Source organism: Harpia harpyja, chromosome 6, assembly GCF_026419915.1.
Source record: "Harpia harpyja isolate bHarHar1 chromosome 6, bHarHar1 primary haplotype, whole genome shotgun sequence".
Lineage (NCBI taxonomy): Eukaryota > Metazoa > Chordata > Aves > Accipitriformes > Accipitridae > Harpia > Harpia harpyja.
Window position 1 is genome coordinate 57,381,217 of NC_068945.1, and position 57,537 is coordinate 57,438,753.

Here is a 57,537-nt window from a genome sequence, read left to right on the forward strand (position 1 = left end):
TCGCCGCCTCCCCGTCCCGCTCCCGTCCCCGAGCAGCTGCGCCTGCGCCTGCGCCCGCCCCCACAGCAGCGCCCCCTCCCCTGCCCCCGCGCTCCGACTGCGCACTCAGCCGAGCCCGCCGCCCCCAATCCCCTGAGAACCCGCCCCCTCCTCGCCCTGCGATTGGCCGATCCCGCTGTCTCTCCGACGTCTCCCCTGCCCATTGGGCGAGGCGGGGGCGCCCCCCGCCCCTCCCGGTTCTGTCGGTTGAGGCGAGCCGAGAGTAAATAGAAGCAGGAGCCCAAAATGGCGGAGCCGCCGAGTCCTGTTCGTGGCGCGGCGTCGCCCGAACAGGAGTCGTTCGGCGCCAGGCCGGCCCCGGACGCGAAGGTTTCCCGTGGGTCCCAGCCAGCCGCCAAGAAGATGAAGGGAGCCGATGAGAGGAGCCTGAAGGGCGCGAAGCGCGTCAACGGTGAAGGAGGTGGTGGTGGCGGCGGCGGCAACGGTGGGAGCGGCAAGCAGTCGCTGCCGCTGCCAGCGGTCGTGCCGAGCTACAGCAACCCCGCGGCGTGGGGCTTCCCCGCGCTCCCTCCCGGCCCTTCCGGGAGCGCGGGGGGCTTCGCTTTCCCTTCTCAGCTGCCCCGGAAGCTGCTGTCGCCCGCCGTTTTGCTGCCGTCGTCCGCCTCTCCCTCCTGTTCGTACCAGCAGCACCAGCACCGCCACCACCGGCACCGCCTGGCTCTGGCCGTCGAGGCGGGAGGCTGCGGTAGCGGCGGGGCGGCCGGCGCTGGCGGCGGGAGCGCCAAGCCGAAGAGGCCCAAGGAAAAGCGGGACAAGGAGAGGAGGAAGCACGGGGCCCTGCCCGTGGTCGCGGCGGTGGGAAATGGCGGCGGGGGCCTGAGTGCGGCTGGCCGGGAGGAGAACGGAGAGGTGAAGCTGCTGTTGCCGAAAGGTGAGGGGCGGGCGCCGTGGCGGTGCGCGGCCCGCAGCCCGAGGGAGGCTGAGCGGCGGGAAGGGAGGGCCGGGAGGAGGGGTGGTGAAGGCTGGAGGAGCTCCGGACGGGGCAGCAAGCCCGGGCTGGGCAGGGTGGGTATGGTGCTGTACGTGAAGGTGCCCGGAGCTGCTGCAGCTGCCGTGAGGGAGCAGGAAATGGTTGTGATGCTCGGATCGAGCCGTTAGAATGGCCGCCTGCCCCCGCCCCGCTTCAGGACGCCGGGGCCGGGGCAGTGCCGCTTCGCGGGGGCCTTACCTGTCCGGCCCCTCCGCCCTGCCCTCTAGAGAGCTGGGGACAGCTAGGCTGGTGGGCTGCGTGCTAGACCCCGGTAGGAGACCGCTGGCGTTGTGTAAGTTTGTGGAGAAGGCAGCGGCGGCTTAGTCTGCCGTCAATCCTGTCAAAAAAGGGGGTGTGGAGTTAGCGATGGCGTCAGCTAGAAGCTGCCAGAGGCCTTAGGTTTTCCTACCTATTAGGGAAGTAAGGGTGCCCAGTAATTTACTAGAGATCTGCGAACAAAACTGAATTTCTGTCGTTGTGAGGGGAAAAACGGGGAAGACCACATGCTACAAAAAAACCCCAGTTTTAAAATTGAATCCCGAATTATGTTCTTTATTCAGTTATTAATTTTTACAGGCTAAGTCATCGAGTACTGGAGAGCATGCAGTTAGATACGTAGGCTTTTGAAATCTCATTTAGTTGCTGCTTCAGGTTTGCTTTATTTCTGAAGATCACTGGGGTAAAATCTTCCAAGAAATGCTCGAGGCCTTCAGGAGAAGGGGAGGAGTGCTGGGTTAGTCTATTAATGGGGCTGGACAAAAACGGCCATACCAGGTAAAATAAGATAATAGGCTAGATTCTTGCTTAGGTTCTTGAGGACTGTGATCAACAGTAGATGCTTAGGAAGTAAAAGGCAATACGTCAATATGTGAAGACAGTACAAGAATACATGCTTTTATTTTTAGTGTATGCTTTCCCAGTTTCCAGTGACCTTAACCCAGATGGTGATGCTTTTGCATTTACATTGAAGTATGAAGAACTTGAAACATTCACCCCATTACCTAGTTTAAGCAAGTTTCCTTTCTTTCAAAGGAAAGATAAATTGTAGCTGTTATGTAGGCTTAGGTTACTTTGGTTGTGGTCTATACCTGTACTTATAGGATGAGGCAAGCTTGTAGAGAACAATTATTAATACCAGTATGCCTTTTTGTCTATTGATTATGTTGTCTGGCTGCCTTACTGTATTTTCCACTAATTGCCACTAGTATCTTAGTCTCTGATTCATTTACCTTTGAGTACTTTCTTTTTTTAATTACTTGTTCTTTTTGGTCAGCGTGTTGCTTGTATCATTTTGTTCTTGGGATCTTGATTGCTGGTACAGGGGGCTTTAAGTATGTCACTTCAGTGCTTTCGAGTATTTCATTTTGTTTTTTTTTTTTCCTTGTTCCTGTCCCAAAGATGGCTTGGGAAAAGTCTTAAATGATAGTCAGTACATGTTTGATGTTGGTGAAGCCTTCTTGTCTTCAAGGATAGCCACTAAGAAACTCAGCCGAATATCTTTCTAGCAAAGCTATGGAAATAATAAGCATATTCACTCAGATTTTCATAGTTTCCTACCAGTGTTACACATTCGTGTTAATAAATCTCTGAAAACAGTATTACGGTAAGAGGATGAAATGTTTTTTTGCACATTGGTAAAAAAAATGATTGCACTGATGGTGTCAATTGAATAATTGTTAATTGAACCCTCTTGGAAGCAGTGATTCATCTTTAAAGAGGAGATTTTGCACCTTGTATCTGGAAAGGATATTTTCTCAGGACTTATAGACTGACAGGCACAAGTACTTGCCTTTTAGTTGCTGTTTGCTCAGAACAGATCTTTTTACCTTTCACTTATTTCTTGAAAACCTAAGTACAGGCAACAAATAACATTTTCCAAGGCAAATGATGCCTCTTTCGTATCTGGGTCTCCACATTTCTGTTTAGACAAAGTGGTTCCTATAGCTAAAATTTTGTGGCGTAGTTTCCTATATAAATGAAAAATTTACTTTATATTTGTGGAGAGAAGGCTGTAAGAAGGTGAGGGATGCACTGAGTCCTCTGCTGAGAGCAGCCAGCCTTTTCAGAGTAGTTCTGTATTTGACTGTAGATTAAAGAACAGGTTTGTGCTGTTAATCCTGTGAATAATTGACTTTTCAGAGAGGAAAGGAGAAATGCAGTTAAGATGTAGGGAGAAAAGAATGACGGGGGGGGGCATGCAGAATCCTAAGTACAGAGGAGAACTAAGAATTATATATTAGGTGGTAGAACCTGTGCTTTGGGATTGCTGGGCCTATGGCATAGTCTAGAAGAAGATACCATAGGAGCTCTGGTTGCAGCAGTGAATGAGTGAATTTGAGATACTGACATGAAAGAGGGAGGAAATAGCATGCAAAAACCATGTAAGAGAGGTGATTCTGATCCTGTTCTGGGGCAAAAGACATATGTAGTTGCTGTAGAAAGGCAAGGAAGGTTAGAAGAAGGGTGGGATAGAGTGAAAAATTTAGGCGGCCTACAGATAGAACATCAGGGTGAATTTATTAGAGGATTTTGTATAATAAAGCAATCTGAGAGGCTTGCGCACACAGAACGTATAGGGGGAAAGTAGGAGTGAAATATATGTCTCTTTAGGTGTAATGAAATGAGTTCATAGAAGCTGTCGTATGTGCAGCTGGTAATACTTTCTAAAAATCAACCTAATGCAGACAAGTGCAGTCTCCTGTTCCTGGGGTCTGCAGTTAGACAACCATTTTGCTTTTGGTGCTATGGAAAATGAGCAGCAACACGGAATTGACAGTATTGATGGTTTTTCTCTCACAGCATTCAGAACTGATATGTGTATCGGTGTTGCACCTGCCAGAAAGAAAATTGTGCAGATGAGGAGACTAGAGGTGCAGAAGTCTCTAAAAGAGGCAATATTATCAAAAGAAAAGCAGGTGGAATGGATGAGATTGCCTTGATCGTTTTGAGGCTCTGAAGATGGAAAAACTCCATCCATCTAGCCAAAGTGGAGATGCATTGCACGTGGTATGCGGGATGGAGTGGAATTCCTAATTGAGCTTGGTACTGATAAGGGTGCCAGTGTCTATGAATTGGGAGGAGTCGCGTTTCTAATCAGTGAGTTGTGTGCATACTCTGCTACATACAGCAGTTATGATGCTAAGAGTAAGAGCTTTACCTTGGTGGGAGGGAAGGAGGGCCTGCACAGACCTTAGTAATGGAGAAAATGAGGAATGAAGCTAGGGGGATCAGGGGGAAGAATGGCAAAATTTGTCTCATGGGATTGCTGAGACAGTGTAGACAAGATAATACAGGGAATCGGGGTGTGCAATGATGTGGAATGAATGAATGTGAGATCTGGACTTGGAAAACTGTCATCATAGGACTTTGAGCAGTACCAGTAGCATTTTCCTATTTCTAGTTTAATTACTGTGATGATGATAAAGGGACATTGACACTGAGGAGGAAATTGTGAGAAGATTTTTCACCTACCATTCAAAAAAGCTGATTATTGGAGCTGATGTTTGTTCTTTGCTTGCGATAGTGATTACAAGGTAAGAGAGCCTAGTTTTGAGGCACCTTTCTTTCCTGAGTGATAGGAAGATGTTAAGCTTGATTATAGCCAAGATGGGTGATGTGTTTAAAGCTCTTTAAAATTTTTGTATTTTCTTCCTTGAACAAGTCTTCATTTACAGATTTCTCTGGTCTTCTAATTCATTGGAAAGACCTTTAACTTGCAGAGTCATAACCAGGCCTTACTTACAGCTTGTGTTTCAATTAAATGAATGGAGTTGAGTGAACCCTTCTGAGATGATGATCTAGCATGCAGAGAATCTGGAAGAATATTTTGCCATATGCATGATTTATCCTGCAGATACGAGGTTTAGACTGTTTAAAATAAGCTTATATTTCACTTGTCAAGTACGTTCTGGTAGTGGAATTAGAAGTTGTGTAACTATTTTTGTTTTAAAACATGGTGTGAATCTGATGGAAATGATTGCTGTTCCAGTTTATGACTGTACTGGTTCAGTTAGTCATTTAACTGATACTCTGCTCTAGCAGTTCGTAGTTGAAATTGTTTTCTTAACAGTGGAAAGCTCAGCTCAGCCACTCCCCACTTCATCAGATGACACCTGCCCCAAGTTTTTTGGTTTGGTCCATAGACTTGCTGTAAGGTGTGATTCAGATGCATGCACCATCTTTTCTGGGTTTTGTGCCATTTCTGTGTACCTTTTCCCTTTCTTTTCATTTTTTTTTTTCTTCAATGATCCATTTGCTGATAAGATAACCTTAGTTTGCAAGCAATTACAAAATGAGACTGGTATTTTTAACTTGCAGATGGGGGTTCCCTATATGAGCAGGAAAGCTGAACATGGTACTGTAGCTCTTGTTTTTACTTCTAGTCTTCCCGCCCCCCCCCCCCCCCCCCCCTTCTTGCTGTCTTTGAAAGATAGGTTAGATTTCAGGTGGGCATTTACCAGTGATTCTTCTGATAACTTTGGTTTTTTTGGGTTGCATGACACTTCCAGGTTTTAAGTTTTCAAGAAATTGCACTTTTCAGGCTTATTAAGTTCAGTTTGCATCCGATAGGATGCTCATTTCATATTCTGACTTACCAAAGTAGGCTGGAGAAGGTTTTGGATCTTCTTCTTTTTGCCTCCTTTAGAGCCGGGACCATGCATCTTGCTAGTTAGATTGTCTTTTTTTCTTCTGCTAAACGTTTCCTCCTTCTGTTTACTTTTATTTCCTTTGCTTTTTTTTTTTTTTTGTGCTCTGTGGCTTGACTCACTTCCCCCTCCCCCCTGCCAAACTCCTTAAATTTAGCAGTCATTTTCATGCTTGTGAGGCCTCATGATCAGTCTCTTCTGAATTCTTTAATATATTTCTATTTAGATACCCCACTGTAATTGGCAATGTCTGGAAAGTGTTTAGGGTTTTAAGTGTAGTATACAAGAGGAAGAGGGACCTCTCAGATTTCTTCGGATGTTTGAGATGTTTATGCAGTTTAGTTTTGAGAGCTGATAGTGATATTAAGTGTCCAATGTTGAGATGAATTTGGAGCAGTGTATCTTTCTTCTGAGGGGCCCTGTCCCCTTTTTGTTTCTATGAAATAACTGTGAAGCTTTGCTAGGCAGAACAAAATCTTTCACTTTCTAAGCTGGCAAAAAAAGCAAGCCACTCCTGTACCCCAGAATATAGCTCTGTGTGTAATTTACACAGCAGAAACTTATTCTGGTTGTAGAATAATAAATAATTTTTCTTAGTTGAAACAAGACCAGTAGGCTGAAACATCAGATCTGAAACTGCTTGCAGACGCTTTGTTTGTAGCTGTCATGTTCTCCACTACTGATTTCTGATGCAACTCCCCAGTGCTTGCGCTTAAAGTTGGCTCATTCAGTTCTGCATGTAGAAGGTCTCCTTTAGAGTGCAAAGATTAGAGGAATTGTAAAGATTAGGTTTAAATTTCTTGGAAGTGTTTTGGTTCTGAAAAGGGTTTGTCTTCCTTCCCATTCACTGGAGGGATTTCTTTAGTCATATCTTGGATTTTAAACTTTATTTACTGAAAGGGATGTCAGCCAAATACTCCTCGTTATTGGAATGAGAAAGCTGTCATGACTTTTGGGGGGGTCGGTCTCAGAAATACTGTATGGGTTTTTTCATGTTCATTAAGTCAGAAAGCCTGCTCTCCGGTGTACCTTGTATGACTTCATAAAAGTGCAGGTGTCAAAACCGTTAACATAGTGGTGTTAAACATACTTCATGTATCTGCATAACCAGATAAACATGGCTTCTTGAGATTTTATTTTTATGGTTATTTGTATAAAGGGAGGAGAGTAGTGATAGAAGGCCCCGTAACTGATGTTTATGTACTTCCCTCCTCCTCCCCCTTCCCTTCAGTTACAATACTGTTGGTGTTAACCATATTGATGGTGTCCGTTAGCAGTAGTTTGTAAATATTTTGCCTGATGTGCGGTGACAGCCCTTAAATCAAAGGGAGGAGAGAGAGGCAGAATACTTTGAACATAATCTATGACTGACTACTAATGTGGGTTACCATCTGGAAAACTGATGCAAAGCAGCTGCAGCTTTTGGCATCTGACAAGGTTGTAAAGCTTGCCTCTTTCAGTGCTGAAATGGACTTGCTTGAGCTCCTGCGTTGGCTTCAAGGTGTGAATTTCATAATGTGACAGGGACCACATTGCACAGTCCACTACAGAGTGTTTCCTACTTGACTCCTCTATGCACTCAATTTACCTTTTTGTAGAAAGCTTGCAGCAGAGGCAAAGATCTGGTTAAATTTCTGAAATCTGAATGGTGGTGTCTCTGAATTTGTGTTCCTTTATTTACTACTTAGGAAATCACTGCAATCGTTATGAGAAGGTATCTACCGAGTTAGGAAACAGAAAGCTTTTACTATAGCCTTTAGTTGTAAATGGCTGTTTACCTTATAAATACAGTACATATTCCATTTCTTTTATTCATGTACTTAACCCAACATCCAGAAGAAGCAGAAGCTTTTGGATTTGAGGAGGAAGTATGCATATCACTCTTAATTCATTCAGTTAATCATGTGGATTCACTGTAAAGTGAAAACATTCTTCAGATACCATTTAGGAAGGTGAGGTAGAACACTTCTTCATAATGGAATTCTTCCTGTCTGTAGATAGCACTTTTTTTAATATACTGCTGTTGCTGCATTTCAGTCATGGGTGTACTGTTTCTATGACACTAAAACCAAAGAATATGGGCTTGTGGTGACACTCATATTGTGAACTTGAATGAGACATCTAGAAATGTCTTTGTTCCTTGGGTGTTGTATTTCCTCCAAATAGGGATACTTACTCCTACAGAACTCTGTATTTTAAAAAGGATTCACATGGAATTAGCTTATTTAGTACAGTTGTATTGGGTTTGCATGGCAAGGTTTTGGTAGTGGGAGGGCTACGGGGGTGGCTTCGCTGAGAAGCTGCTAGAAGCTTCCCCTATGTCCGACAGAGCCAATGCCAGCCGGCTCCAAGACCGACCCACCGCTGGCCAAGGCCGAGACCATCAGCGGTGGTGGTAGTGCCTCTGGGATAATGTATTTAACAAGGCGGGGGAAAAAACTACATAACTGCAGCCAGAGAGAGGATTGAGAATATGAGAGAGCAACAGCCCTGCAGACCCCCAGGTCAGTGAAGAAGGAGGGGGAGGAGATGCTCCAGGCGCTGGAGCAGAGATTCCCCTGCAGCCCATGGGGAAGACCATGGTGAGGCAGGCTGTCCCCCTGCAGCCCAGGGAGGTCCATGGTGGAGCAGATATCCACCTGCAGCCTGTGGAGGACCAGAGGAGGTGGAGACCCCTGGCAGGTTCCTGGCAGGACCTGTGGCCCTGTGGAGAGAGGAGCCCACGCTGGAGCAGGTTTTCTGGCAGGACTTGTGACCCTGCGCGGGAGCCACGCTGGAGCAGTGTGTGCCTGAAGGACTGCAGCCCGGGGAAGGGACACACGCTGGAGCAGTTCATGAAGAACTGCAGCCAGTGGGAAGGACTCATGTTGGAGAAGTTCTTGGAGGACTGTCTCCTGTGGGAGGGACCCAATGCTGGAGCAGGGGAAGGTTGAGGGGTCTTCCCCCTGAGGAGGAAGGAGTGGCAGAGACGAGGTGTGATGAACTGACCCCAACCCCCATTCCCCATCCCCCTGTGCTGCTGTGGGGGAAGGAGATAGAGAAAATCGAGAGTAAAGTGAAGCCTGGGAAGAAGGGAGGGGTGGGTGGACAGTCTTTTTAAGATTTAGTTTTTATTTCTCATTACCCTACTCTGATTTTGATTGGTAATAAATTAAACTAATTTTTTTCCCCAAGTCAAGTCTGTTTTGCTTGCGATGGTAATTGGTGAGTGATCTCTCCCTGTCCTTATCTTGACCCATGAGCCATTTGTTATATTTTCTCTCCCCTGTCCAGCTGAGGAGGAGAGTGATAGGGCAGCTTTGGTGGGCACCTGGCATCCAGCCAGGGTCAGCCCATCACAAGAGTGAAAAATAACTCTGTAATAATAGAGACTTTTTTTCTTCAGGCAGTAGAGCTCGAAAGCTAAGGAGTGAGCCTAAATCTTACTGGACCTTCCATGGCCGATTCCTACTATGCTTGGAATTTTATTTATTTATTTTTTTTTTAAAACCCTAGTAGGGAGTATTTACAAACTCTGTTTAGTTCTTGGCCAGTTATTTCCTGAGCAGTATATTTTTCTGTCAGTAGCATATGAAGCTGAAGTGCATTTTGGCAGGGGAAAAACTCTACGAAAAGATACAGTGTTCCTGAATCTTTACCGTGGGATACAAATTACTTCAAACTTTTGGCTTTTGGTTGTAGTCTAGAGGTAGGTAAAGGAGTAGGAAGTCTGTATGTGTGCAGGAAGAGCACGTGGTACAATGAGCAATGATGTGAGATGACTCTAAGGGTTACTATGCTACAATAATGTTTATATGTATGAAAAGTTTGTATGTATTAATTACTGTGTTTTAGTCATAATTGTCCCTAACGTAGTTGTTAAAAAAACAGTGGAAAATACAGATTAATGTGGAGAGACCTGAATATATGATTTGGTCTTTGGAGGCAGCCCCTAAAATTCATCAAATGAACAATAGGATAATGTTTTAAGGACCACTGACTTCTTTGGGTGTTGAATGTCACAAGGAAGCAATTGCAGCTGTAGTAAGCATTGGGCTAAGGAGAAATAGCTATCAGCTGTCCCAGTACACTACTGTGAGTAGAAACAGACATCAGTCAATCCAGCTGTGTTCTGGCCAAATTGACAGCTAGTGCATTGCTTAGGGATGACTTTAAGATTAAGGATTTTGGTATGAGTGATGTGCTGATAAAACAAAGTGCTAATTTAAATCTGTAGTAGAGGAACTGGTATTTTCCCAGAGACACCTGTTTCATTGCATTGTTTTTGTTGGTGTCTTGTATGGCTATTAAGTATTCTTTTTTGTTGCTTCAGATGTGATTCATGGCATCATGATGACTTTCTCCCATTGGAAGAATCAGAATACCAACTTTTAAGATTTGGTATTTTCTCCCTGTTCAAAGTAGAGCAGACATAACAGGGTTGTTTTTTTTTTTTTTTTGTCTGTTTTGATAGAATAATAAAAAAAAATCACCCCCCCCCCCCCGAGATGTTAGACAAATCCTCAGTACCTGATCTTTTGATTATTCCTTGTCAGAACAACTTTGTTAAAAGGGAGAGAGCAAATAGCTCAGCTTAAATACAGCTGAAGTTTATATTGCTGGAATGCTATTTTTTAATATCTACTAAAATGGAAAAATAGTTATTGAAATGTAAATATGCTTAGGTGGCTTCACATAAAAATACTGTTTGATGATGAATTTTGAAAGGGTTATTATAAACGTTTTTGTGATTTCCTGCAGAACATATGCTGTGCCTACTCCTTTTTTTTTTTAATTAACCTTTTATTTAGACCAGGACTTTTTAAAAAAAAATGTGTTTTGAGTTCTGCCAGCCAGACTAGAAAATACTTATTTTTACTTATAAACTGAAGGCATTTGAACTGAGACTTAAGATGAAGTGTTAATCCGTGGAGTGACTCTCATTTCTTACCTATTCTGTGGGCTTTGCAGGAGGAAACCTGAGAATTTGTACATTTAAATTGGGATTCTCAACAGTTCTTTACTTGCCTCAGGCTGTACACTGGTTTTGTTACAGTACCGTGATTTCTAAAAGGGAAATAGTTAAGCTTAATTTATTTCAAACCTTCCTCAGCTGCATTTACATTGTATTTGCAGTCGCTTCAGGTATGATTTGCTTGTGGCTGTTGCTAGAGGAGGTCACAGGACACTTCCATTGTTTCTTTTGTCCGGAACGTTTCACCATTGACTCTGCTAATTGCTTTCTGGATGTGAAAATAAACTAGAGGCTCTTTAAAAGGTTTCAGCTTGTTCTCTGTCCTTATGTGTTGCTTCTGACAAAACTGGAAGATTCATTGGCCTGTGATGCTATTCATGTGCCTACAATAAAGGATTCTTTCAGTCTTTTGCTGGTCCTCTTTCAACAAGGCTCAGCATTTGAATATGCTCTTCAGTCTTTCTTTGATTTGTAAGTGATAGCAGAAGTCAAGTGTGCCCCTTAACGGTATGCAAATGTTGAGATAAAATCTAGGTCTTCCTATGATAATTGTAATCCTGGCTGAGTTGAACATTCAGTGCAGGTTACAAATCAAGCCTGGTGTTATAGCCTACTTGCTGAGTGAGTGTCAGCTTTCCGAGTGTTACTTAAACTCCCGTTGTACAATTTATTTCCGACTTCATACTCTTAAAGTGCGGGGGATTTACAATTTGCAGATTTCTTTTGGGGGAGAGGCAGGTTGGAGAGGAAGATTCATGTCTGGTTAACCTATTCCTAGAAAGGACAGGTTTGTGTTGCTTAGGAAAACTTGTTTGGATTCCATGGTCTACTATACAGATGAATCTGCTTTGTCATCCCTTCTCATTGAACCATTAGAAGGCTGTTCTTGGATGTGATTGTTTCTGTTCTCTCCCCACTGCTTATCTTGATCTGTGGATAGACAACAGACACATCTCAATTGCCATCTCTTTTGGTTTTTATTTTCTTTCTTAGGCCTTCCCAAAATACGGTCTTCATCCTAACAACTGCTAGGGTTCATGTTCTGTAGCCTTACTGGAAGACTCCTGGAAGGAAAGATATGAATGCTGTGGAGTCATTGTTACAGCATTCATTTATGTGGATTACTGTCAACCCTTTGTTTAACTATTAACATGCTTCATAAGTCATCAGATTTCATCTTTCCCTGTGGAGGTTAAAAAGCCCAGTAAACTCTTGGAGCAGGTACTTGGCTTCAGGCCAAGAGACTGAGCATGAAATGCTGGCTGCAGTGCATCTAAGCCTAGTAAAATCTGACTTCTCTAAACGCTTGGCCTCAAAAGTAAATCGAAACTCGGCTTGAAAAGATTACTACTTGAAATTATGAATTACTCTGGGTCTAGTATTTTTCATGTAGAAAGCAGGCCTAAAGTCTCTGCTTTTGTATGACAATGATTTAAAAACCTGGAGGAACTTGACAAGAAAGTGAATGAATAATGAGATTGCTCAGGTAAGCTGTTGCTGATTGTAGGTAAGCAAGGGAAGCATCAGTGCATTGTATCTGCTGTGCAAATACAGCATGTTTCATGTGTTTCTATTAATTACATCTTACTGCTATTAATGCATTAGTGTAGCTGGCGAACTTAATGTAAAAGATTTTGCAGCTGACAAATTGTCTTCATTCCAAGGCACTTGAAAAAGCCTTTAGGTTTAAACTATGTGAAGATAGTTATGTGAGGTTTCTAGTGTATATGTGCACCCAAGAAAATACAAACTGTACTCTTTTCCCCATTTGTTATCTAATGTGTGTAACTTGAATTTCAAGAAATAAGAGCCAACTGCAGATGCAAAATAAGAGCACAGGGTAGTAGGAGTAAGTGAAAATTGTTAACTGTATACAGTTAACATGCTGAGTTGTTGCATACTGTTCTAACAAACAAAACTGGTCTGAGTTAAATAAGCTTATGTTGGATTATGCAACAGATAAATATTAGTTTTTCATATTATAAATACTGGGATTTCCTTTCAAGTCCTCCTTTTATCCTCCTAATAGAGCTCACATAAGAGTAATATGAAACGTGCATGCGACAATCAGTTTTCTGTTCCTACTAAATTGTAAAATATTTGCATTTCAGCTCAAATCAAAGACAAAATTAAAGAAAGGGAAAAGAAGCAAAAAGAGAAGAAGAAGCACAAAATAATGAATGAAATCAAGAAAGAAAATGGAGAGGTCAAATTATTGCAGAAAGGTAGGTTCAAACTATGTAGCGGTATTTCATTCTAGTGCTTTAAAATGGTATTTCATTCTAGTGCTTTAAAATGGTATTTCATTCTAGTGCTTTAAAATGGTATTTCATTCTAGTGCTTTAAAATCTTCGTATTTGGATTGGATACTGAGTTTTAATACTATGTTTTTCATTTAATTTAAATGCCATTTTCCCGGATTAGTTGGTATGAGGATTGCAAATTAAAACTTAACTATAAGTGTTAATTTTTTTGTCAACTGTGTTATATGCTGGAGATTAAAAATATAACCGTCACCACAATGTTGTTTATACAGTAGTGGTAAAGACTAGAGCTTCAAGGAATAATGTTGGTGATACCTACATCTTCTCTGCAGTTGCTGAAGAAGGTCATCATTTTATATATTGTAGAAAAGAAAAATTAGTCTGTATCACATTTTATATCTAACATTAAATGCACAAAACTGAATAACTAAGAGTTATAATTCAGGAATTTTGTCAAATACTAAAAAATTATGTGCAACAGGCAGTCTTAATTTTGGCTTATTTCTTCAACTTCATTTACTGGAATTGAATGTAATTAAGATCATGTTCTCACACTTGCTTGTACAATTCTAAGATTCAGTGAATGTACAATAGTTGAGGTTGCAAGGGACCTAGTCCAATGCTGCTGTTCAAAGTAGGGTCAACTACAGTAGGTTGCCCAGGACTATCAGATTCTGTGTTTCTCCAAGGGTGGAGGCTCCACAATCTCTCTGGACAACCAGTATCAGTATTTGACCACTCTTGCAGTAGTGTTGTCTTATGTTTAAAAGGAATTTCTTTTATTTCAGTGTGTACACTTTACCTCTTGTCCGTCACTGGATACCTCTGAGTATTGTCCTGCATCTGGGGAAGAATAACCCCAAGCACTGGTACATACTGGGGGCTGACCAGCTGGAAAGCAGCTTTGCTGAGAAGGACCTCAGGGCTCTGGCAGACAGGCAGCTGACTGTGAGCCAGCAGCGCACATTCACGGCAAAAAAAGGTCAACGGTATCCTGGGCTGCACTAGGAAGAGCGTTGCCAACAGGTCAAGGGAGGTCATCCTTCTCCTTTACTTAACACTGCTGAGGCTGCATCTGGAGTACTGTGTCCAGTTCTGGGGTCCCCAGTACAAGAAAGATATGGATTTACTGGAGTGAGTCCTTCACATGGCCAAAGATGGTGAAAGGACTGGAGCATCTAGTAGGGCCTGTTGCAATAGGACAAGGGGTAATAGTTTTAAACTGAAGGAGGGTAGATTTAGACTAGATACAAGGAAGAAATTTTTTACAGTGAGGGTGGTGAAACACTGGAACAGGTTGCCCAGAGAGGTGGTAGATGCCCCATCCCTGGAAACATTCAAGGTCAGGTTGGACGGGGCCCTGGGCAACCTGATGTAGTTGAAGATGTCCCTGCTCATTGCAGGGGAGTTGGACTAGATGACCTTTTAAAGGTCCCTTCCAACCCAACCCATTCTATGATTCTATTCTATGATCTTTCCTATAAGGAAAGCCTGAGACAGCTGGGACTGGTCAGCCTAAAGAAGAAGAGGCTCAAGGGGCATCTCATCAATGTGTATAAACACCTGATGGAAGGGAACGAAGAAGATGGAGATGGACTCTTCTCAGCAGTGGTCTGAGGCAGGAGACAGTGGACACAAATCGCATGAAATTCTGTCTGAATGCAAGAAAAAAAAAAACTTTCTTACTCTGAGGGTTGTTGAGTACTGGCACAGGTTGCCTGCAGAGGCTGTAATACCTGACTGGACACAGTCCTGGGCAGCCTGCTCTGGGTGACTGTGCTTGAGCAGGGGGTTTGGACTAAATGATACCAAGAAGTCCCTTCCAACCTCAGTGCTTCTGAGTCTGGCTACATCTTTACACCCTGTCATCAAGTATTTGTACACACTGATAAAATTCTTCCTCCCCCTGCTTTCTTTTCTCCATGCCGAACAATTCACTGCTCTCAGCCTCTCCTTGTGTGAGTGATGCTCTGTTCCCTTAATCATTTTTGGGGCCCTTTGTTGGACTTGCTCCAGCATGCCCAGGTCTGTCTTGGACTGCCAAGCCCAGAACTGGACACAATACTGCAGATGTGTCTCACCAGTGGTGAGCAGAGGGGAAGAATCACTCCCCTCAACCTCCTGGCAGTGCTTTTCCTCATCCTGTCCCGTGGGCTGCTGGCCTGCTTTGCCACAAAGGCACACTGATGGCTTATGGGCAACCTGTCATCCACCGGAACCCTCAAGTCCTTCTCTGTTGGGCTGCTGTCCAGCCAGTTGGTCCTCAGCCTGTGCTGGTGCAGGGGGTTATTCCTCCCAGGTTGTGGGGCTTTGCACATCCCTGTGTTAACTTTGTGAGTCCACCGAGTCGGCCCGTTTCTACAGCCTCTCAAGGTCCCTCTCACTGGCAGCGCAACCCTGTGGTGCATCAACCACTCCTTCCAGTTTTCTGTTGCTTGCAAACTTGCTGAGGGCGTGCTCTGTCCCATGATGCTGGCCCTTAATGAAGATGTTGAACAGTATTGGCGCAAGGTATCAATGTCCGGGTTACTCCAGTAGCCAGTGTTTTCCAGCTGGACTTTGTGCTGCTGATCACAATCCTTTGAGCATGGCAGTTAAGCCAGTTCTCGATCCACCTTGTTCTTCACTTATCTAGGTTATGCTGCATCAGTTTTTCTGTGAGGATGTTGCTTATTTAAGTAGGCCATATTTTTTTTTTAATCTGTTATTTTCAGACTCTGCTTTTGAAGTTAGGAACAAATTCCTGATATATTTTTCTGTTATCTTGTCTGCTGTAGGATTTAATTTACAAACAAAAAAATGAACCTCCCAAAACAAAACATTATCTTCAAAATGTTCATATCAGAGGCACAGAGTCCTGTAATTACTATATCACATATCACATATTATACTCTAAGCACAGCTCCAATTAACTGTATTAGCAACTATAACATCTTGAAACCTGTGTTGGTCAGATCTCAAGGTATCAGCTTAGACCATGAGGAATGTGTAAGCTGGTAACTTCCTGTGAAAAGAACAGATGTGGCTTGTCTTTGCTGAGCATGAAAGGAAGCTGGTGGTTGAGATACTGGGCAACAGTTAACTGCCTCAACAGTGAAGTTCTTCAGGTTTTGTTTGTGTACCAGCCTTTTTTTGCCCTCTCCTGTTTCTGTTGCCGTTCAGCAGATGAGGTGGAAGCTGCAAAGACAGCAAGTCTTGTTACACAGGTCTAATAAATGATACCTAATGGGGATATTGGGCCTCAAACAGTGCTGTATTTTCAAGTTGTTATAAAAAAACCATATGCACAGGGCCTGCTGTTCTCAGGTAGTTGAGTAGCAGGATAGGTTATTCTCACAGAGAACAGTGCTACAAGTGCATTATGTGCCTTATCCCTATTTAATAGATCTGATATGTTATCAGTCAAGTGTCATGTTTTAGGTTTTCTTAAAGATGTTGGCGAGAAGGTTTTTGTAGAGGCTATGTTTGGTTTGCCAGTATCCTGCAAAATTTACTCTTATTTCAGGGAAAGAAGGGGGTCTGTCAGGAGAGCAGTTATTTAGAGCAGACAGATCATCTCCACTGGGTTTGCATCCTGTTCAGAATAGCAGCTCTGGATGTCTTCTGTGGGCCTCCAAAATCTGACTGGATGTGTTCGTATGTGCTGTGAAGTTTGTATAACGTTTCCTGATTCCTTCTGGTGATCTAGCTTTACATCCTGGAAGCTGAGGGAAACACAGCAAAGGCAGAAGTGCTTTAAGAATCAGCTGCTTGTATCAGTGGTCAGTGCCTCTATGACCTTCTCAAACATTATTAACTCTTCATCTAAGGATATCTTCTTCCTGTGAAACAAAAGTTAAGCTCCAAGCACTTTTATTCTGAGCTCAGAATTCACTGTGTGGGTTTAGGAACAAAGGTTTGGAACTAGTCTACTTTCCTTTTCTTTGGGTTTTTGGTTTTGTGGTTGTTTGGGGTTTTTTTTGTGTGTGTGTTAAAAGACTACAGTGCTGGTCTCTAAGCTTACTTCTTCTAGGCATTAGATCTTGTTGTAAAATGTTACTCTGACCATCTGCTGAATGCTTTTATTCTTATGTTATTGTTACTGTTTTGGGTTTTGTCTTTTTTGTTTTTTCTTCTGTTTGTGACTTACTTTCATTGAGGGGCTGCCTCACTTCAGACAGTTAAACTAGCTGTCTGAGATAAAAGGTGGCTAGTTACAGAAGAGGTCAGTACTGAGGGACTGATGCCTTTTGAAGGAGAGTTGGTGCATAAGCCTGATTTTGGTGCTTTGAGCTGAATGTGGAAGAGTTTACTTATGTTAGGAAGCTTAGGGATGGAAGCTGTTTATTTGCCTAAACTTGGGTTGCTGTTCTGTTGAAAGCAATGATAAAACTTGCCCACGTTGGAGAAGGGCAACTCTTTAAAAGGGTATTCTTGCAGTTCCTGAGGCTGCTAAAGGAAATGTTTGGCTGTCAGAGACCCTGATGGCTTTTCTTATGCATCTAGAATGAAAAGATTTTTTTTGTAATCCTTTTGCACTTGCAGATATATTCTCTGTAGAATAAGGCTATATAATTGTCCCTTTTTCTCTCAATCTGTTATGTAGAAGGAAGAGCTCAGGTTTTTTGTAAAAAAGCTTCTTTGCACATGCATATTGTTAAAAATTCAGGAAATATAAGTGATTTAAATTTGCTTTTCAGAAAATCTGCATAATGAAAAAGTTACCTTTTAGAAATTGAAAGTTTCATACAAAAAAATTTCACACCAGTGTGACATGGCTGAGGGTTACTGGAGATCCTGCAAAAAGAAAAAGGATTAATAGGTTTATTTTTAAACAGTCCCATTTGTGTTTTCCCTTTAAAAAGAAAAAGTCCTATTTTTCTCATTATTTGTATTGGAGCATAGCAATTTCTAAAAATGCAGTAGGAGAAATTCTTCGTGTGTGTTTCTACAAGATTAAATGCCTTGGTTTATGGAATGTCAAAATGCAGGGAAGAAGGGAGAATGAACATCTTTATTGTGCTGGTATGAACATCTGTAAGTACAAATTGTTTTCTAAAGCTATTTTTTTTTAGTCTTCTGGGAGAAATTACATTTATTTTAATTGTACATTCTTATGAACATTTTAAAATTCTTTTATAGATTTTTTTTTTTCACAGAAGTAATTATAAAATTGGTATATTTAAGACGGGACCTACCTCCGAGTCATACTGCATGCTTTTTCCTACCTGCCATATTTTGTCTTTGTGTGTCTTAAGGGAAAGTGTTGAAGGATTTGTATGCAATGCGTTTTAGTTTATGGGACATTGAGGGGATGGTGAAGACTGAGGTAAGAGTGCAGGGCACACAGCTCACCACACTGGTTTGCCTGTAATACTGATTTTGCTTCACAGTCCTTAGGCACTGAGTTATCGACTTTTACCAATAAAATATATGAGTATAGGGTGAAATAGAGATGTAAAATACAGGTAGGGTATGTGTGATGAGATCAACTGAGAGCAGAGTTCTTCTAAGTTCTAGTGGGCCTCAAAACGTTTTTTTTAGAAAGAATGCATTAAATCATTTGCTTACCTTTTGTGTAGCTGGTGGATCACTTTTCCAGGTTTTCTGGAGATGTCTTTGTTGCTGCTTGCTCTTGGTGCCTTCTCATCCCTTTACGTGACTGATTCATTTCTACCCTCCATTACTCCTTCTGTTCAGCTAGTGCATTTAGTTGGCTACACAAATCTTTGATAACCTAAAAGGAGCCAACAGTGCTGGACTTGATTGGTCTCTACTGTTGTCCAGGCAGCGTGAGACACTGTCAGTGTGTGCTGCTTTAGGATGGAGCAGGTGGAGGGAGAGCTGTGCTGTAATAGCTTTGAAGTGTGTCTTATTGAAAGTGGGGGTCTGGAGCTTGAAGCAAAGACTTTTGGTACATCAGTGAAAAGCGAAAGTCAAGTCTTTTTCTACCACTGCCTACAAAATCTATGCAGGTTAAAAGGTTTCCATATGATTTTTTTTTTTTTTTAAAAGAGATCTGAAATACTGATCTGAAGGCTGTGGGTACAAATTATGACAGGCTGTGTGTAACACATGCATGTGTATTATTTGGAACTTCTTTTTATGTTGAAAACTGTGGAAGTAACTTTTTTAAATTACTTTATTTCAAAGACAAGGAATTCAAAGATAAGACTTCAGAGAGAATTGCAATGCTGTCATATTTGTAGGAACTCTTCCTTTGAGAACAGTGTTTCTACCTTCAGCTAGTAAATGTCTTTGGGTTAGTTGCTAGGCTGGGTGTGCATAAAATATTTTTCTTTGCCCGGTGATTGTATTGTTAATGTGAAGTGGGTTTCAGTTTATAATTTCAGTGCCACAGATTAATTTAAATACTGTGATGGTCTGTTCAGAAAAGAGGTCTGCTTCTATGTGGGTTACTCTACAGTCTTCCAAGTTCTTCCATAGCAGGTGAAAAATGCTGCTAGAGGAGCGTGTTTGCTGCCTTTGCTGCTTGAAGTGGAAGGCTTCATTGAATTAAGATGATTAAATTGGCACTTTTTCACCTCATAATCTATTTTAAGATCCAGACACGTGGAACCGCACAAAAAATTTGTCCTGCATGATTCCTCTTACAGATTCTCATTCTCATATGCAGACCCATAATTTTGAACAGAAATCTTCTGTTACACCTTCCCTCTCCACCAAGTTTCTATCCTTGCTTTCAGTCTAGGTGGCATTTCTGTTACGGTTTTTATTTTGGATGTTGACTTATTTGGAGAATAGAGAGATTTAGAAGTATGGAAGGAATAATAGGTTGCTGCTTTTAAAGTACTTTATTAAAGTACATAAAATAGTTAATCTGTAATTTTATGTATATATATTTAATGTGGTAACTCAGGGGACCAGACTCCATAGACTGTTTGAAGACTTTATATTTTCAGACTGTTTGTTGTAGAAGAATTAACTGAAAATGTTGTAGAGCTTTATATCTTTTATTCATCACTTCATAAATCTCTGCTTATCTTACAACATCCCATTGAAACTTTCATGATAACTGCAGTTGTTGGAAAGGGTATAGGAGGCAGCGTGTTAGGATCTTCCTGTGTGGCTCTGATGTGTAAGAGACAGTTACCTTAATGAGATAAACATGGTAAAAGTAAATATCTATCCTCATAGCAACTTTTATCACATCCTGTGTTTGTATGCCTATAAGTGTCGCTTTCTGAAAATCTTGAGTAGCTGTTCTCAAGGTGGTTGTGACTATTCAACTTCCAGGAGGGCTGAGACAACATAAAATAAGATTATTTGATGTTTTTTTAGGCTTGACTCTTCCGATGTTTAATAGTCAAGCTTCAAGCCTACAAATAGAACAAGATAGCTGTGAGTTCTCAGTTGTACTCCTGCTGTTTGGTTTGTTTCCTGGGCTACGTACTGAGACACCTTGAAGTTATGTTTGTTTTCAGCATATGGTCTGTTAGCTTTTCAACCTGTCAGCATTTGGTCTTGCTCATACTCCTTATTTGTGGAGTGACTATGTGCATTTTGTGTCTGTTCAGAATTCCATGTGCATATTTGAACTCTATTAGGAAGTCAGTTGTTCTGATCCTTTTGAACTATTTTCTAATATGTTTTTCATTAACTCATCAAATTATTATATAAAATTATATGTATTGAAAAATATATAAAAATAAGTTTATAATACATAAAATCAAAATATAAAATCCTGTCATTTAACTATGTGGCTGGAACAAACTTGAGGGTTTTTTAGGCTCTAAAAGGCTTCTCATGGTTTTTCTTGTGCTGGGTAGTTGCTTTTTTGCCTTTTTTTTCTACTATAAGTGGCAGTGCCTCCAAGAACACTTGTGTTCTCTGTGACTGCATATTTTATTTATTTACTGGTTGGTGAATGGAGTCTTTGCTGTTCCTGTTCTAAGCTTTTTTTTTAGTTGTTTGTGGTTATGAACTTTAAATTCCTTGGAAGATCCATGGGGACACTTCTGTGGTTTGAACTGGGATTTCTGTCTTGACTATTCAAAGACTCAGCCTGAAGAGCTGTAGCAGAGGTGAGTCATCATAAATTTCTAATATGTCAGTGCTTTAGTCTGAATTGCAGTGAGTACATTAGAAAATGCTTGAGTCATCTGTCTGGCCATGTGGGACTATGGGAAGAAAGTGAAGATCATTAATTGAAGGTTACTTCTTACCTATCCCCTTATTGGAGAGTACTAGGTAGAACGTCTCGTAGTATTGCAGTAGGAGACAGTTGGTACAGGACCAAGCCAAAGACTTAAATGTTTTGTAGCTGATGACAGGAATAGCCAGGCTGATCTCTCACTGCAGAACAAATAGTATGCCTGCAGCTGGTTGATAATTGCTGTGACTTTTCGTGTGCCATAGAACAAGGAGTAAGATGCTGTGTTCCAGTCCTTCTGTTCACTTGAAAAATCTAGGAAATGTGGTCCCTGTTTAGGCTCTTCTGCATTGATGTTCTTTCCTCTGTGCTCCTACCCCTGACCAAGTGCTCCTCAGCTCTGTTAAATTTTTGGTGACTGAGCTCTCCTAATGTGAGGAAGTAAAAACTGACTTTAATTACTGGCTGCAGTTAAAAATGTTTGTCCTTTCCTGGTACTAGCTGTGAGCTAGAAAACTGTGGGAACAGAACAATTTAGTGTTGTTGTTAATGTGTTTTTTTGGTGTTTGTTTTTTTTAAGCTTCTGAAGTTCCCGCCCTAATAATTTTGGGGGCTGTGATCTCAAAGTTGAGAAACACTGCTCTAGTTGAGACAACTGAATGAAGTAAAAGCTTTGTGCTCTCTGGTTACGTAAAATTTGAGATCAAATGATCTCATGGACAAAACACAACATAAGATAAACTTCAGGTAATTTCTGAGTTTTCTTCTTATAAAAACTCACACTTGGAAGGAACCTGTAGTTACCAGAGTTCGGGCTGTCTAGCATCAATTTAAATTACAAGTATGTATCATCTAATAATAACAGACCATTGGCTTATTTGCATAAAATTCAAACAGTTCTAATATTTGAGTCTTTAGTAATAGGTCCTGTGCTGCGAGTGGGTCCTATGCTGCGAGTGACAGGGATATTGTGGCACCACAAGAAATAAATTTACTGTTACCTTGAAAGATCTGCCTATCATGTAGGTATATGCAGTGGCAGAAGTATTTGTGGTATGTAAGGCCGACTTGCCTAGAAAATGTTTAAAGGTTGTTTAGAGTTAGTTCTGTTATTGCTGACTGTGCATGCATGAACAGAATGAACATAGACTTCTATTCTAATTTATTTAAAAATACAGTGCAAGTTTTATAACTCCATCCTCGTGCAGATATTTCTAGCTAAATAAGAGCAGAAGCAAAATCAAAATTTTGCTGTTCTTTGGTCTTTTACGCTCCAGTAGAGTGTGAGCTCAGTCTGCTTTTTAACATCAGATCAAGGGGAAAGTTCCTGTACACGCCTGTAGGTGCCAAAGGTTTTTCTCCCCACCCTCCACCCCTGTTATTCATCATTCTTGGAGTCCCAAAGCAGTTCTCTGACTCACTTGTATTAAAAAAGTATTTTAGTTAAAGTGAAAATTCTTACTTCTGTCTTGTGTTTCTGAATCATGCAGTGGAAAAGTTTCTTGTTTTGTTTATAGGTGTTTCAGTAGCTGTGCTTGTCTAAATGCATCTCAGAACACAGAGGCAGATGCCATGCACTTCAAAATGGCTACTGTCTTGGCTGAGATTAGATTCCAGCAGTCGTATGTATGTGTATGTATGTACACACCTTTATTGTGATTGCTGGTGAAGACTGAAGAACCAGTCTTGAAGGTTTTGGGTTGTGAGTGTGTGCCTCAACAGTAGCTACTTGAGAGGTGAAGTCAGTTAACTTGCATCAAGCACTACACTGCTGCTGCCAAATCTTGCTTAAAACAAAGCTAGTTTGGATATCTCAGTCTTAACGGTGTTTCAGTTTTTATTTAGCCTTTTGGATTGCTTGCTTATGTTTTCACCACATTCTGTATGTCTGCTGTGAGGCAACTTGATTACTGCCCTAGGGAGACATTGAAGGCAGCTGTTCTTTTTTGGTGTCTGTTAGCCAAGTGTCGAAGCAGCATTATTGGTTTTGGAAGAAGCAGCACGTTTTGCTTTAAAGTATTTTGATATATGCAGCAGAGGAGTGACTGAGTGTTTCTGTTCCTCTCTACAGCTACTGCAAAAGAAGAATAAGATGAAAGTACTTTATTGAGCATTGCTGATAGCAATCCCAGTATTTCAGGAAACTAATTCCTTTTGCTGTTGAAGTCTTTGTAACTTCTGAGCAGCTTTAAACACCTACTTCACAGTGGATCTTTGAAATTCAGCAGAGCAGAAGCCTTAAGCTAGAAATGTGCCACCTCTTCATTCTGTGAAACTATTCAAGCTTTGCTGAGAAACACTACTTCTAGAAATCAATTTTCCATTTTGTGTTTGTATTCCTCAGGAAAACTTCATCTGTATGCTAAAATAATTGAACACGAATATTCTAAAGTTGGGCATATGGGATGTCAGACATCATGATGAGAACAAGCACTGTACAGCACCACCCACACACTCACTCTAATAAAGGACAGAGGGAAGAAATTGTAGTCTGATCCATATTGCAGTTAAATGTACTAGAATGTTACCTTTAAAAAGGTAAATTATATAACTTTAACATTAAATTTAAAAGTCCAAGGTTTTGGGTTGGGAAGCTTTCTATTAAGGTTTGCTAGGAACTTGGTCTTATATATGTGTTAAGGTAGTGTTTTGTGTGGCAGGGGAATTTTTTTTTATCCTTAAAAATTCAGCCTTGTTCAGTGCTTGGGGTGGACAGGTGAAGGTGTGGTGGGCAGCATAGCCAAGCAGATCAAGTGGTCTGCTGCCACTGATGAGGGGTGGGTTCTGCTACTCTTCATTGCCTGCTATTGGTGGTCTCCACGCTCTAGTTCCTGTCTGACAATGCCGTGAACCAATTCTGTTCACTAATCTAGCAGCAAAGTGAATAGTTTTCTGCTAAGCCATTAAGTCAATTTACTGTGCAGTCAGATGAGCATCAGTCAGTACCAGGAATGGTGTAGGACTGTGTGCTAGGAGCAGTGGCAAAGGAGAGTGGGGAGTTGGACTCTACCCATCTGTGGCAATGAGCACTTAGATTGCTCAGCTATATCATGTATCCGCATTTGAAGGCTGAACAAATAATTATGAATTTAAAATTTTTCTAGTTTTTTCATATTCAATTTAATATTAGAATATAAATATAAATTTAAAATATAAATTCTCTACGAAATATGGTGTCTGAAGTATCTAAAAATAACTTTTCCTAAGTGCATCATTTGCTGCCTGTATGAAAATGAAGTAGAGTTCTTGACAGAATTTTTGTGTGTGCAGTAGCATAAGCTTGTGTGAATTTGAAAAAGGCTCAAAACAACTAATCAGTTTTTGAAGTCATGTTGTCTTTCAATTTCTGCTTGAAGTGCTTTTAGAAAACTAAGTTTTACTCTTGTTGGTATGTAAATTTTTTTAAGTCTTTAATTCTAGTAATGTTTTGAAAAGATCCCATTTGGAATCCCCTTTCTTCTGATTTCTGTGTTTTAAGGCTTTTTTCCTCTTTAGTGGCATCAGTAGCTCAGACCCTTGAAGGGATTCATATTTTGTCTCCCAAGGATAGACACTCCCAATCTTGATTTTTTTGTTTTCCCAGTTGCAAGTAGGACTTCAGGGGTCTCTGCTACTTCCCACCATAGATCTTCTGGTCATTTTTTGTTCTACAGCCTTTTGTTCTTTCAGTGATGGTTGCTTTCTTGGTTTCCAGGTGTTTAAGAATTAAAAATGGCCTCAGCTCTATCCTTTTTGTTATATAGAGATCCAGAAAGTTTTGTGGAAGAGAAGAGAGTTGTGTTCAGAGATGAAAGGCTGCTAGCAAATATTCATTTGGTTCCAAATTGTGCGTACCACTTTTGCAACTTCTCATGATTTGGGAAAGTGTGTACTGATGCACTTTAATAGTTGATGCATGTGTAAATGGCATAACACTTTTAGTCTGTGATCAAAGGTAAAAAGAGTCTATGTTACTAAAATATTTGTATTTAAAGCTGAACAGAAAATTTCTTTTGGCTAGAAGGACGACTGTGTTGGATACCAGAAAAAGAATTATTTTTATCCTGTGGTTAAGAGCTTTTTTCCCTTTCTGAAGGTTTCATGGAGATGGTGTGAAAACAAACACGGAGAAAGATAAATGTTCTTCACTTTTAAAATGTCATAGTGTGATCCCTCTTAAGAAGGTATTGAGTACTTATGTAGGTGTATACCAGCTTAACTAAAACATATTTTTACAATCAGTTTTGAGTGCAAACCTTTTTGAATATGTTTATGTGAACTTCACATAATTTGACACTGATTTACATTCCATCTATCTGATTTTGTGTATGTTACATTGGGGATTTTTTTGTTGTTTCTGTCTTAAAAACACCATTGCTTTTGAGAGCATGGCTTTGCTCTTTTGAGTGCTGTTTACTGATGATTAGAATAGACTAGACTATTTCAGTTGGAAGGGACCAACAACGATGATCATCTAGTCCAACTGCCTGACAACTTCAGGGCTGACTAAAAGTTAAAGCATGTTGTTAAGGGCATTTTCCAAATGCCTCTTAAACACTGACAGGCTTGGGGCATTGACCACCTCTCTAGGAAGCCTGTTTTGTAGTTTAGCAGTTTTGTAATCTTAAAACTGGTGGTGGTGGGGGGTGGGGGGGTTGGTTTTTTTTTTTGCATAGCTGCATCTGTGAAATACATTGTGATGGATTAAAAAAACAGCCACCACATATTACAAGAGAGGTTGAATTAAATTGATTGTTAGTAAAACTTTTAGGAAGATATAATCAAAGGCAGGGAATGAGACAGATTGAAAGGAGAAATCTGATAATCTTCCTTCTTGTCCTGTAGAAGCAGAAGTCAACAGTTTTTGAGGTAGTTTTGCACAGATACAGATTCATACCCTTCTTTTATGTAAGTACTTTTACATTTTAACTGGTAATAATGGAATGTAATTTAATAGCTGGATGTTCAGCAAGGACATGTAGATGCTGATCTACAGTCTTCTTAAGGTTTTCTTTGGTGATTATAGACATGCTGAAGTATGAGAGCAATTTGGCTCTTGCTATAGCAAACACCTTCTTGCTTTAAACTTAGAAGTTGTTGTATTTGTTGCCATTTCTATTATTGCTGATTGTACCCCAATGAATATAAATTTCCATCCTTTCCCTGCCATGGATGAAGTCCCAGATCTGAGTGCCTAGTCCCTACAAAAATCTGAGCTCCATTTGAGAAAAAGTGAGTTGACAGGTAACCCCTGCTTCCCCACCTCACCTTGCTGCAGCATTCTGTGCTATAATTCCATATTTTCCATATTCAAACTAATATAATATCTGGAAATGTTTGATCAGTATAGCAACAAATCTTCATGTTTAGAGCGGAACAATTTTTAATTGTTAATTTAAAGCATTTTTAAGAGTTTGAAATACTTGTAGGTTCTTGGATGCTTTCTAGTTGTGTATTCCTGCAGCCAGGAGTGGGGGGGGGAATGTCTGTTATGTAGTCTGTAGTTTGAGGTTTGGATTGAGATTTCTAAGCCTGCAATGTGGAACTTCCCACTGTCATAAAACCATTTCTTTGTTTTTATTTCCCCCCTAATGGAACTGGTGCTGTAATGACACTATTAAAATACCCCAGAATGTGAGCAGTAGGTGATTTTTGTCAGGTGATGACATTTCACTCAAGTACCCTGGCACCCTCAATGAACTGTTTTCAGGACTCCTCTAAAGTTGAGGTAATTAGCTGTACACATAGTGCTGCTCTTTCTAGTCTTTCCATGCCCACTAGATTTAAAGACTCTTGTGGCAGAATGAAGATGTTAGCAAAGAAGTGGCGAGTATTGTGTCTACCAGATGAAGCAGTCCTGTTGCAGAGGCCCATGCTGGTTTTACATTAAACTTAGCCTAATGAAAGGATGGATTTTCATGAGGATACTGTGCCTTTTGGCAGCTGAATTTGGTTAGCTAAAAGTGAAATTGTGCTCATAGAGTATGCTATGTTAAATCTGATTTAGAGTGAAGGGGGTCTTTGTAGCTCTTAACTGTGTGGATTAGGTTAAGAAATCCTAGAGCCCACTTCCTTGTTTGGGCTAAGAAATGAGTAACATCAGGGCACTTCTTCCCCCCTACAAGACAAGAAAATAGAAGCTAGAGAGATAACTAGCTCGCCTGCCTCCACTTGAAAAATCCCCAGCTGCTGTCACAAACCTCAAGAGGCTTAGAGGCAAGTGTCTTAATTGCTTGTTCTCCTTTCCAGTATCTGCACCTTCCATATCCAAACCTCTTCATTATCAGCAAGAATGTGTGATTCCACACACCAACAGTTGTGATCTTTATTTTCATTTTCTTCCTTTTTTTTTTCTTAAGGACTCTTGTGAATTACTTAGGCTGCAGATTGTGAGCTGAGAATATACTACAGCATAGTAGTAGAGACTGGCTAACTTAACTCTTGTGAATTTGAGATTACGTAGAAAGTGTGTATTTCATTGCAGGACTGAACTTCTAAATTTCTGTGTCTGAACCTGCTGATCTTGAATTGCTTGTGAATATAATTTTGTGCTGTAACATGCCCAGTAATTTGATTTATCAACTCGTGAAGTGATTTCAACTGCTAGATTTGAGGGCAGTGTAGTGACAGGAGTTTTTTTGGCTACTGTGTTTATTACCTGCAAAAAAACCCCAAAAGCACTCAAAGAAAAACACTCTAAAACAAGGGAGAATGTTTGCCTTGGGAATCAGTTGAACATGTTATCCCCAAATGAGTACTTTTTGGCTTTAGGCCATTACAGTTTGTTTTCAGTTCAGCTTGCATGTTATATAAACTTGAAGCTAGTTTCTGTTTTGTGAGGTCTTGGTTTTTGGTGGTTGTTTGGATTTTTTTTGTTTGCTTTTTGTTTGTTTTGTTTAAATGATTTTTTTTTTAAGAAGTGTGGGGTCAGTTTTTAGATGTTTCCACATGTATTTTGACAAAGTTTATTTAGTTCTGGAAGAATGACCATATAAAGCCATCTGACAAGGTAGGTTCTGGCAGTGGCATCTTGTGAACAGCTTGCTGATGATGGTTGATACTCATTGACCATTTGTAAATCCCTTGTTTGGCAATGTTTGTTCACAGCTGTCATATAATGTCTCTGAACTTTCTGGTATAATAATTGCTGATGACCAGTTAAATGGTATGATTAAGGTTTATGACTCATCATGAAAGCAGCCTTGGGAAACTTGGTTTTTATCGTGATTTCCTCCATGCCCCCCCCCCCCCCCCCCCCCCCCAGCTTTTGTCAGTCATAATGGGAACATGGCAGGTGTCTCTTACTACTCATTTTCAGTAAGATGCACGTTGTGACCCTCGGTATTGGTCTCTGGTCTTTGTGTGCCATGATGAGGGCTTTGGTAACTTTGAATCCTGATCTTTAAATACATATTTTGTGTATGAAGATACTTAAGAAATGATTTTTTTTCTCTCAACAGGTGGGAAGGAGAAACCAAAAACCAATGCAGAAGAGCTACAGATTAAAAAAGTTAAGAAGAAAAAGAAAAAGAAACATAAAGAGAATGAGAAGAGGAAGCGTCCAAAAATGTACAGCAAATCCATTCAGACCATCTGCTCAGGATTGGTTTCCGATATTGAGGATCAGGAAGCCAAAGGCATCATAGATGATCATCTTAAGGATTTCAATGGGAAAAATATGGATCCCAAGAAGGACTGTGAGTCCAAGATACCAGAGAACAGTGAGTTTCCATTTGTCTCGTTAAAGGAGCCACGGGTTCAAAATAAACTCAAAAGGTTGGACACATTGGAGTTCAAACAGCTGATTCATATTGAGCACCAGCCTAACGGAGGTGCATCAGTTATCCATGCCTACAGTAATGAACTCTCCCACTTATCTCCTGTGGAGATGGAGAGATTTGCAGAAGAGTTTGTGGGTCTGGTTTTTAGTGAAAATGAAAACTGTGCAGCTTACTATGTAATGGGTATTGTTCATGGGGCAGCTACTTATTTACCTGACTTTTTAGACTACTTTTCGTTTAATTTTCCCAATTCACCAGTGAAAATGGAGATTTTGGGAAAGAAAGATATAGAGACAACGACTATGTCAAATTTTCATGCTCAGGTAAGAGGTTATACATTTTACTTTCTAAAGTCATATAATGGTTTCAAACGACTGTGAATGGGCTTTTCTTAGAATACAGTTACTGTTAGCTGTGCTGTGTGGATGATGCAGAAGACTAGAAACGAGAATACTTTAATAAGTTCTGCAGTATTAAAGATAAGGAGCCTATTAACTGAGACAAAGTTGGATTTTATGGGGGAGGGGAAATGTTTGCATGCATGTGTGTGTAGGTTTCTTTGGATTTGTTTCTGTAGCTAAAGCTTAACCATGAGTTTTGGAGGGTTAAGATGATTCAGCTGCAGCTATCTGGGCATCTGAACTGTAGTTAATCTGTATGAAGTTCTTCATAAAACTGAAATGCTTTAATACATCAGAAGAATGTTGTACATAAAACCTGTGTTAGGGCACAGTTAATTATTTGCATTTGTAGTTTGAGCCTTCTAAATTTATCCTTAAAGGAGTACTTACTGGTGGTTAATGTAGCTACTAATTTCATCCTTACCCCATCATGTTACCCCACAGTTAGTTGTACTCTCTTGAAAGCTCTTAAGTTGTGGCAAAATGGCAGGCAGCTTTTGAATCTTTTTTTTTTTTTTTTGGTAAATTTTCCAGAAAGAAATGACTGTATACTCTCTTAACAACAGCTACTGATTAAACATCACCTCTGCTATTTATTAACTTGCTGTAGAAGATATATTACCGCTGCATATAAATTATTTATATTTCAGGTTTTTTTAAGTTCAGGGGAAAAAAGAAATTCTAAGTTTCTTAGATTGCCACTTAGGTGATGAGGGTATTATGTAAAGCCCATACAGATACTCTAAAACAATTTATGAAGAAATTCAATCCTGTTATATCAACTTTAGCTCATAATTGCCTGTTTAACTCCCTGTTTGTGAATTTAGATGTTGTATGGAACACTTTTAAACTGTTTTAGTCTTCACTTTTTAGTCAGTTATGAAGAGTCCAAGTATAAGTTATACTGTCATCGTTTTGATGAAAAACATGCTTGCGTTTTTTTTTTTTTTTCCCTTCGGCTACATAAACATTTGCATGGAACACTATTGCATTTATTGACAAATTTCAGGTATGTGTTATCTACAAGGATATGCAGAAGTAAAATGTTGCTGTAGGAGAACATTTGTGGTGCTGATTAAGAAAACATCCACTGCCACGGAATATGAATATTCTATGAAATATATTTACTTTTTTTAGTATGTAAACTGAATCATTACTTTAATAGTGAAAATCACAGAACATATTATGGACAGCTACCCAGAGCTGCTCTGTCTTAAGTCATTTTACATAAAAAAAAGCTGGATCTGCCTTTTTAACTATGTTCTTTTAAGTCCAGCTTGTTGTCTTGGGCAGCATTAATGCAAGCATGGCTGTGTGCTAATATCTGCCGTGAAGAAATAGTTAAAAAAAGCCCAAATTTTATTTTTGTGAATTATAATGAAATTATTTTACTGAAAGGATGGATTAACTTGGTATTGCAATGGTATCATCAATATCTGCAGTTAAATCAGTCCTGTGGCCGTTGAGGTTGAGACCATAATTTCCCATTTTCCTGTAAGTGAAGGAGGAACAGAGAGAGAATGCAGTAGATGAAAGAAGCCAAACTGTATTACTGCAGCGTTCAACTGGTCAACTTCATACTCTGTCTTCTAACCTGTATTTTACTTGGCTGGAGTTCTGTTATCTTCTTTTCCTTTGTTTTCTCTCAGTTTTTCGGTTAGTTTTCGTAGCATTTTATCACTTGTCAGCATTTGGTTGCTTGACAGAACACATTTGGCTCCTTGTATTTTTTGCTAACATAAAGGGTGTAGTGTGTATAAATAATGTATACAGGTGTACACCAGACTTACTCGTATTGTCTTCTGCGCAGCATTGCTGTTTCCTGGAATATTTAAGCCAGTATCTTGGTTGCCTAGCTATTGATTCTATTTTTCCTTATTATTTTATTATTTTTTGTCTTATTCTTGCTGCTTTTTTTGTCTTACTCGGGTGATCTGCTACAGTTGAAAGGTTTTGTTAGCTTAGTATTCTCCTTTCTGACTGGGGCCAGTATCAAAGATGTCTGGGAAGGAGTATGAGAGTCTAGGAGTCATAGCAACACTGTGTCAGAGTGCTCATCCTCCAGGGATATGACAGGAGCTTTTTGAATCTGAGCTGTGAATTTTGTGGTTTTAACCTTCAGCTGTATTTTTCTTTTCTGTGTGTAAATTTCTGATTTATTAGTATCAGTTACCTGTCAGTTTTCTGTTTCTATTTTCCTTTATAAAAGGTACTAAACAGTTGCATAACTTGTTATGTTTTGTGCAGATTGATAATATTTTCCTGTCTCACCGAGTTCTTTGTGAATCTTTTAAGGGGTTTCTAATGTGCTGTTGCAGTCTATTTCAGTGCAATTTTACATGTAGTTTTCTGTTCCTACATTGTAAAAGCTCTGTGCTGCGCTGTTCTCTGTTGTCTTGAGCTGCCTGAGCAATGCCTAGCACTTGTTGTATAGGCACAGTTCAGATGTGAATCACTTTCTCATGTCTAAGTAGGAACTTAGTTTTATTAAGTCTGCTTTGAGTCTATCTCAACCTTCTTTAGCCTTAAGAAACTTGGGTATTGCTTTGCTATTTTTAACTAAAACACTGAAATGAGGCTCACTTTAGTACATGAGGTTCTTTGGTTGTTTTTGAGAACTCATTGTAGCACATGTAATCAGTCTGACAAATGTTAACTATTTAAAAAGATCTAAAAAGTATTAAAAAAAAAAAAAGGGTGAGCTAAGCCTGAAATGGAAAGTATTATAGAGTATTTTATCAGAATTTTTAAGTTGATTCTTTCAGTATCTACTTAATCTTCCACCTCCTGTTTTGCAGCAGATGAAGGGGTTTTTTGCTTTAAGTAATGCATAGTTTCCACTGAGTTCTGTGGTAAGATGCAGATTCTGCAGTATATTCTGTTGGTGAGATCAAAACTGTTGGAGTCCTCCTAAGTCTACCTGGAAAGTCTGCAGCTCTTGAGAAATTTACTTAGTTTTCACAATTGTGAAGTTGAAAATGAACTCCTCTCAGCTTCCCAATATACTTGTGTCAGACAGAAGTAATATAGTTTCACTTGTTAAACAGCAGGCACAGGAAAGAGGAGTTTGTTGTTGGAACTGGTTCTGTCTCAGCAGAATTAGCTTTTAAATTTTGGGGGGAGAGGAATTAGGGAGTTTTTCACCCCCTAGCTTGGGCCTATGTTTAAGTACACCTTAATTCTTAAAATTTTTTAGGTTAGTGGAACAGCTCTATTTCTGTGAACTGTTTGTAAGGCTTAGCCAGACTGTTTCTATAATTGGGCAAAATGGAATTAGTGTGGCTGTCCTTGTAGCCAGTAAGTCGCTCTTTCTGGTGGTGGAAAATTGTCTGCTTCAGGTACATCCCTGGGCTCCATTGTGTAGATGGCAACAGCTGCATCAGTTACCTGATAGCGATGAATCTTACTTGTCAGGCTTTTACCAGGATTTCAAAGAATGTAAATAATAACCTTTTGCCACCTATTCGCAGCTTACAGCAGTTATACTATTTAGTGCTGTTGAGGCAAATACCCTTAACGTTTTGAACCCATTACTGTGTCTTCATGCTGGGCAAGTGTAAATTTTTACTGCCTTGCTGAAACCCCGAAGTGTACACTTGGTGTTTAACCTTAACAATGTTTAGCAGATTGATTTTTACTGTTCTTCAGTCTTGTCCCAGTGGCAGCTTCTTCGTACAGGTGAAAAAAAATGCTGAGCAATACCCAACAATTCCTGTGCTTCAAGACAATATTGACTATTTTTAAGACATATCTGGCAAATGCTTGTCTGATGTGTTTGTTGGAGATCTCTAGGTGATTCCACGCTTCTCAAAGAAATCTGTTGAAAAAATCTTTTTTTCTTGTTCGTCCTCTTATCTTAATCCTCCTGCCAGTCCTTTTATTCTCATCTTTAGTGGACAAGGCAAACAGTTTTTCTGCTTTTCTTTCAGTGTTCTCTGTATTTCAAGATTGCTTAACAGCTCTTTTCCGCCCCTTCCCCCCCCAACAGATTAAGTAATTTAAGTTATTTCAGTCTACCATTACATGTTATATCCTTATTGGTCTTGCTGCTTTCCCCTTACGCTCTCTTCAGTCATCCTTATTTCTCTTAAAATACAGTACTGAAAATGGACAATGTCTGCCTTGTGTATTGTTGTCAAGGAGTACGAGAAGATTGCCTTAAGTGTCTTGCAAATTATTGCTCTTTATCTATTCCTGCCTTTTTCAGAGCAGTTTGTGATCTGCTGTAGCAGCAGCTCCTGCTAAGTGAGTCACTCCGCTTTTCATTTTTATGCAATAAATTATATGTATCGGAGTGTAGTTCTTTGCTTTTATTCAAATTGAATTATATTCTGTGTATTCAGATCTCTTTTCCAGTTTATCAAAGATCTTGCTAGTTTTGATCCTTGCCCGTAGTAGGCTTGCAGCTTTGTGTTATGTGCAGGTTTCATAAGCATACATTGTGTTCAAAGGAAAGATCCTTGCTGCATGCCACAAAATTGGTTCTTTCATATTGGTAGTTATGTGAACACAGACAAATTAAGTGTCCACTGTTTGCTGTTACTAGACCATGTTTCTGTAGCAGTTTTAAGAGCATAATGCAAATATCAAATGTCAAGGTATGTACTGGTCCTCTGAAGAAGTATATGCTGTCATAGAAGGAAAGGTTAGTTTGACTTAATTGGTTTTTTTTGACATGTCCATATTTATTAGCTTTTACCATCTTATTTTCTAGGTGGTTAAGACAGCAGTATCCAGCTAACTGTTTTTTCTGGAAATTGAAACTAGGCTAAATAGTCTCTAAGTCTTCTCTGTCTTGCTTCTCTTGACACCTATTCCTTATAAGATCCTTATCTTAAGAGTTTATCTTCTTCCAGCTTTGAAGAATCTGTTTTGTGTTTTTGAGTTCTTACTGATTTATTAAAGCTTTGTTTCTTTTTAACTTACTGCCTTCCTACTGTAGGGTATGTGAGGATACTCGTCATTAAGCCTATATAGTTCAGGAAAAGTCAGTTGTATTTTACGCTGCTCAGAGTGCAGTTAGACAAATTGTCAGAGCCCATCTAGTACCTGTTGCTGCTAAAAGAGAGTGTCCTTCTTGCTTCATTCTTCCCAGTTGCATGTTCTTGTGCCAAGCTGTGGTGCTTCTCAAACTGGTGAGCCAGTTAGTTTCATTAATCCACCAGAAAACTTAACCTACTCCTGAGCGATTGGTTTTATTGCTTAGTTAGCAAATTATATTAGTTTACTATACCAGCGGTAGCTCAAGGATGAGTGCGGGACTACACAATCAACCCTATTCCATAACAGCAGGCAGCTTGCATCTTCAGAGAAATAATTTTTGTTGGTTGTTTTTCCCAGTCTGAAGTAGCTTATTCCGTGTTGTCTATGTTAACTGTGATGGACACTGGATATTCAGGTAGTCTAAAGAATAACGTAAGTATTTTGGAGGAAGAAATGCAACAGTAATGATAGTTCATGTTTGTGTTGTGACTTTTCAAATGAGTGGTTGTCCTCATTTCTTAAAATTCTGGACACAGAGCTTTTCATTCCAGTTCTCTTTTAGCCCCTTTTAATATTAAATCTTCTCTTTGCTGTCGTCCTTGTTTAGCTCTTAAAACTTTCTTTTGCGGAGAGGTTTTTGCTGTTTACTCCTTTTCTAATTTGTGAAATCCTGCTGGAAAATATTTGTTCTTCTAGTATTTGAGGGGAATTGTTGAAAATATTTTTCTTTAAAGAAAACCTGAAATAATGGGTTAGTGTTTCTTTTTCTTATCATTAAAGATTTATACAGTGTCTATTTCCATATACTGTGTTATTTTCCTGTGTTCTGGAAAGAGTTCTTTATATTGGAACTATGTGTCTCTTCAGTTGTGTTTCAGTAGCTTTCAGTAGAATTTTGCGTTCGATAGAACTCGCTCCTTTTAAGCTTTTTGAATGTTTGGTTAGTTATTAAAAAGTTTTGATTGTTTTTAGCAACTGCGTGCTGTTATCCAAGTTCCCTGAAGTACAGCTTCCTCCCCCCCCCTCACCTTCTGGATGATGAAAATTTGAATTTTAGCTCTGTTAAAGCATATATATTGCCTTGTTCCTTTTTTATCTAATAATCCATAAGACTTGTGTAAGAGACTTTTTTGATGGATGATGGTAGCCTATTGTCTTCCAAGCAAAGAAGTCTTCGCTTATTGAATACCACTGAACAAAGAATCAGTTCACGTGGGATGACATTAGAAATCTGCAACACGTGCTCATTAGCTTTCCACTTAGAAAATACTTGCCTTTCCAGATTGCTTCTTGACAGTTTCAGCCAATAAATATGAAATGACAGTTGTATGCTGCTCTTTTTGGTCACATAATCTGTATTAACAAAAAACAAACCTAAACAAAACCCTAGAGGTTTGTACTGGCAGCTTGGACAGGATCTGAGACTGAACCTTGTCATAGATCTTCCTGAGTTACAAGAGTGCAATAGCTACTTTGCTTTCACAAGATCATTTTCCATGAAGGTATCTAATTGATGCTATTCTTAAATGATGTTTTTTTAATTCTTTTTTGATTGCTTCACTGTTTTAGTGTCGCTGGAGTTCACAATAATAGGTCATTTTGCTTTTAAAAATGTCTGTCCATCCATCGTATTATTTCAGGATTTCAGCTGCAAGGTGAAATGGGTAAAGTGATAAACTACAGTGGTCAAAGGACACTGGAGGAACTATACTGCACTAGAAATCTTGGGATTGCATTTCCAGAAACTTCCAACTGGGAAATGGTATATTTGTTGAAATTAAAGCTTTAATGATAATGGATCACATTTGAGTAATGCTAGAACTGTCAAGGCATCTTACTCTGATACCAGAATCCTGACATTAAAAAAAAAAAAAAAGGTACTACATGTGGTTTAAAAGTAAAGAGTAGCCAAGTAGATTTGCAAGTATTTTTAAACTCAGAGCAATTTTGATGAATATTTGTTCATTGAAATTTTGATGCCTCAGTATTGGTTCCCATTTGGAACTGAAAATATATGTAAGCATTGAAGGATTTGAAAAGAGTTGGCAAGGAACAGAAAACCTTTTCTGCACTTTTTCAAAATGTACCAAATAAGAAAGAATGATACATTGCCCCTTCATGACTATAGCGTTTGAGATAACAGATTTAGAGGAATAACAGTGAATGTGAAGCTGGATGTTTTCAGTTCTAAGATAAAAATGTGTAAGTACATTGCTTGTGCACTTGTGTAGTGAAATGGAAACCCACTATTCCCTCTGATCTCCCAGCATATTTTTATGGTGATTTAATGTTTTTGTTGGTCTTTGGTGGGGCTTTCTTTGTGGGTTTCTTGAAATTATTTTGGGTTCAGTGGGTTTGGATTTTTTTGTTGTTCTATGAGGACTGATTTTCCAGACTTCCTGGTTTTAAAGCTGAAAAGCTGAAAGAAATTTAAACCTTTAAAATTCTTGCAGGAAAATATTAGAACTTCAACTAAAAAAAAACCCTTACTGAATTAAAAATAGGAATTCAGTTGTGACTTGCCCCAGTTTACACTTTTTAAATTAATCTCTTGAAATGCTTGATTTCTCTGGACTGTTCCTTCCAGTTTGTTTCCATTTTCTGTTTGAAAAAGACACATCTATAATATATAGTGTCTAAAATGTTTCCTGTTTGTGTGATGATAATGCTCAAATATATTGTTGTCAGTATTTTTTATATATATATATATATTCAGATTTAGTCTTCAGATTCTTTTAGACACCAAGGTGTTTATGCCAAAATATTTGCTTTCTAGAACTCCTTACTTAAAACTGAGCAAGTTGAGTTACACTAAGCCAGTTGATGCCATACTAGTCACAGAAGCAGATAATTCTCAAATTTTACTGATTCTGAATTCAGTTGGGTTTACTGTTATAATATTCCATTAACTTGATGCAAGAGAATGACACAGCCTCCTTTTGCGTTTTTAGGTGACATACTTCAAATTTAAGCTACAGAAGGAGGAAGTTAGGCTATGTTGTATTTATTCAGCTATATGTCTCTATTTTACCTGTCTACTGTATTACACTATTTCATTGGTGATATTTTGTGTACGCATATTGATTCTAATCATGTTGACCATCTGCTAGAAAAAGTGCATGTCAGTGATTTCTTCTTTTATTCTGGATTTAGATTGTTCCAGCTATTTATTTGAACAAATTTGTAACATTCTAAAAACATAGTCACACTGTAACCTGTAAAACTACATTCAGGAATATTACCTTATAAAAGGTGCATAATATTTGATTTCTGGTCAGTGCGTAATTTAATATATAGAGTTTGGTGAAGAAGTACTGGTTTTAGTACATCAGCATTGTTTTTGTGAGTTTAGAAATATATAGAGGAATCTTTTTCTCTTCCTATGAACAAACCAGCCAAAGGATACTGGCAGTAAAAGGAAAGTGTTGCTGTTATCTAAAATGCCATAGATTATATTTCTTTTGTTGTTGTCTTTAAGAGGATTCATTTTTACTTTTGTGATTGGTCAAACATCAATGGAAGGTTTTTGGTGTTTTCTCACTATTATTTAGTACCAGTCTAATTTTGGAGTGAGTGAAAATTAATTTTGTTTGCTAGCTTGTTCCTCCCTCTAAGAATGACCTCACCTTTTTATATATGTTTTTCTAATTCTTTAGCCTAATCTAAGATAGTGCCATTTAAATAGCAACACCTGACCTGAGACTAGAGTTCAGGGTGCTTTAACCCAGCCCATGAAAGAGATGAAATAGGAGTCACTTTTTTCACTGTCAACAGCTGCCTGCTCTTCCAGATTCCCTCTTGTTCTTTCTGGCCAGGCATTAGTCTTTATGGCCTATGTCTTTATTTAATTCTTATTTATATAATTTCCTAAAATAAATAAATTCATTCTTCAGGTAACTTGTGGATTAAAATCAGATCAGTTCCCTAAGATGGTTCCCTGTCTGCCTTTGGAAGACCTAATGCTAGCAGGAAAGAAGGGAAAAAGCAGATCTTCCCCTTTTATCACCAGCATGAATTTATTTTCTGTTTCTACTGAGTCTGGATGGGTCAGAGTTAATTTTCTTCATAGCAGCCTATTATGGGGCTGTGTTTTGGATTTGTGACTAGAGCTGTTGATAACACAGTGGTGGTTTGGCTATTGCCGAGCAGCACTTGTGTAGTGTCACAGCTTGCTTTTTTTTTTTTTTCCTGTTCCATTCTGGAACCCCTGGTGAGTAGGCTGGGGTGGGCAAGAAGTTGGGAGGGGGGGCCAGGAGCGACCGTTGGTCTGGAAGGTAGCTATTGCTTGGAGACTGGCTGGTCATCAATCTGCTTGTGGGAGGTAGTGAGTGGTGGTAAAACACCACTCTGTTTTTCCTCTTTTCTTCACTTTCCTCTTTTCACTTACTAAACTGTCTTTATCTGGACCCACGCATTTCCTTGCTTTTCCTGTGCTCTCCCATGTCTCACTGTTGCAGGGGTGGTGGTGGTATGAGTCAGCAAGGGGCTGTAAGGTACTTAGCTGCTGCCTGGGGTTAACCCACCACAGAGTTCTTAAATGCTCAAACATTTCATTCTGTATTTGCAACGATACGACTCTGAATATGGTCCCAGAAGAAACCGCTCATCGTTTCTGACTTTGACATTATCTTAGCATTATTTTTGGTATTTCACCTCTCCTGAGCTGGATCTTGAAAAGGAATCTGTTCTACCTGGTGAATGAGGGGAACATAATTGATCAGGAGAGCTAGGAGTGAATTGGGATGGACAAATAATGCTTAAAAAAGTTGAGCTGATCTTTCAGTTTAACATTCAGTGATGTGGTCTTTTGAGGAATATATAAGAAATTTCTTAATTGATCTATTTTAAGCAAGGATTATGTTGCACTTAAACACTTTGCTGATGTTATGCTTCACTGCCAACACCTAGTGGTACCAAAGCCAGACAGGTGAATTGATCATCTGAAAGCTTCACAGCCTCTCCTGACTTCACTTCAGTTAGTAGTTTTTGGGGCAGTTGTAGAGTTTTCAGTTGGAGTAGTTCCACAACTAGTTTATCATAGACTATGTGAATCATAGAATCATTTAGATTGGAAAAGACCTTTGAGATCATCGATTCCAACCATTAACCTAGCACTGCCAAGTCCACCACTAAACCATGTCCCTAAGCACCACGTCTGCATGTCTTTAAATACCTTCAGGGATGGTGATTCAACCACTTCCCTGAACAGCCCATTCCAGTGCCTGACAACCCTTTTGGTGAAGAAATTTTTCCTATTATCCAATCTAAACCTCCCCTGGCACAACTTGAGGCCACTTGTCCTATTACTTGTTACTTGGGAGAACGGTAGTGATAGTAGAAGGAAGCAAGGAAAAAGGCAAAAAATGATTCACTTTAATCAGAGGTGTAGATTAAAACAGCAGCTTAATATCCTGGTCTGGAATGGTGGCATATTAAGCCTCATGCCAGTGGAAGAAATGTCCTTTTGCACATTAGGTTTATCAATGAACAATGTGAGTAATAGATTTACGACTAACTGTAGCTTCAGAAACTGTTTTTAGGGTACTTTGGAATTGGTCTATCCAGTAAGCCGATAATTTCGAGTCTCCCTTCCTTGTCCCAGTGCTTTAGTTGTGTGAGCTCCTGGTGCTTTGTGCCAGTGCAGGTAAAGCTGAGGATTGAGCTGATGTTGATTCAGCAGAAATGCATGTTTTCTGATGTTTTATCACAAAATCACCAGCTGTTGGTACAAAAAAAGCTACAGGAATGTATGACTAAGGATTTGGAGAATAGGAGAATACTATGGTCTAGCAGTACTGCTCTTTTCAGTATGGCTGTGATGGCTTGGCTTCCCATTACATTAGCTCAGACCTTTTTTTTTTTTTTTTTTTTTTTTTTTTCTTAAATCCTACTTCTAGTCAGTCTTCCATTTCCTGGGTGTGTATGATGACTGAGATGATCTTAAGAAGAGTATTTGGTTCTGCATTTCTGAAATGCGTCTGGTTACATCAGTCTGGCTTCTCAGAAGGGCACAGTATTTTTCCATGTTGTATGATTTAGTCCTGTTTTCAGGAGCAACTGCTAATTCTCCTCTGCACTGCCATAATTGCTAGGAATTTTAATGGTCTGTTTGGGTGAGGACTATAGCTAAGCAGTACTTCATTAACTGTTTTCCTTGCACCTTTTTTCTTTTCTTGCTTTGGATGCAGAATGTCTAGAGATGCAGTGCAAGAGCCTTACTTGGTTTGTGCAGTAATCCATCTGCTCTTCCATCTGTTCTAATCTGGTCATATTTCATCTAGTAATACTACTGTGTCTTTCAGCTTGTTAAATAGGAGATCGGAAGCTTAAGTGGGAAGTGATCCTCATCAATCTCACGCCTAAGTATTTTGTTGATGTAACATGACATCAGATTATTGAAAAAAACCTTATAACAATATGTGTTTCTGCTCAATTTCAAAATAAAAGATTTTTCGTGAGAGGTGAATGTTACAGCCCTTAAAGTTTTAAGGGAGCACAAGATGTGTTAGCACAGCAAAAATGAAGGAGTAACTGTCATCCTCTCTCTTCCTGTACTAACTCTTAATAAGCCTTGTCTTCCCTGTGATAATAAGCTCCAGTTAATGTGCTCACACAGAGGCCATATTGGAGAGGATGATCAGCAGAGGAAATGTTTGAGTTTAACTAGTTGCAAGTCAGGGTTCTGCCTAACTGTTACAGGAAAAAGGTAAAAATTCAGCTAGACTGGAGTAGTCTGGGTAAGAATCCTTATTAACTAGTTATTGAGCAGAACATACATTAATAGCTTTTCACAGTCACTACTTCGGAATGTTATTTTCTTGAAAGGCAATAAATAGTTACTCAATCTTACCTTCAGACTTTAAAATAAATAAAATACAAGTTGTCATGTATCTTTAATAAGAACTTCTGTCTTTTGGTGATGAGTTTATAGTAATTGACTTCATAATAATCTTAAGTATACTGAAGACTGTAGGACTAATATCAATCAGAAAACACAAGCATAGAGATTAAAGGTGTTTATTGAATGTAGACTTTGAGCAGTAGTGGACTCGGTATAACTTTTGCTGTCATATTCTACTTGTAGGTAAAAAGAACATACTCTCATGGTACGTATAGAGCTGGCCCAATGAGACAGATCAGCCTGGTTGGAGCAGTTGATGAGGAAGTGGGAGATTACTTCCCTGAATTCCTTGATATGTTGGAAGAATCACCCTTCTTAAAAGTAAGGACAGAAGGGAGTGGGTTGGGACAAGGGGGAAAATATACTGTCTAGTAGTGTTATAATAAAGTGAGAGTATGTGATACTTGCTTAGATAATTGAGTGGTCTAATAAATGTTTTCATCGTGACAGATAAAGGCTGCTTTTAAAAAGTTTTTCAAGTAACTCACTTCAAAATTGTGGCTTGTATTTCCCATTAGTGTACACTGCCATGGGGAACACTTTCTAGTTTAAAATTAGAGAGTCGTAAAGACAGTGATGATGGTCCCATTATGTGGGTACGTCCAGGAGAACAGATGATCCCTGTGGCTGACATGCCAAAGTCACCTTTCAAAAGGAAGAGGTATGTTGAATTATTTTGCTTGATAAATGTCTGGTTAGTATTCTTTCTCTACAAATTAATTTTATCTGAAACCTTTTACTGGTTGATACTGTATCTTATATAAATTTCTGTAAATCTTTATCTCAAAATACACTTTTAAGTTGCTTTCTTTTGTAAGGATGTGGATTTTTTTTTTTTAAACTGTTTACTGTCTGGCCAAGTAAGGTGCTGGTCCTTTTTGGAGCTTTAGTAGGAATTTAAGGTGAAAACTGCAGGGAAATGTGAACAGGCATACAAATACTGAGGTATGCCATGAGACTGGAATTAATACCCCTGTTCTTAAATGTGAGTGGATGCTTAAAGACCTCAGGGATAAGGGCTTCTCTTGTGTCTGAAAGGTAACATCTCCAACATTAAATGATGTCTTTAAGTTTTGCTGTGGTACTGAGTATAAGTACCAGCTTAAGAGTAAGGATGTCCTCTGCAGAACTTGAATATTGTTTGTCTTGAGAAATTATGTCTTTGGGGTTCTCTTGTTTAAAATTCAAACATAAAAAGAGAGCACACAAGAGGTGGAAGCAGAGTCAGGTGCCTCAGAAGGAGTATAGAGACACTGTCCAACCATAAAGGGGATGCAGTTAAAGCCAAAGACCATCTGGAGTTGAATTTGGCAAGGGATGTGAAGGGCAGCAAGGACTTCCACAGGCATATGGACAGCAAAAGAAAGACTAGGGAAAATGTAAGGTGTCTACTGGATGGAGCAAAAGGCCTGGAGGCAAAGGACACAGAAAGGGCCAAGATATTCAATGTTTTCTTTGCCCTTGTCTTTACTGGTGAGATTTACCTTCAGGAATGCTGGGTCCCAGAGACAGTAGGAATGTCTGGAGCAAGGACTACTTTACTTCAGTGGAAGAGAATCAGGTTAAGGAACATATTAGACATAGAGATTAGACAGACGCAAGCCCATGGGACCTGATGGGTTGTACTCACAAGTGCTGTGGGAGCTGGCCAGTATCATTGCAAGGCCACTCTTGATTGTCTTTGAAAAGTCATGGCAATTGGCAAAGGTTCCTGAGGAGTGGAGGAATGCAAATGTCACTCCAATCCTTTAGAAGGGTAAGAAGCAGGACCTGGGGAACTGCAGGCTGGTCAGCCTCACCTTCATCCTGGGAAGGACACCATTTCAAACATGAGGGACAAGATGATCATTGGGAGTAGCTAGTATTGATTTATAAAGGGGAAATCATGCCTTATCTACCTGATAGCATTCTACAACAAAATGACTGGCTCACAGGATGAGAAGGAGTGCCAGGGGTGGTGTTTATCTTCAATTTAGCAAGGCTTCCCACACTGGACACCTGTCTCCCATAACATCCTAATAGACAAATTAATGAAGGACAAACTAGACTGATGGATAGCATGGTGGATCAAGAACTGGCTTAACTGCCATGCTCAAAGGATTGTGATCAGCAGCACAAAGTCCAGCTGGAAAACACTGGCTACTGGAGTAACCCGGACATTGATACCTTGCGCCAATACTGTTCAACATCTTCATTAAGGGCCAGCATCATGGGACAGAGCACGCCCTCAGCAAGTTTGCAAGCAACAGAAAACTGGAAGGAGTGGTTGATGCACCACAGGGTTGCGCTGCCAGTGAGAGGGACCTTGAGAGGCTGTAGAAACGGGCCGACTCGGTGGACTCACAAAGTTAACACAGGGATGTGCAAAGCCCCACAACCTGGGAGGAATAACCCCCTGCACCAGCACAGGCTGAGGACCAACTGGCTGGACAGCAGCCCAACAGAGAAGGACTTGAGGGTTCCGGTGGATGACAGGTTGCCCATAAGCCATCAGTGTGCCTTTGTGGCAAAGCAGGCCAGCAGCCCATGGGACAGGATGAGGAAAAGCACTGCCAGGAGGTTGAGGGGAGTGATTCTTCCCCTCTGCTCACCACTGGTGAGACACATCTGCAGTATTGTGTCCAGTTCTGGGCTTGGCAGTCCAAGACAGACGTGGGCATACTGGAGCAGATCTGGTGACATAAAAGGCAGGCATGGGAGAACTGGGATTTACACTTGAGAAAAGAAGGCTCAGTGGGATTGTACCAATGTGTTTAAGCATCTGATGGGAGGTTGTAAGAAGGACTTTCTTCAGCAGTGCTCAGTGACATGACCAGAGGTAATGGGCACGAACTGAATTACAATAACTTCCATTTAAAACAAGGAGAAAAAAAAAAAAAAATCACTGTACAGATGGTTGAACACTAGGACAGGTTGCCCAGAGAGCTTTTGGAGTCTCCATCTTTGGAGTTGCTCAAAACTTGACTGGACGTGGTCCTGAGCAACCTGCTCTAGTTGAGGGAGGGAAGCTGGACTACACAGTCTCCAGATGTCCCTTCCAACCTTGGATATGTTACGATTATGAAGAGCTCTTGGAAGAATGTAACACACTATGTTGGCTCCAGGTGACCAAGAAAATGGTCTTGTGGCTCTGTTCCCGCTCTGTGGCGTTCCCTTCACTTTCATTAAACCCCGAAGAAATAATCTTTTGCTGCTTCTCATTCCCAGTTCTACAACATGGAACTAAATACACATACACATTTCCCAGCGGTTTGGTAGAAACATGAATGATGAAGAATGACTTCAGGGACAATTGAAATGTATATCTAACAGTCAGGAAGCAGTAAAGGCCAGCAATTCCCTGTCAGGGGCTGACCATGGTGGGGCCCAGTCTCACAGTGCCTGAGGAGGGTAGGTAGGGGAGACCTGGCGTTTGGGGACTGGATTCAGCCCACACTCCAGTGTGTCAGGGAAGTGTGTGGTGATGGAGCAGGTCTGAGGTCAAGCCAGCAAGTGAGGATCAGGTCCGGTGACTTGCCAGGCAGGTCCATCATGACAAAGCCCTCCTGAGGCCAAGCTGGGAAGCAAGTCTGTGGCCCAGCACACCTCTGGCTGAGGTAAAGACCAGTGCTCTTGCAGCATGGCTCAGGCCAGGACTGAAGGCCCAGGCCTGGGCTTAAATACAGCTCCTGGGCTCTTTGTCTGGGTTTGTGGGTGGAGACTGCAGGTGAGGCTGCTCACTCATTAGGGCCTTTTAGTGCACTCAGGGCCCTGATGCTGTGCTGTTGTGTTTTGGTTTTTTTTAAACTTTTTTTTTTTTATTGCATAGGTGTTCTGATTTTTTGCATAGCTCATTACACTTTTAATTTGCCCTAAATGTTACTGTTTTTTCTCATTTGACTACATGGTCTTACTGAAGGGAGAAAAACAATCCTATTGGCTATGGTGGAAGTTAGGTAATTAAGAGAAACTTCTGTATCACTAATACTGTTTTTCTTATACAGAACTACCAATGAAATAAAAAACTTGCAGTACCTACCTCGAACCAGTGAACCCCGTGAAATGCTATTTGAAGACCGGACACGAGCCCATGCAGATCACATAGGACAAGGTTTTGAACGGCAGACTACAGCTGCTGTGGGAGTATTGAAGGCTGTGCACTGTGGAGAGTGGTATGTGTCAATTGCCTTACCTAGCTGTTTGAAAAAATATTTGCCTGAATTTCCATTTATAATTGGTAGAAGGAACACAGAATAGGTTAATCTAGTGTTAGAGATTTAACGAAGACTTAGTAGATACTGGCCTTCCCCCCACCCACCCCCATCTATGTGCACTAGATGTGTTTGTCTGCCCTCTGCTACATTGCATACAGTTGTGCTGTGTGGTTGAAATGAGAAAGGTGCCTTGCAATGACACTTTAATCTATAATTGAGTTGCTGTAACTGAGTTAATGTTAGATGTAAAAACGCCTCACGCTTTGTTTTGCTTTAAATAGTGCATATGGACTGACGTGAGTTTCTGCCTCAGGGGTGCACGTCAAGACTTTCTGGCAATTCTTTGTGTTGTCTGGAGATGAGCAGAATTTTTATGCTTCCGCTTCAAAGTTATGGCTGTTATAAACCTGATTTATTTATGGTAGATCACCTAGAAAGAACCCTGTCAGAGATTGTGTGATATTCTTTGGTGTCTGTCTCTGGAATTCCCATATGAGATTCAGGAAATGAATGTATCTCACTTACAGCTGTTTATATTTTAGGCAAATAAAAAGCCTGTAATCATGGGCTTCCTGGCCCAGATCTAAAAAGCATTTTTCAGGATCTTCTGATCCTGGTTTGAGAGAATGACCTTAGTTTTGGAGGTTACCTTTGAATACATAAACACTAAAAACACCTTTTCCTCTTTGTATCTGTCTAGAAATTAGAAGAGTGAAATCCCTTTGGATGAAATGATGCAAATTTGTGTTAGAGTGCATGAGTTCATTGAGATAGAAAATTGAATACTTGCTGTTGGGGAAGAACTGCATTGTTCAGATGTTAATGTGTTTGTATTATGGGCTCTGAGGTTTTGCAGTTCAGTTCCTCTGCAGGTTGATGATAGCTGAAGCCTTAAACTTCCTGCTTGCTCTGATTGTGAGAAGCTGGAGTGAATTAAGACTGAACAGTGGTAGCAGGGCAAGAGCTGAGATACTGTGTAGATCTGATTATCTTAAATTACACTTTGCACATATACGAGTGAGAGAGAGACTCAAAGCTTTATCAAAGAAAGGAAAAAAAAAACCCCAAACAAACCAAAGAAAACCCTACTCCCCAAACTTCCGTGCCTGTGGAAATTAATAAAAATTTAAATTGATAGTAATTTAAGTGTCTGTGGGAACTTCCCATTCTCATCCTATACCTTCATAACAAGATCCTCTTCCCTTGGAAATCATTACATGTTCATTTACATTCTAAAACCAAATTTTCTGGCTTTTTAGATCTAAACCATTATCTTCTCTGATACGTTGGAACTTGTGGAAAAGGGTGTCTATGCAACTTCCATTAAAACTCCTTTTAAACTTGAAAAAATGAATGGAATCAGTAAAAATAAAAATTGTGTAGAATAAAAAGTGATCTGAAAATAGGCAAAACTAAGCAAAACTGTCCAACAAACTTAAAAGTACTTCAAGTACTTTTTGAAAGTTTTGGGCGGGGGGCGAAGTAACTATCAGCACTTTACTTCAGTGTAAGGACTGAAAATTTATCTTTTAATGCAGAATAAAAAATTTGGGACTGATATATGTAGAGGAGGAAAATATGTAACACAATCAACACAATAAAAATTATGTGTTTCAAGCTTGGTTTGGCCTCAGTGATAATTTCTCCTTTCCCTTTCCATTTTTTTGCATAATTTTGAAAAGCCACATCACTGTACTTACATGAAGAGAACTAATCAGGGCTTAGGATAGTGAAGCATCATTAATTAATGTAAGACATTAAAATAATTTCAGATACTAACTTCACTGTAATTTGTAAGCTGTGGGTAGATTTATTTTAAAGGGAACAACATGCATGGAAGTTGGAAAAATCTGGTGGGTTTTTTGTTTGTTTGGTTTTGTTTGGTTTTTTTTTAAGTCTGTTTGAGTAGTTGAACAAAACTGAAAGTTGGAGATATTCCAGGGGTGATCAGGGCACTATGGCAGTAAAAATGCACATGTTTTAATGATGATATACCATATGTAAAATTCATGTGGTCTGTGAGGAGAAAACAAAGCAATTCGTGGACTTGCTGAACTGAGTTGTTAGTTTGTGTTTAGTATAAAAATGAATTGGGTGTGCAAAAAAAGCTTCATTATCAAGAAGTTGCTGTAGACTTTAAAGTGGGATTTATTTAGTAGTTGATAAGCATGAATGCTAATGTTAGGTAGGATAACTAGTGTCTTTCAGAAAAGACAGGAACAGAACTGTTGAAAGGCAAAAAGCAGTTTTGGGGGATAGAGGACAGAACTGGAAACAAAACATACTATTTGGAAGAACAAAACAATAATTTTTGCTTTCCTAGATATGACAGGCTCTTGATTTGAGATGTTTTGTAAAATTACTGGATTATGATTTTTTTTGTTTCTGTGAATATTTGCAAATTGTAGAAGAGCTCTGGCTATTGCTAGCAAACATTTTAAAGACTGCACTGCATTGAAGTCTGATAAACGCTGGTGTTGTGATCATGCTGATTACTTAATGCCATTTTTGTAGGTGTACCAAGCACGCTTTAGAACTTATGAAACGCCAGTGAAATTTTAAATTATGGAAACTTCGAAGATTTTTACGTGTGAAACTTGGGTGGGTTTTTACAGGAACAGCAAAAGGCACTTCATGGCATTGTTGGCAAAATTAAACCCCTCTATCCTGTGCTTCAGCAAGCAGCTTTTCAAGTTTGTGTTCCAGAGCGTGAAGTTGTTAGTGCTTCTCTATAGGATCATAGGAATTTGTTACATTATACATTAGGTCAGAAATATTCATGGTAAAACCTGTAGTCTTGAATCTGTTTTGAAAAGTTACAGCAAAAAGAGTCCAGCCCTTTCAAAGAATGACGTTAAAGAAAAAAATTATTGCCAAAAATAGTTCTAGCAGTGCTCTAGTAGGGACTTAAATGGATTTTTCTGAAGTCATCTTACAATTCTGTTTGGATTTACTGTCTTTTTTGGACATCTAACTGAACTACTCTGCTACTGTTTTGCATGGGGGACGACGTCACCCTCTAAACTTTAGGTTTTACAAAATATAATCTCAAAGTTGTGCTAAATATCAAATCTGCAAATGCAGAATTAAAAATTATCTGGCAATAATTTTTCTCTGTTGTGTTTGCAAAAGGAATGTCATGTTTTGTGATAGAGGTGCAGCACAGAGTTGGTAAGGCATACTGTTGTACATATATATAGGGGCTGAGGAAAGGAATGATTTAAAAGAATCACTGTGTCCTGTATAATAGGTAGAACAGAGTAGACACTGCTGTGAAAACATTGCTTTGAAGTTCTTTTAGTATGCAAATATTCTTTGTATTTATTTTAATTCTTAACTTCATTTGCAAATATTGTTAACTCCAGGTGCAGATACGTATTTAAAAAAACCCCCAACAACATATCTGCATTATAAAAAGTAGATTAATGTAGCTAGTATTTTTTTCTTTATGCCACTGATTAGAGATGTTTCTGTAAGCTTTTTTCCTTCAGTGCTTAAATCCTCTTCTGGAGTGCATAGACCAAAATATAGAGAGACATTTTAATCTTTGTAAAATTGAAAGTAAAATATGTTGTCTGAAAATTTGCCCTAGTGTGCTTTCAGTAGCTGATCTGGGATTCCCCCCCCCCCCCCCGAAAATAGCCTTAGACTGGTTATTTTTTGCTCTCTTGAGGTCATGACCTAAATAAAATAAACATGTCTTGTCAGTTTAAAAAGCCCAATGAACTGTACATGATTGCCTGCTGCTTAGAACATTAATAACCCCCGATATATATATATATATATATATATGTTGAAAGGCAAAAAGCAGGTTTTGGGGATAGAGGACAGAACTGGAAATCTAGAGAGAGAGAGAGATGATCATCTTGCTTTTTAAAAAAGGAGCGCTTGAACATCCATTCCGCTGTGAGCGGTGTCAGGCGGTTTTGCCGCATCAGCCCCTGCCCGGGCCCCGGCAGAGCGGAGCGTGTGGTGCGGCCCCCGCTGCGGCCGAGGGGCGGAGGTGGCAGGAGCGGGGCGGGGGGAGCCTGCCCCGTGGGCGGCGGGAGCCAGCCCGGCCCTGCGGGTGGCAGGAGGACAGGCGGTCGCTCGTGGTTCCTTCGGGCAGCACCTGTGCCCGCAGCCTGCGCCCTGCTGCCGCACTCCTGTCAGCCCTGGGAGGACTGTGCGGAGGGTGAAGGAAGAAAGTCATCAACCAGGCTCTTTGTGGCTGACAAATTTTCCTTGCAAAACCGCTCCAGCGTCAGCTTTATCTTACATAAATGAAATCTTCGTCTCACCATGTTTTTAAAAAACTTTTTGAAAACTAAACATCCCTCAAAACCGAACACATGCAGCTTGGTTCTTCAATGGAAACATACAGAACTAAGTTTGGCTTTTAGATCAGAAAGTGATAAGGATTGTGGCTGTTACTGCCTTTTGTTAGCTAATTCTAGATAATGTCTCTATAGGAATTACATAAATGGTGTACGTTTCTTTGGGGGAGATGTGGGACGAGGTAAATTCTCCTAACAGTTTGAATATGGAAACAACCCCAAATTCAGATTTTGCTCTTCTGTAGCTCTCTAGTGAGCACAAACAGGAATGTATTTTTAAGGGACGTTTTGTGGAGGATGCCAGTATTTGCTGCTTACTAGCATTGTGGCAGCTTAATGTAGATTCAGCTTTACTACTAACTCTGAACAAGGTGTTTGAGGCTAAGATACTAAGCAATGTTTGCCATAATACTAGTCAGACTGCTGCATGCTTTGAGGTACCTGATGGGTGTATCATGTTAGAGTGTTGACAGAGCCCAACGTATCTGGGGCATCTGTCTTTCAGCATCAAAGCAGGCAGAAGTCAATTAAAGATAAAAATTAAAAATAGTGAGTTTTGTTGACCTTTCATGGCTGCTTTTACTGCCACTTGTAAAGAAATTGTGGTTAATTCATTTAACCAGTTTAATGAGGTTATGTCTGAGAATTAGCTGGTTTAGTTAACCTTTTTTCTTCAAAATGTATGTTATGCTACAGTTGCTTTTTTTTATCATTTGCTTTATCCTTGCTTGCAGATTTTCTTTATTATTCTCTGTAGCATGTTAGTTTCAGCCTCTGACTGTGCAATTCTTACTCTTCTGTAGGTCTGAGCAGCCTCGTATAACCAAAGATGTAATTTGTTTTCATGCTGAAGACTTCTTAGAGGTAGTTCAGCGAATGCAATTAGATTTGCATGAGCCTCCACTCTCACAGGTAAGCATGCTATGAACTGTTGATCAGGTGTCCTTTTAGGCCTAAATCAGCGTTTTCACCCTTTTTCTTTTTTTTTTTTAACCCCCCTTTTTTCCTCCAGTGTGTCCAGTGGGTTGATGATGCAAAACTTAATCAACTGCGAAGGGAAGGCATTCGATATGCCAGAATTCAGTTATTCGATAATGACATTTATTTTATCCCAAGGAATGTTGTGCACCAGTTCAAAACAGTTTCAGCTGTGTGCAGTTTGGCTTGGCACATCCGGCTCAAGCTGTATCATTCAGAGGAAGAACTTTCTCAAAATACAAGTACTGTTGAAGCAGGTACCTCTGCAGACCCCAAGTCTTCGGTTATTGGACTTCAGACTGACAGCAGAATTTGTACAATGAGCAAAAATACCTCCGAAGACACCAAATTTTCAGATGCTCTGCAGATGAAGTATCTGCAGCAGGAATTTATGCCGATAAAACATGAACCTATTGCATCTCACCGAATAAAAGAAGAACCCATGAATGTTGATCTTGCTGAAAAGACAGTGGCACCTAATGACGTTGGGGGCCAGAATGTTCAGACTAGGTTGGATCACGTTGAATTGACGGCATTTAAGTTGGAGATGGATTCTAAATTTGAACCTGGCAACAAGGACTTACAAGGCAAGTTATGCCCTGGAAGTCACATACATCCAGATGATACCAGACAACATAGTTCATCATATCCAAAACTGCATGGACAAAGAGAGGATGATTTTTTGTGCTAAATTTGTATATATGGTTTTAAATTCCTTTTTAAACTTAATGATGTAATAATGTAAAGATTCATAAATTCTGTGAGGCAAGTTTGTGACTTGCCTTCGCATCTGTTACAGAAGATAGTTATGTAGCTTTGTAACATTCCTCAGTGCCTGTCCATAACTGTGAAGTATCAAAGCACTTAGGGCCAGATGCACTGTAAACACTGCAGGTTTAACATAAAGAAGTCTTTAAATAATTTTGAGTTGTAGGTTTTAGAGTAGAGCTGACATTTAACATATATATTTTTTGTAAGATGAGCCAGAATTCTTTTTGACAATTCCAGGCTTTTCCATAGAGCTTATTTATACCAATTTTTTCATTTTAAATGTGTCAGCACTGTAGTGTAAATATCTTTTTTAAAAAAATCTTTTTAGTGTGATTTATACTGAAATGTGAGCCGCTTAATAAAGGTTCATAATAACAGATTGGTTTTATTTTTGGGTCTGCAAAAAATAATTCAGTTAAACTGCCTCTCTAAATGGTTATGTTTCTACCTGCACTAATGCATAGGATACCCTTACGCCATTGTGGGGTGAGCAGCTGTAGCGAGCTGAGGCTTTCTTTGTAAATGGAGATTAGTCAGAATGTAAAATCAGTCCTCCCTTCACAAGATTCCTTACAGTTGCTCATTAAAGGCACTCCGCAGACTCCTGCTGTCAGATGTTAATATGGAACAGAGAGGCAAACCTGCCGCTGTTGTGGAGGACAGTTGGACACCCCCTGGGCTCCAGGAGCGTGATCAGTAACTGTGTGCATCTCTCTAGATGAGCTGGTGCAAGGGAGCAAACTCCCTTCTACCTTTGCCTCTTCCCCTGCTCAAGCCACAGTTAAGGCAGTTCTATTTCACGTTAAAACCCCCCCCCCAAATTAAGTCAGTTAATCTGACTAAAATTAAAACAAAGAATATTTAAATGGTAACTTATCCACCTATAAAGGCCTCAACTTTAGTAGTGACCTGTAATTGACAGAGACGCATTTGGATTTGAATTGCTCCCTATGCCGATAGCGCCAGGCAATAAAAATGCTTGCCAGTGTGTCTAGTAGGAAGATTCCTCATGAGTCCCAGTTTGGAAGCAAGAGTTATTTCATTAAGAAAATAATAGTGGTGTCCAAGTTAACTGTTCGCCTCTCTCCCCACCTATGGAATGCTTGAATTCTCTTAAGCCATGTTCTGAGGGAAGAGGATTTCAAGGCTAGCTACCATCTGATGTGGTAATGGCAAAAACTGTCACTGAACCTACTTAATTCTTTGTGTAACATATTACTGTATAGTTCAAACACATCTGAATGATATTTCTTTTTCAGGTAGCTACAAATAGCAGTAAACTGCCCTACAGCCTGTCCTCCAACTAAGTATTTAAAACGTAAGATCCTAGGCCTGTTGTTATTTCCAAAGGCCTCTGTATCTGTTTTTTTTTTCCTTTGTATTTTTTCCCTATAACTTTCTGAAAGTTGTACATCCTTATGTACCTACTTTATAACCTTTGCACTTAGTGATCACTTTGGCTTCATTTGTAGCAACAGAACAATGTGATTTCCAGGTGATGTCTAATTCAACTACCTGAGGCCCTTTTGTTGCAAATGTTTTTTGCTTATAGGTTGTTAAAATTCAAAATGTTACTGCGTACTTACTCTGGCACTAAAATCAGCCATTTAATGGATGAGTGCCCTGATTTCTTTAAGTCTAAAATAGGTCTGTCAAAGAATTATTAATTAAATCAATATTTGAATTATTGAATATTATTCCTACATAGCCATAATTACGTATTAGAGAAGCAATAGAAGCGTGAATCTCTTGGATGTGGCTAATATATCCTTAAGTCTTACTGCTGTTTTCTTTAATGCTGGCTAAGAGATTACTACCAGTTTTGCAGCCTCAGGGATCTTGCTTTCCCCTCATGCCATGAGCAAATGATTTATGTGTGACATGGTAAGTTATTAATCTAGAAGATTCTGATTTGACAAATTAATTGGTTCATGTAAGAGTTTGAGCCTTCCTGATAGTAGAAATGTGGTCTCAGCTCCTGTTGTGTTTTCTGGATTATCTGGAAACTTCCACCCATAATCTCTTTGGCTTTATGAACATCTATACACAATTATGTAGCCTTCCATTCCTGTTCTCTGTGCCAGCCGTTGGAGAACAGTAAAAGAGAAGAGCTGCCAGTTGTAGTTTGCACAAATCGTGCAGCTTTCCACCTGGGTTAGCAGAAGGCTCCAGCTTTATCAATACCATCCTTGCCAGATACTGCTCTTTTAAAACAAAAACACCCCCCCCCCCCCAACAAAAAAACCCAAACCATAAAACAACCCAACTGTTTAGTTTAATTAAAAAAAACCAAACCTTGTTTGTATGCGGGTGATCCATATGCTGATCATTCATTCTGGTTCAAGTTTGTTTGGGTTTTTTTCTTTAATCTGCCAGATTTTACTAAAGTAAACCCTTGACAGCAAGCAACTTCCTGCATCATAGGCCCTGTCCAGACTGAAAAAATAAATCTTTGAAAATGGTTTAGCAAACAGACTTTACACTTAAGAGTAAAACTTTGTTTCCTTTTGAAGACCTGCTCAGTGGTCTTGGCTGGTCATGGCCTCAAACTTCTGCTCAGGTTATGTCTTGGTTCTGAAATTTTTCCTTTGAACTGCCTACATCTTCAACCTATTTTTTTTCTTTTTTTTTTAATCACTTTCAGAATTTTAAGAGATTAAAAAAAGTGGCAGTTTTTCCATCTTTTATGCATCCTTTATTTTTGACTTTTGAGGCAGACTAGATTCTCATTTTTAGACAGAATTCCTTGCAGACAGAATATAAACAATACCGGGATTACCAATGGCTATCAGAACTCCCTTTGTAGTCAAAGGTGTAGACAGTCTGGGTTGACTGGCTATATTAGTGTGTACTTCTTTCTTTTCTTCTTTTTAAAAAAAAAAAAAAAAAGTTTTTGTCCTCTACTGTGGTGTATTCATTTTGATGCGGTTGCTCTTTAAGAGGGGAGTACCTTTTCTGAGAATTTCAGCTCCCAAATTGTTCATTAGTCTGACAACAGTCTTGCTTTGGTTTCACGTGGTCCTATGCTATAACCTTTATTCCTACCGCATACAAATTCATATTCAGACTTTGCTTCAGCAATAAATGGTTCATGCCTTCTGATGTACTGAAACTAGTCTTTGCTTATTGCTTGTCCCCCCTCCCTGGATTTCAGTTATATAGAAATCTGTTATTTCGGCTGAAATCTCCAGTTTAGTTTTAGTTGTCTCTCTTGGCCCTTCTGCAGATTTCTGCAAAATCTGCTTAAGGCCTATTGCTTGTACTGCAATGGTATTGACATCTGTGCGTTTGCAGTGGTGTTCCAGTTAATGACATGATGTGCAGAAGTTTAGACATGTTCTCCTAGATACTGGTTCCATATTTGTGGGTAGCAAAGAATTGCATTGTTAGTGCTGCTACCCAATAGCTTTCAAGATGGTAGCTGCTTTTTTTTTTTTTTTTTAATTACTGGATCTTTTGCATTTCACTGGCAACTGACTTCATGTGTTACATACAAGTGTTACTCAGTGTTGTGTCATCCCCCAGCCCTCCAAATGCCTGCAAATTGACTCTTGAAACAGCATTTTCATTACAGGTACTGCTGGCATGCAGATTTTCCCTTCCTTGTTACTATAGTGAATATTTCAATACTTCTTTAACTGAAATATTAATTCTATCTAGTATTAGAAATAAAGTATTATTTCAGAGGGTGATGATTTAAGTATTCATCTGTGAAAGAATTCCTTGGTGATAAATAAAAATGATTTTTAAGCAGATATACATGTGCACAGTAAATAAGTTGGCATTGCAAATGATGTAGAAAATGGAAACATAAACCAGTAGAATGCTGTGAAACAGATCTGAACATTACAGATCTGGAAAATTGAGTAAGTCTTCCAAGAAACACAGGACTGGTATTCATTGATCAAAATGACTGTTTTCTAATATCTGCATGTGAATAAGGATGCTGAATTGATTGAAATAAATCCGTGTTTTCTCCATGCTCCTTGGCAAAATAAACTGTTGTGAGAGAGTAGGCTACCACCTGACCCTACTACGATGAAAACTGTACTAATTCTGATAAAGAGATAAAAAAAAACTTTGCAGGCTTCTCAAGTGTAATTTTACTCTTTTTTTCTAGTGGTCAGATGTGTAGAGAACCTGGTCTTTAGGCAGACCACTGCCTGTTACCTTACTGTGAATGTAAACAAGTTGGAAATGGAAAGGACAAATTTTCACTGACCTATGCTTTGCTGTGAATGACACTGTTGAGAATGTTTTCTTTGATTGTGAGTCACTGTGTTCAACTGATATTTTATTACTTTCTCAAACGGATGAAATGCACTTTAAAAACTGTATAATAGGCGATACTGATATTTTGTGCAGATCCCACTGAATTTGCAGCATACATGGGAAGATTTGGGAAACTTTGATTCCCATCAGTCACTCAATTTTTCATAGAAATTCGAATTATTTTGTGTTCTGTTCAGAAGCAGCAGCTTCACAATATCTAGGTTGCTATTTCTATTAGAATCATCAGGGATACTGACTTTGCAGATTTAGTGTATTATATTCTAGCCACTGTTTTTCTCTGTGCTATGATGCTAATATTTCCTCTGCTTTGGAGCCGTGCTGTTCTTGAGTGCCAGCTAGACATTGATCTTCTCATGTTCTGGTCATGCTGATAGATGAGCCTACTGATGAGGGCATTAGTCCTTTAATATTTGGTGTACAGTTATGATAATCTGATACAAACATTGATTAAAACAGCAGTTTAAACTTCTATTTTTATCAAGTTTGATTTTTCAATAACTATTTTGATACTATGTTTTCTCTTACCAATTAATTTCCAGTCCACCGGAATGAAAGGGCAATGTTTGGTAGAGCTTAGGCCTGTGTTTTAAGGACTATGCTTTTTATGGCTGTTGTTTTATCTGGTTGTATTGAGACAAAATAGGGCAGTTAGCTGAGAAAGCTATTCCCTAAGTATCTCAAGAAGAAAACCTTGAGAATTAGACCTGTGTGTGTAAGACTAATGTAACATAAGTTAAGACTGCTAAAGCTGTATCCTAGGCATGTAGTAATACTCAGGTATTTGTCTAATCGATGCAGTTGAGAGCTTTTGTTAATCTCGGAAATGAAATTTTTAGACTAAACCCCATCTTTTAGCAGTGATTTCTTTATAAACTTCAAAAGGAACACTGTGAAAAAACCTAATACCGGTAAACTAAGTTTGGGTTCTCATTTCTTCCCTGTTTATTGCTCTTACGCTGTTGTTCTGTGCTGTACAAAGACTTTTCTTACATTTGCCTGCTTGTGAGGTTGGTTTTATTAGAAAAGGCAGACCAAAGGAAATAGCATTACTGCATTGCAGATTTTTTTCTACTCTTTATCCAACTTCAGTACAAGGAGAAAATGTTGAGTTAATACTGAATAGCACTCTGGTGGTCCAACTGCAGTGGTTCCTTAAATTGCCTTAGTCCACAAACCCTGATGCTTTTCAGCGGCAAGTTGATACCCAGGCCTGTTCAGGTCTAAAAGGCTCATATGGGAGACAAACTCTATTCAAACCTTAACACAATAAAGGTACAGTAAAAAGGTACAAACACTCTTTTTCCAACTCAGTGCAGTTATTTTTACCTCAATCTTAATTTAAAAAAAAAAAAAAGTGTGATGTGTTACATGATAGTGCTGTGCTTTCAAAGAACTTACTTCTGAGGATGCAGTTATTCAGGAGCTTTATTACTGAAAAGCAATATTATTTGTTCCCAAAATATAGTGGTGTTGAAATAGGTAATGCCTAATGTTAGAATTCAGAGTTTCTGGGAGTCTCATAGATTTCACTGTCATCAATACCTTTGTGTCACTCAACTTTCAAACTGGGTAAATATGAAAATTTCCATGAGGTTACTTGTAAGATTTTGTTTCTGTACTAGTATGCATATACATCAGAAAATACCACTGCTTTCATCTCTTAAATTGTTGTGTAACTTAGTCCTGTTCTAGCTTATTTTTTAATATTGTCACCCATGCCTTGCATTGCAGTTTGGGTGCATGTACACACGTTCTTAGAGCACTCAGGTTAAAGTTTGTTGAAGGTTGGGATGTTTATGTCATATAATTGTATTTTTCAAGTATGAAAAGAACAGAAAGCTGGATCCTAGTCTAAAATGGTGACAAATCAAGAAAAGCAGTATGAATAGGTGATTGAAAATTTCAGTTTCATGATCTTTCACACATGTGCATCGAGTATTTTCCTTAATCGGACA

The 57,537-nt window shown here is 39.5% G+C and overlaps 1 protein-coding gene across 3 annotated transcripts; it reads left to right on the forward strand.

Moving 5' to 3' along the window:
• Positions 1-214: 214 nt before the first annotated feature.
• On the forward strand, positions 215-56,051 carry RSBN1L (round spermatid basic protein 1 like). 3 transcript variants are annotated; one of them, XM_052788969.1, is made up of 9 exons: positions 219-931; positions 12,742-12,855; positions 28,426-28,686; positions 29,005-29,069; positions 41,215-41,352; positions 41,550-41,692; positions 45,015-45,182; positions 50,344-50,452; positions 50,553-56,051. In XM_052788969.1, exons 1-9 carry the CDS (start codon positions 286-288, stop codon positions 51,207-51,209), a joined length of 2,301 nt encoding a protein of 766 aa, XP_052644929.1. In that variant the 5' UTR covers positions 219-285; the 3' UTR covers positions 51,210-56,051. The 3 variants fall into 3 exon arrangements, with proteins under 3 accessions (XP_052644928.1, XP_052644927.1, XP_052644929.1); XM_052788967.1 differs by having other exon boundaries at positions 218-931; positions 28,426-29,069; XM_052788968.1 differs by lacking the exon at positions 12,742-12,855 and having other exon boundaries at positions 215-931; positions 28,426-29,069.
• The last annotated feature ends 1,486 nt before the right edge of the window (positions 56,052-57,537 follow it).

Excerpts from the sequence above, each read along its gene's own strand:
- RSBN1L (XM_052788967.1), top strand. The coding sequence starts at position 286 with ATGGCGGAGCCGCCGAGTCCTGTTCGTGGCGCGGCGTCGCCCGAACAG. Across the intron at positions 932-12,741 it reads GAAGCTGCTGTTGCCGAAAG|CTCAAATCAAAGACAAAATT; the intron begins GTGAGGGGCGGG and ends TTTGCATTTCAG. Across the intron at positions 41,353-41,549 it reads AAGAATCACCCTTCTTAAAA|TGTACACTGCCATGGGGAAC; the intron begins GTAAGGACAGAA and ends ATTTCCCATTAG.